We start from the raw sequence: 72,089 nt of genomic DNA, 5'->3' as shown, positions 1-72,089 counted from the left end.
AAACAAACGATTGCCTACAGATTGGGAAAGAATCTTCACCAACCCTTTATCTGATAAAGGACTCATATCCACTATATATAAAGAACTAAAGAAGCTGAAAAGCAACAAACCAAGTAATCCAATTAAAAAATGGGGAACAGAGCTAAACAGAGAATTCTCGACAGAGGAATATCGAATGGCAGAGAAACACTTAAAGAAATGCTCGATCAGACCTGTCCGATACCTTTTTCTCTGATGCTCTTTGGGTGGATGACACCTAAATGAACATCGGTACAAAGTCCCAATTTATTTCTAATATCAGAGATCAGACCTCTACTCTTGCCTGATGCATCTAAAACAAAAAGGGGGAACTGTAGAGAGCTGCGGAATGCTATGCCTTAAAGATGGAGCTGGTTTCCGCCTTCCACCTTCCCGATGGTGAGTGCTCTCTGTCACGAACAATTCCACATTTGGCTAAGGCTGAGGATCTGGCTTGCTTCCATGTATGTGGACCTATCTGCATTGCCCACGCGGCACACCTGGGTTGGCTACCCAGAGGCTATTTAAGCTGTGGGCTGGCTTTCCCCAGAGTCCGAGGATTGTTCAAGGTTCCTGAATAAACTGCTTTAAAAAAAAAAGAAAGAAAGAAAGAAAGAAATGCTCGATGTCATTAGCCATTAGGAAAATGCAAATCAAAACAACCCTGAGATTTCACCTTACACCCATCAGAATGGCCAAGATGAAAAACTCAAGTGACAACACATGCTGGACAGGTTGTGGAGAAAGGGGAACCTTCCTCCACTGCTGGTGGGAATGTAAACTGGTACAACCACTTTGGAAGTCAATCTGGCACTTACTCAGACAATTAGGAATAGTGCTTCCTCAAGACTCAGCTATACCACTGCTGGGTATATACCCAAAATTTGCTCAAGTACACAACAAGGACATTTGCTCAACTATGTTTGCAGCAGCTTTATTTGTAATAGCCAGAACCTGGAAACAACCCAGATGTCCATCAATGGAGGAATGGGTACAGAAATTGTGGTATTTTTACACAATGGAATACTACTCAGCAATCAAAAAGGAGGAAATCATGAAATTTGCAGGCAAATGGTGGGATCTAGAAAAGATCATTCTGAGTGAAGTATCCCAGAAGGAGAAAGACACACATGGTATATACTCGCTTATATAGACCTACAAGATATGATAAATATAATGAAGTCTATACAAGTAAAGAAGATAAACAAGAAAGCAGGCACAGGTTAGGATAATCAATCCTCACTTAGAAAGACAAATGATGTGCATTGGATGTATGACAGGAGTCCACCGCAGAAGGCAGCTGAAAGACTCTACCAAACAGCGTTTCAAAACAAATACTAAGACTCATAACCAAACCTTCAGCAGAAGGAGAGTTAGTATGATGTGGAAAGGATAGGAGCTCCACAAGAACCAAATATATCTGGACACAGGGTTGTTTTTTTTTTTTTTTTTTTTTTTTTTTCTGAAACTGTTTCTCCAACCAAGAACCATGTATGGATATAACCTAGAACTTCTGCTCAGACGAAGCTCGTGGTAGCTCAATAACCAATTGGTTTCCCATAGTAAGGGGAACAGGGACTATCTCTGACAGGAACTCAATGGCTGGCTCTTTGACCTCCCCACCCCCCAAGGGAGGAGCAGCCCTGCTAGGCCACAGAGGAGGACTTTGCAGCCAGTCCTGAAGATACCTGATAAAACAGGGCCAGACAAAAGGGGAGGAGGTACTCCTCAATTTGTGAACTTGGAAAGGGGCAGGGTGAAGCTGAGGGAGGGAGGGAGGGAGGGTGGGATTGGGAGGGAATAAGGGAGCGGGATACAGCTGGGATACAGAGTTAATAAAATGTAACTGATAATAATAAACAATAATTAAAAAAAAGAAAATGTGTCCAAATTTTGCGTCATAACTGTGAAACCCTGGGAGAATACTAGTCTCCAAATTCCCTTAAGAAAGATCAATTGCGTTCAATGCACATCCCTTCTGTCTTTCTAAACGAGGATTGATCATCTTACCCCATGTCCGCTCAATTGATTATCTTTTTTAGGTGTATAGATTTCATTATGTTTATCATATCTTATAGGTCTATATAAGTGAGTATATCCCATGTTTGTCTTTCTCCTTCTGGGATATTTCACTCAGAATGATCTTTTCTAGATCCCACCATTTGCCTGCAAATTTCATGATTTCCTCCTTTTTGATTGCTGAGTAGTATTCCATTGTATAAAAATACCACAGTTTCTGTACCCATTCCTCCATTGATGGACATCTGGGTTGTTTCCAGGTTCTGGCTATTAAAAATAGAGCTGCTATAAACATGGTTGAGCAAGTGTCCTTTTTGTGTACTTGAACAAATTTTGGGTATATACCTAGCAGGAGTCTACTGAGCGCATCTGAAAGACTCTAACTAGCAGTGTTTTCAAAGCAAAGACTCATGACCAAACCTTTGGCAGAGTACAGGGAATCATAAGAAAGAAGGGGAGTTAGTCTGATGGGGAAAGGATAGGAGCTCCACAAGGACCAAATATATCTGGGCACAGGGTCCTTTCTGAGACTGACATTCAACCAAGGACCATGTATGGATATAACCTAGAACCTCCACTCAGATGTAGCCTGTGGTAGCTCAGTAACCAATTGGTTTCCCAAAGTGAGGGGAACAAGAACTATTTCTAACAGGAACTCAATGACTGGCTCTTTGGTCTCCCCACCCCCGAAGGGAGGAGCAGTCCTGTTAGGCCACAGAGGAGGGCTTTGCAGCCAGTCCTGAAGATACCTGATAAAACAGGGTCAGATGAATGGGGAGGAGGTCCCCCCTATCAGTGGACTTGGAAAGGGGCACGGTGGAGATGAGGGAGGGAGGGAGGGACTGGGAGGGAATGAGGGATCGGGACACGGCTGGGATACAGAGTTAATAAAATATAACTGATAAAAAAAATAAAATAAAATAAAATAAAGAAAGATCAATTGCCTCAGTTCTCATTGTACCCACATCAGAAATACACTGATGTGAGCTGCATTCATGACAAAATCATTGCACACATTGATTTATGGCTTCACATGTTTTAGTAATTATCAGAACATTTGAGATATTTTCCATGAAAAACTTTTGTAGAATAAGGAGTTTGAGACAAAAATTAAAATATTGGCTTCCTGGACTTGCAGTTTGAGACAGTTTGAGCTAAATTGCTGAAGTTTTAAGCATGGTTAGAAAAAGATATTTAAAGGTAAGTTAATAGATAGATTAAATATGTATGGTATTGCCATTAAAATGTTGCTTGGCTTTATTTGAGGAAGATACTTTTAAATACAAAAGAAAAGATAAATGTTGAGTCTTTTTTTCAGCCTCCATTTAAAATCTGGCTCTTATTACTAGCCATGAAGTTGCTCTGTGCCACTTGTGTAATAAGAATAATGGTGTTTTCCATATTGATGAGTCTAGAGATTAAAACAAATTAATTTTATGTATTCTTTTGGATAATGCCATGCATATAAAAATCACTAAACAATGTTAATTGCTCCCTTTCTTTCTCCTTTGCCGTGGTAAGCATGACAAATCAGTTTTATGCTTAGCTAACTCAGTCACTGAGTTAACATTTGGCTTTTGTATTATCCTTCCTTTATATTAGTAATACTGGTTTTGATTTTATTTGTCAGGGGATTTAGAAGACTACTCAACAGTATCAAACTCAACATAGATTTTAGTAGCCTCTAATGCTCAGACTAACTTGAATGTATTTTATTTGTTTGTTTGTTAATTGAGTCAGGGCCTCACTGTGTAGTCCTGGCTGGCCTAGAACCCACTATCTAGAGTAGGGTGACATCAAATTCAGAAATATCTGTCTCTGTCTCAAAGTGCTAGGATTGTAGGTACACAGCACAACATATAACTTTTTAAAAAAACTAATTGCATTTACAAATTTATTTATTACAATTTATTAATTTTGTTTCCTGCTTTAGCCCCTTCCCTTCTCTCCTCCCAGTCCCACCCACCTTCCCTCTTCTCCCCCTGTGCCCTTTCCCTATTCCCCTGATAGGGGTGGGCCTACTCCCCTTCTATCTGATCCTAGCTTATCAGGTATCATCAAGGCTGGCTTCATCATCTTCCTCTATGCCTGCCAAAGCTGCACTCCTCAGGGAGAGGTGATCAAAGAGCCAGCCACTGAGTTCATGTCAGAGACAGCCTCTGTACCCCTTACTAGAGAACCCACTTGGAAACTGAGCAGCCATGGGCTTCCTATGAACAGGGAGTCTAGGTCCTCTCCATGATGGTTCTTGGTTGGAGTATCAGTCTCTGCAGGCTCCTATGGGCTCAGGTATTCTGGCTCTGTTTGTCTCCTTGTGGAGCTCCTGTCCCTCCCAGGTCTTTCTATCTCCCTCTTCTTCCATAAGGATTTCAGCACTCTACCAAAAGTTTGGCTATGAGTCTCTACATTTAATTTTGAATTCATTTTCAACTGTGACTCTGAATGAATGTGGATGATGCTAGGGCCCTTCTCATACCACTGTTTAAGATGATAAATGCAGTGAAAACATTGCCATTAAAAAATACTGTTTTTGACCTGCGCTTGGTGGCCTACACCTGTAATCCCAGCATTCTGGGAGGCAGAGACAAGCAGATCTCAGTGAGCTCAAGGCCAGCCTGGCCTACAAAGCAAATCCAGAACAGCCAAGGCTACACAGAGAAACAGTGTCTCAAAAATACTGTTATTTTGATGCACACATAAAATGGAGAGGCCTATAGGTTAGGAAATTTTAATGTGCCACTGTTATCATCTTTATAAATATACATACTTGCACACAGGTCTTTAAATTTCTGTAGGCTCATAGATAAATACTAGGATATGAACTTATCACAAGTGCTTATTTATTGTTTATATTCTTGTCTTTCTGTTCTGTGATCATTGGACGATAATAGGACTTCATTGTAGCTAAAAGGTCAATTTCCACTTTCATTTCTGTTCACACAACATACCAGATCCTCTTTTAAGGTTATATATAATAACAGAGTGTGGAATAGGTAGCATAAACAGAACAGCACATTTCCCATATTTAATAATTTTACCATTCATTCTTTCATTCACAAATGCATTTGCGAGGGCACGCACATCTGCACACACACACACACAAAGCGCACATTCCTATCTCTCACACATACACTAAGAGGTTCATGCCTCTCAAATTATTACTTGAAACTGAAGCAAACAGCCACCTGGCAGATTAAAAAGGTGTTAGGTTGAGCTATGCCTACAAAACTACACAATACATGACAGTTGAGAATTCATTTTGATAATGTAGGAGCCATATTTTTCATAAAAATATTAAAAGTATAGATTTTGACCAGAAAGAGAAAACTGTGCTATTAAGGAGTATGAAAATGTGTATTTGAGACCCTGTCCTCTCCAGCTCTTACTATTTCCCAGTTCTTACCTAAAATTCCATTCACTCTGCCCAACAGTTGCCCATCAGGCTCAGCATCTGCTTTGATAGTCTGAAGGGCAGAGGCTTTCAGAGGCCCTCTGTGGTAGGTTCCTAGATTGTTTCCTGTTTTCTTCTTCTTCTGATGTCCATCCTCTTTGCCTTTCCGGATGGGGATTGGACATTTGAGTTAGGGTCCTCTCTCTTGCTTAGTTTCTTTAGATGCACAGGTTTTAGTGGGTTTGTCCTATGTTGTATGTCTATATGAGTGAGTATATACCATGTGTGTCTTTTTGCTTCTGGGACAACTCACTCAGGATGATCCTTTCCAGATCCCACCATTTACCTGCGAATTTCATGATTTCCTTATTTTTCATTGCTGAGTAATATTCCATTGTGTAGATGTACCACAATTTCTGCATCCATTCTTCAGTTGAGGGGCATCTGGGTTGTTTCCAGCTTCTGGCTATTACAAATAAAGCTGCTACAAACATGGTTGAGCAAATGTCCTTTTTGTGTACTTGAGCCTCTTTTGGATATATGCCCAGTAGTGGTATGGCTGGATCTTGAGGAAGCGCTATTCCTAGTTGTCTGAGAAAGCACCAGATTGATTTCCAGAGTGGTTGTACAAGTTTACATTCCCACCAGCAGTGGAGAAGGGTTCCCCTTTCTCCACAACCTCTCCAGCATGTGTTGTCACTTGAGTTTTAGAACACTCATATACATAATAAATAAATAAACAAATAAATAAGTAATAAATCTTAAAAAGGAAAATTCTAATATGTTTTCATTGTTTGAAGAACCATTTGTGGAACTATACCATAGCCCTTAAGCCAAGGTAGAAGACAGATGATAATTTTTGCCACATCCCTTGTCATTGAGTAAAGTCCTGTGACTCAGGATATACAACTAAGATATAAACACAGGAGGGGTTTTGATGAGAAAGGATAGGGTAAAACAGATGGGTCATGGAGGGCATAGAATTTCAGGCGTGGGGTTGGAGGCACTGTTGTCTGGGGCTGGAATGGTGACGAAGCTTTTGTGTTTGTGACTGTGAGCAGTAGGACCTCCACTGGGGTACTTGTGAAGTACAATGTAGAGTCATTCTTTGGTACCTAGTCTTTCCGCCACACTGGAGACACCAAGGTGACCCAAATCCTTTGCTATGTTTGTTTCAGAATAAAATAATCAATTCAATATAGTTAGGTTGGTTCATTTCCTGGATATTGGGAATTGAGATTCAGAGAATATGGACGTGCAAATGTTTTTGAAGTAGGATGTAAAGGCCTTTGTGTATATGCTTAGGAGGGATACATGACTGGATTATCTGGTAGTTCTATTCCTGTCAGGCTTGGTAGCAAGCACCACCCCTTGTCTATGTAGCTGCCCATATGAAACTTTTCCGGATGTGAGAAATCCCTAGGTCAATTTCCATGGTGACTGTGCTACATTACATCCCATCAACAGTGGATTAAAAATCCTCCCCTTCCAGCACATCCCCACCAGCATTGGTCATCACTGGCTATTCTGACTAGGGTGGAGTATAATCTGTATAGTTTTACACTGCATTTCCTTATCAGCTAAAAATATTAAACAAGTAAATAAGTGTGAAAAAAAAGAAAATGTGTATTTGAGAAATAATAGAATGTACCAGAAATGGCTTAGGTCCTTGTCACTCAGCATAAATCACTGGTAAAATCTTCACACAGCTTTAAAACTTACAAGCTACTGTCTTCAATTTTCATGTATAAATGTGCTTTAAAAATCACTTTTGTTAAGATGATACAGTTTTCCAAACTTAACTCTTCATACATATTCATATATATCATTGGACATATGTAAATTCTAAGACTATTTAACAAGTCATTGTGTTGGGTGCTGGGTATTGTGGCTGAAGAAATGGGCTTAGAATTGAATAAAAAGCATTTGAAGGATTGTCTGGATAATCATTATAATATAAATTAGGCATATTATGTTCTGAATTTTAATAAGAAGTCAGGCCAAAAGTGAAAAATACATATTGATGCAATTCATGTAGAAGTTAAGATTAATGAAATCACCAGAGGGTGCTGAAACAGGGGCTGGGAATAGAACTGGGGTATTAAATTTGCTTTTGTTTTAAGAGGAGCTAAATCATGATCCCCTTTGCCCTGTTTACTCCATTGACTCAGCCTTGGCCTACCAGCCAGTGTCCCCTTACCTTCAGCTAGTAGGTACAGTAACAGCTATTGCATGCACCCTATAGGTGTGCAAACACACATGCGCACATTTGTATGTAAAAAAGTTTTCTCTTAGTGGACAGCTCTTAAATTTGGAAGTACAAGTTACAGCCTGAACCATAAAACCAGGGTGTTGTCGTTGGCTAAAGGCAATGAAAACTTCAAAAGCAGAAAGGGAACAACAACATCAGAAGCTATAGAGAGGAAGATGGCAATGTAAGATGTGATTGGCTGGGATAATGTGTTCTTGAAGCAACTATTTAAAAATATACAACAGAGTGGGGAGCAGCCTTACTAAGCCACAGAAGAAGACAGTGCAGCCATTCCTGATGAGACCAGATAGACTAGGATCAGAGAGAAGGGAAGGAGGACCTCCCTTATCAGTGGACTGGCAGAGGGACATGGATATGGGTGGGGAAGAAGGAGAGTAGGGTTGGGAGGGGAGGATGGAGGTACGGGGTGATACAAAGTGAATAAAGTGTAATTAATGAAAATAAAAATAATTAAAGAAAAAAGAAAAAATATACAAGAGTGTAAAGTGGAGGCTATTTTCTTTTTTAATTTTTTTACAATTTATTTATTGTATTCCCCAATTGTTGCCCCTCCCTCATCTTCTCCAGATCTCACCTCCCCCCCCCATCCTCTTCCCCTAGTCCACTGAAAACTAAAAGCGGGAGTCCTCTTCCTCTGCCATCTGACCCTAGCTTATCAAGTCTCATCAGGACTCTCTGAATCCTCTTTCTCTGGAACCTGGCAAGGCTATTTTCAAAGTAAAGTGAGCTGGAGAGCAGAGGCAGTTACAAAGCAAAGTCTTTGAGCCCAGCCCATTATATTCAGAAGGTTTCCACTAACGGGAAGAGATGACATGGAAGCTTGATACAAAGGCAGGATCAAAGGAAGGCTTTGTTTTAGGATAGGGAATATATAAACTTGTTTGTAATCCAAAGGGAAGACACAGAGAAGAGTGATGGATTGTGGATGAAGGGGAAAACATGATTGATGCGGCAGTTCCAGAGGAAGAGGATATAAGGATAAAGGCATCGAGATAACAAGTAAAAATTATTTCACTTAAAGAAAAGTAATTATTCCTCTGAGACAGGAGTAACAGAGGGGTGTGTGGGTTATGATTCAGTGAAAATATGAGGTGAAGAAGAGAATAATTGAAGTGGCTGGCTTAAAGACTCAAAGCAATGCACTGTGGGAGTGTGATGCTTGGGCATCAGCTGAAACACAAGAAGATATTGGCCAGAGACTCAGGGAGGTGTGGATTTAGTGTAAATTGTACCTGAGCCATGTCAGCCCAGAGCTACCTTACTGTTTTTTTCTCAGTGAGATCTAATGACCAACTTCAACATCTAGGGCATGTAACATGGCTAGGTCAGCACAAAGGCCATATTCCATTTGCTGTCCCTGCATGGCAGGGCTCAGCCTTTCTGCACTCATGGTTGCTCTCACTGACTTTGTGAAGCACCTCTGACCAAACTTTTCTGAGTAATGGCTGTTCTTAAAAAAGGCAACAGTCTTTGGAACACTTGTTAAAGGTTGTCTGAATAAGTGTGCATACAGCCTGACATGCTTTGCAGACCAGGGTGTGCAAAACAATATCAAAGCACAATTCTAACATGCTACACTTGAAACTGACTTCTATTTTAAGGATGAAATTAAAGAAATCAAGGGTGCTATGTTCTATTTGGAGCACACAGGATAAATTTGAATAAGTTGGCCGTGTGCATTTACATCAAAGCCTAGAAAAGTCTAGTCAAATTTGAAGACACTTGTGCTAATATATCAATTAATATTTAAATTTACTTCATCTTTGTTTATTCAGAACATCATTCTTTTGTCTAAATTTTGTCCTTCTGTTTACTCAAGCCCTTAGGAATTACTTTTGCTGAGTTTTTCTTTGGTATTTTGAATGGAGATAAAATAGAATGCTCCACAAAAATGCCCTTGTACTACTTGCAGAAATATTGCTAGTAGTACTTCAGTATTTCTTACTATAGCAAGAAGTGTCTCTTTTGTGTGAGCCTATGGGGGAAAATTTTCTTTGGCCTCAAGACTAAAATTAAATTTTGTCAAAGCAATGGAAACATCTTGTTTCTAAGGCATTGGGAATAGCCTTTGATTTCTTTGTGGCTTTGGCTATGTATCAACTGAGAATATTTTTGGCCATGATTACTTATAATAAATTCACACAAAGTGGATTTTTCATTTGATATAGCAATATGTATAAAGGTGAACAACTACCAAAATCATCTCTAAACCTTATTTTGTCTGAGTGTATGAAGACACAGGATGACTAAAATCATAGATCTCAAGCTTTGGGGTGTACCCAATTACATGCAGATCTGGGAGAATAGAGGGGCCCATGCTTATTGGTGAAAAGTGACTTGGCCTCTATGTCTTCACCATGCTCCTATTCTACAATGGACCATGCATGAGTGAAGCTCTGCATCCGATGCTCTCATGCCTACCATGAGGAAAAATGGTAGCAGACTCACATTCAGCCAACTTTCATTAATTTGTGTTTTAAGAAAGACTATTGGAGGAAGTAACTGTTCAGAACACTGCCAGCATTTGATATAAACAAAGAAGGAGAGGAATGAGCACTAGATGGGTGATAATCAGTGGTTTGGGGTCAAAAATCATTCCAAGTTTTCTATGGAAACTTATTTTATGTATTTTTTCTATAGTAATACACTCCTGAATTATTTTTGGTTTTCTAGAATCCTCTGTGTGTTGTTGTTGTTGTTTTTAAGGAAAGATGAAGTAATTTAGTCTCAGGTGTTCACAGAACACATGAGTATAAGGTACCTGTGATGGAATCCCTGTATTCTGTTTCAGGATGCCCACCTGCCTCGTTAACAAAAGTCATCTAGTGTAGAAAGCCCAAGCTGCTTAAGGGTCCCAATGAGAAAGGTGCACTTGTGTTATTTCCACTTCTTCATGTCCTATGTCTCAGCCTGACTGAGAGATTCACAGAATCCCAATAAAAGTTAATCTTAATTAGACAAAACTTAGAATTTGCTTCTGTTCACAGTTCTTTTGTAGCCTAAATAAGAATCTGGTTATTGGGAGAATCCAAAATGGTGGCTACCAGCGCGCACCATATTTGAAGGAAGGGAAGAGCTGAAACTCCGAATTGGTGAGTGGAGGGGCAGTGGAACCCAAAACAATGGCACCACGATGTTTGGGGAGAAGGGGGACAAAACCTGAGCTGAGTTCAATAAGGCACAGGTCAACCGCGGACATCTCCGTGAACTTCTCCTGGACAGAGGAGGCGGCCTGCAGTGCATACAGCAACTTGCAAAGAGCACAGTGCTGCCTGCTCCAAGCACAGATCTCCCTTCTTGAGATTTGAGACTGAGAACAATAACATCCCCGGCATTTCCCCCAAGAATTCCGAACTCTAGCCTTGCCTGAGGGGGAAGCGCCTGAGGGGGAGGCAGCAGAGGAAGCACATAGCAATTTCCAACTCAGAGCAGAGCCCAGCCTGCTGTGCTCACAGCTTCTATCACAGAGCACAGAGCCAGGCACACAGAGCCCATATCAGTGTATGTGTTCCACCCGCAGCATCAGCCACAGACCTGAGAGTCCAGCCTCCAGAGCCCGCAACAGACTATAGACCCCTGGATATTCAGGAAACGTGTGCATTCACATCCCCTCCTGCGCTCGTTCCCAACCTCCGTATCCCAAGCACATATACTCTCTAGCACTGTCTCCTTCAAGACACACACACACACACACACAGACAGAGAAAGAGAGAGAGAGAGAGAGAGAGAGAGAGAGAGAGAGAGAGAGAGAGAGAGAGAGAGATACTTCCCCAAAATAAAGATTCTGCTCCAGCTGCTATTCCTCTCACAGGTACAGTGAAGCAACAACTCACACTCTCAAACCACTGGACTTCTCTCATCTTCTTGAGGAATACTGCAGACACCAGAGAAAGACAGTGCCAGTCTGAAGTTCAGACTCCAGGAACAAACAGTGAAGGTTATATATAAACAAATGGCCAGAGGTCTGCATAAGAACTCACCCAACAAAAATCAGAACATCATGGCCCCACCAGCAACCACAAAAAGCAATGGATATTTTAATTCAGAGGGAAGACTTTGAAGCTATGCTTATGCAGTTATTAAAGGAACAAAAAACCAAATGAACAGAGTTCTCAAAGAAATACAGAAAACTATAATGGCCCAGGTAGAGGAACAATTAGTGGCATATATAGAGGAAACAAACACAAAATAGGAGCCATTATAGAAAGATAAGAATCCACGTTTTTAAACAGATGAAGGAAATGGTGCAAAGTATGAAAACAGAATTAGAATCTATAAAGAAAACAAACAGAGAAAACCCTGGAACTGGAGAACTTAGAGAAAAGATCAGGTACCACAAAGGTAAGCATCACCAATAGAATATAAGAGATGGAAGAAAAAAATCTCAGGTGCTGAAGATACACTTGCTGAAACTGATACTTCCCTCAAAGAAAAAGTAAAATCAGAAAAGTCCCAATCACAAAACATCCAAAAAACCAAGGACTCCCTGAAAAGACAAAACATAAGAATAATAGGAATAGATGAAAAAGAAGATTCCAGGCTCCAAGGACTGGAAAATATTTTTAAGAAAATCATAGAAGAAAATTGTCACAACTTGAAGAAAGAGATGTCCATAAACATACAAGAGGCCTACAGGACACCAAATAGACTAGACCAGAAAAGAAATTCCTCACATCGTATCATGGCCAAAACACTAAACCTACAAAACAAATAAAAAATATTAAAGGCAGCAAGGGAAATGGTCAAACAACATATGAAGGTAGACCAATCAAAATCACACAAGACTTCTCATCAGAAACTATAAAAGCCAGAAGGGCCTGGGCAGATGTCATGCAGTCTTTAAAGGAACACAGATGCCAACCCAGACTACTGTACCCAGCAAAGCTTTCAATCAACACAGATGGAGAAAACAAAATATTACATGACAAAATTAATTTAAGCAATATTTACACAGCAACCCAGCACTACAGAAGATACTAGAAGGAAAACTCCCAATCCAACAAAAACACAAAAGAAAATATAGGATACAGATAATTTCCCAAAAAAATTTAAAAGAAAACAAACAATGAATCACAGTAAGACCACTAACTCCACAATAAAAGGAACTAACAGTCATTGGTCACTATTATCTATCAACATCAATGGAGTAAACTCTCCAAAAAAAAAAAAAAAGACACAGAATAACAAAATGGCTGTGGAAACAGGATCCAGCATTCTGCTTCATCTAAGAAACACATCTATGCAAAAAAGATAAATACTACCTCAGAGTAAAGGGCTGGAAAAATGTTTTTCAAGCAAATGGACCCAGAAAACAAGCTAGGATGGTTATACTAATATCTAATAAAATAGATTTTCAACCAAAATTAATAAAAAAAGATGAGAAGGGGCACTTTCTTCTCATCAAAGGAAAATTCCAACAGGAGGACATCACAATTCTGAACATCTATGCCCCAAATACAAGACCACCTACATTTGTAAATGAAACATTATTAAAGCTGAAATCGCACAATCATCCCAACATCTTAATAGTGGGAGACTTCAACACACCACTCTCATCACTCTCACCAAGGGACAAACAATCCAGTCAGAAGCAAAATAAGGAAATAAGGGCACTTACAGAGCCCCTAAATCAAATAGGCCTAAAAGATGTCTACAGAACTGTTCACCCCAAATCAAAAGGGTATACATTGTTTTCAGCACCTCATGGAACCTTCTCCAAAATAGACCATATAGTCTATAGACCAAAGCAAGCCTCAGCATATACAACAAGACTGAAATAATCCCTTGTATCCTATCTGACCATCATGGTCTAAAGCTGGACCTCAACAACAACAGAAACAGCAAAAAGCCTGTAACATACAAAGAAACTGAACAACTTGCTACTCAGTGACAGCTTGGTTAGGGAAGAAATAAAGAAAGAAATTAAAGACTTCCAAGAATTCAATGAAAATGAAGGCACAACGTACATAAACTTATGGGACACAATGAAGGCAGTGCAAAGAGGAAAGCTCATAGGACTAACTGCCTTCAGGAAGAAATTTGAAACATCTCATACAAGCAATTTAGTGGCCCAAATGAAAGCCCTAGGAAAAAAAAGAAGAAGTAGATACACCCAAGAGGAGCAGAAGGCTGGAAATAATCAAACTCAGGGCTGAAAGAAATAAATTCCAATCAAATAAAACTATTCAAACAATCAATGAAACCAAGAGCTAGTTCTTTGAGAAAATCAACAAGATAAACCCTTTGCCAACGTAACTAAAAGGCATAGAGAAACTATCCAAATCAGCAAAATCATAAATGAAAATGGGGATATAACTACAGACACTGAGGAAATCCAAACAATTATTAGGTCTTACTACAAAAACCTATATGCCACAAAATTTGAAAATCTAAAGGAAATGGACAATTTTCTTGATAGATTCCATCTACCTAAATTAAGTCAAGATCAGGTAAAAAGACTGAATATTCCCCTAATCCCCAAGGAAATAGAAGTAGTCATCAACAGTCTCCTTTCCAAAAAGAGCCCAGAGCCAGATGGTTTCAGCACAGAATTATACCAGACCTTCAGAGAAGAGCTAACTCCAATTCTCTTCAAACTATTCCACAAAACAGAAATGGAAGGAGCATTACCAAAGTTATTCTATGAAGCCACAGTCACCTTGATACCTAAACCACACAAAGATCCAACAAAAAAAGAAAACTTCAGACCTATCACTCTTAGGAACATTAATGCAAAAATACTCAATAAAATACTTGCAAACCAAATCCAAAAATACATAAAAAAGTATCATCCACCATGACCAAGTAGGCTTCATCCCAGGCATTCAAGGGTAATTCAAAATACAGAAATCCATCAATGTAATCCACCATATAAACAAACTGAAGGAGAAAAACCACATGATCATCTCTTTAGATGCAGAAAAAGCATTTGATAAAATCTAACACCCATTCATGTTTAAAGTCTTGGAGAGATCAGGGATACAAGGCACAAACCTTAACATAGTAAAGGCAATATACAGCAAACCTATAGCCAACATCAAACTCAATGGAGAGAAACTTAAATCAATCCCACTGAAATCAGGGACAAGGCAAGCCTGTCTACTGTCTCCATATCTCTTCAAAACAGTACTTGAAGTCCTAGCTAGAGCAGTAAGACAAATAAAGTAGATCAAGGAGATACAAATAGGAAAGGAAGAGGTCAAAATTTCACTATTTGGAGATGATATGATACTATACATGAACAACCCCAAAAATTCAACCAAAAATACTCCTTCCGCTGATAAATACCTTCAGCAAAGTGGCTGGATACAAAATTAACTCAAAAAAAAATCAGTAGCCCTCCTATATATGAAGACAAAAAAGGCCGAGAAAGAAATTAGGGAAACAACATCCTTCACAATACCCACTAATATCATAAAGTACCTTGATGTGACTCTAACCAAGCAAGTGAAACACCTGCAAGTCTCTGAAGAAAGAAATAGAAGATATCAGAAGATGGAAAGACCTCCCATGCTTGTGGATTGGTAGGATTATCAGAGTGAAAATTGCCATCCTGCCAAAAGCAATCTACAGAGTCAATGCAACTCCCATCAAATTACCAACACAATTCTTCACAGACCTTGAAAGAAAAATTCTCAACTTCATATGGAGAAACAAAAAAACCCAGAATTTTCAAAACAATCCTGTACGACAACAAATCTTCTAAAGGTATCTCCATCCCTGATCTCAAGTTTTATGACAGAGCAATAGCAATAAAAACTGCATGTTATTGGCATAGAAACAGAATAGTGGATCTATGGAACTGAATAGAAAACCCAGAAATAAACCATACACCTATGGATACTTGATTTTTTATAACGAAGCCAAAACCATACAATGGAAAAAAGAGCATCTTCAACAAAAGTGTTGGTCCAATTGGATGTCTACATTCAGAAAAATAAAAATAAATCCATATTTATCACCCTGCACAAAACTAAAGTTAAAGTGGATCAAAGACTTCAACATAGAACCAGACACATTAAATTGGTTAGAAAAATTAAGTGTGGAAGAGCCTAGAACTCATTGGCACAGGACACTACTTCCTGAGCAGAACACCAACAGCACAAGCTTTAAGATCAACGATCAATAAATGAAACCTCGTGAAACTGAAAAGCTTCTGTAATGCAAAAAACACTGTTGTCAAAACAAAATGACAGCCTACAAACTGGGAAAGGATATTCACCAAACCTATATCTGACAGAGGGCTAATATCTAGTATATACAAACACCTCAAGAAGTTAAAAAGCAACTAATCAAAGAATACAATTAAAAAATGGGGTACACAGCTGAACAGAGGACTCTCTGTAGAGCATTGTAGAATGGTAGAAAAACACTTAAAGAAATGCTCAAAGTCCTTAGCCATCAGGGAAATGCAAATCAAAACGACCCTGAGATTTTACCTGACACATATCAGAATGGCTAAGATCAAAAACTCAAGTGACATCACATGCTGGAGAGGTTGTGGAGAAAGGGGAACCCTCATGGTGGGAATGTAAACTTGTACAACCACTTTGGAAATCAATCTGACGCTATCTCAGACAATTAGGAATAGTGCTTCCTCAAGATTCAGCTATACCACTCCTAGGCATATATCCAAAACGTGCTCAAGTACACAACAAGGACATTTGTTCAACCATGTTTGTAGCAGCTTTATTCGTAATAGCCAGAACCTGGATACAACCCAGATGTCCATCAAAGGAGAAATGGATACAGAAATTGTGGTACATTTTCTACAGTGGAATATTACTGAGCAATTAAAAACAAGGAAATAATGAAATTTGCAGGCAAATTGTCGGACCTAGAAAAGATCATCCTGAGTGCGGTATCCCAGAAGCAGAAAGACACACATCGTATCACTTATAAGTGGAAACTTGACCTATAAGATAAGATAGCACAAACAGACTAAAATCTGTATACCTAAAGAAGCTAAACAAGAAGAAGGACCCAAGGTAAGAAGATCAATCCTTACTTAGAAAGACAAATAGGATGGACATTGGAAGTAGGAGAAAACGAGAAACAGGACATGAGCCTACCTTAGAGGGCATCTGAAAGACTCTACATAGCAGTGTATCAAAGCAGATGCTGAGACTCATAACCAAACTTTGGGCAGAGTGTAGAGAATCATATGAAAGACAAGAGAGTTAGTAAGACCTGGAGAGAACAGGATCTCCGCAAGGACCAAATATATCTGGGCACAGGGTCTTGTCTGAGACTGATTCTCCAACCACGGACCATGCAAGTATATAACCTAGAACCTCTGTTCAGATGTAGCCCATAGCAGCTCAGTATCTGAGGGGGTTCCCTAGTAAGGGGAACAGGGACTGTCTCTGGCATGAACTCTTTGGCTAGCTCTTTGACCTCCACAGCCCCCTTTGGGAGGAGCAGCCTTGCTAGGCCACAGAGGAGGACATTGCAGCCAGCCCTGGTGATAACCTAGGGTCAGATGGAAGGGGAGGAGGACCTCCCCTATAAGACTTAGAGAGGGGCAAGGAGGAGATGAGGGAGGGAGAGTGGGATTGGGAGGGACTAAGGGAGGGGGCTACAGCTGGGACACAAATTAAATAAACTGTAATTAATATAAAAAATTAGAAAAATTATATCAAAAAAGAATCTGGTTATTTTTATTCTTTTTATTTTTAAAATTTATTTATTTATTGACTTTACATCCTTATCACAGCCTCTCCCTCATCTCCTCCCAGTCCCACCCTCCCACCCTCTCATCCTCTTTCCTCTTCCCTATGTCCCTTCTCCTCAGAAAAGAGGAGCCCTTGCCCCTACAAGCCTGCCCCAGCATATCAAGTCGCATCATATATAAATGCATCTCTTCCGCTAAGGCAAGACAAGGCTGCCCAGCTAGGGGAAAGTGATCAAAAAGCAAGTAACAAGGTCCATTTTAGAGACAATCCCTGCTCTAATTGCTAAGGTACCCTCATGAAGATTGAACTGCCCATCAGCTACATATGTATTGGGGACCTAGGTCCAGTCCATGCATGCTGTTTGGTTCAGTCTCTGAGCCCCCATGGTCCTATGTTAGTTGACCTCTGTTGGTCTTCTTATGGAGTTCTTGTCCTCTCAGGGTCCCTCTGTCCTTCCCAAAACTCTTCCACATGACTCTCTGGGCTCTGCCTAATGTTTGGCTGTGGGACCTTGCATCTGTTTCACTCTGCTGTTGGGAGAAGCCTCTCAGAAGACAGTTAAGCTAGGCTCCTCTCTGCAAGCAAAGCAGAGAATCATTAATAGTATCAGGGGTTGGCTTTCTCCTTGGGGAGGGTCTCAAATTGGGCCAGTCATTGTTTGGACCTTCCCTTAATCTCCACTCCATCTTTACATTGTTGACAGGGTAAATTTCAGGTCAAAGGTTGTGTGGGAGAATTGGTGTCCCCCTCCTTCCACTGGAAGTCCTGACTCGCTATAGAAGGTGGCCACTTCAGGAGCCATATTCCCCACTCTTTTTAGTCTCAGCTATCATCACCTCCATATCCTCCCAGGAGCCTAACCCATCTTAGGTCTTCAGCTTGTCCCAGAGATGCTCCCCCCATTGGTTTCCCTTCTCTGTCCCAGTCTGCTCACTTCCCAATCCCACTCTTCTCCCACCTGATTGCCACCCTCATTCCCCTTCCCACTTGCTTTCCCAACTGGTTCTGTCTCCATCCACTTCAGATGTCTACTTTATTTTCACTTCTAAAGGAGATTCAAGCAGCTTCCCTTGGGGCCTGAGTGTTACTTAGCTTCTTTGGGCCTGTGGATTGTAGAATGCTTATCCTGTAGTGTATGACTAATATCCACTTGTAAATGAGTACATACTTTGTGTGTCTTTCTGGGTCTGGGTAATCTCATTCAGTATAATATTTTCTAGTTCCATCCATTTGCCTGAAAATTACATGATATCCTTATTTTTAAGAGCTGCATAGTCTTGTGTAAATGTACCACATTTTCTTTATCCATTCTTTGGTTGAGTGGCATCCAGATTGTTTCCAGTTTTTGGCTATTATGAATAAAACTGCTATGAACATAGTTGAGCAAGTATCTTTGTGGTATGTCTTTGGGTGTATGCCCAGGAATGGTATAGTTCAGTCTTGAGGTAAAACTATTCCCAATTTTCTGAAAAAGCGTCAGCTTGATTTCCAAAGTTGTTACACAAGTTTGAATTTAGTTACTTTTCAATGATTCATGGTTGCCACTCATTATATCACAATCTTTATGGCAAACATTTACTTTAGAATGCCACCATTAGAGAGTGGTCCTATGTATCACATTTTGATTTGAAGGATCTCCAGGTAACTCCTATAAGTAGTCATATTGAAAAACTTTTGCCCTGGCTTATTTCATTGTATGTGGATCAGTCTGGATTCAGTTCTTCTGATTTCATCCCTACAACCCCCTTTTTACTCAGTCTCAGCAGATGTCACATTCTATATATCCTTCCTCCTTTTCTTAGATATTGGAGATCACAGCCTGAGCAAAGTAATTGGGTTGAACTTGAAAGACCATTTGTCCAAGGAAGTTAAATAATGCAAAGAAATTTACACACACTAACTGCCCACCATCCTGACAGATGTGTATTGTAAATATTCAGATGGGATTTGGATCAAATGTGTGTATTCGGGATTATTTCTTGTGAAAGGCTATAGGAAGTAGATGAGGTCCGGAGTTCATTTGTATTGTTGACACGAGCATTGTTGTGTCAAGGACTGCAGTGTTTCAGATCAACACCAGGACCTTTCCTGGGCCAAGCTTAGGAGAAAGATATGGCCTTCCCCTGGTCCTCATAGATATGGCATCAATGTGTGCAAACAGCACCAATCACAGATTGCTCCTTCTGGATGACTGCAGCATCACATGTCCCCCTACAGAAACCCTCTGTGGACATTAGCTAACCTGCCTTCTTGTTCAGCTATATATAATAAACTTCATGAATTTCTTGGTTGCTACATCTCTGTGTGAGCCAACCAGCCACATGTGTCCCTGTATTTCTGTATGAGTCTTATTTCTTCATTCAAGTTATCTTAGCCAGGTCAAGCCCAAAGCTGTGCAGATCACGGAAAAAGACTGTAGGAATGAAACTCAGCAGAGATGTTACCCATGATGCGCGTTTGAGTGAATATTTTCTGTTAGGGTCATGTTGTGTGGAGTGGAAATAGCTGGACATTTAGACCCTCACCTTGTCAAACCCAAGTGTGGGTAATTTTAGAGAATCTCAAAGTCTTACGTAAAGAAGCGCTACAGAGCAACCTGAAAATGCTAAGCACTGGAGCCTGTTTGCTGACAAATCTATGTGCTCTGCAGCAAAGTCTTCTGAGCAGGAGTTGGCACCTTTCCACAGCTACCACAGGGTTCACATACATTCTCATGGTAGGTAAAATGTGCATATGTGTGTCATACACTGAGCCAGGTAAGCTTGCTGTTGCTTGTATTGCTCACCTTTAGATATAATACGGTCTCTAAGGTCTCTAAGGTTGCCTAAGTCCATTCAGAATGCTGTGTGTGGTAGAGCTTGCCATCTACAGACATTTATCACAGTTCTGGAGCTGTAAGCTCAGGCTGAAGATCCTGGCAGATTTTAGGTACAGCTTTCTGATTCACAGATGGTACCAACATATACAGTTCAAAGACCAAGGCAGATTTCTGAGGCCTCTTTGATAAGGATGCTAATCTCACTCATGTGTGCTTTACCCTCATGGCTTAAACATCTAGTAACTAATATTCTCACTTTACAGGTTAGTATCTCAAGATATGAACTGGGGCAAGGGTCACAGTAAGACCGTATTACTTACATCAAACCTTTGGATAAGCAAGCCATTCTGGAAGCTTGCCATGAATAATGTCAGGTTAGTAGATTAAAAAAACTACAAGCTGTGGTTTGTTAATCACAAATAAATAGAGAGAGATAAAATGAGTTTTAAGATGGGGAGGAGATAATTTGGCAAGTGTATCTGTCTTCAAGTGTTTTCTTTAGGTTTCCAAAGGTTTTGCTGATATAGCCCAGGAGCAAACAGCATTTTTATACAGAGCTCCAAGACGACATTTTCTAAACTCACTCATTAAATGTGTAATAAATAAACCATCAGCATAATACTTATCAGCATCTTTCTTTTCATTCACACTGGCTGTGTTGAAAAGAAGTATCTATTTTATCCTTAAGGAGTTTCATGGTTTGGTCCTTAGAGAGTTTAATTATGGTCCCTGTTGTCTTCTCTGTTGTGCAAATGACATCATCGCCATTCCTAGATTCTAGTTTTCTAGTCTTCCACTTATGGGTATACTGTGGTGTGCAATAGATCATGGAGTAAGAATGAGGATCATTGTCTCTTCTGGTCCTCCAGGACATTTCTTCAAATTCTTTATCCACAGCTCTTGCTCAGTCTTTCTGTTTTCTGTTTAGAGTGAAGTAGACTAGATGTATGAATGGCTGTGAGTAACTGTGTGATACTTGGACCTCAACATGGGTCAGACTAGCAAATCAGCTATGTGCAATGCTCTCAGGATTCTTTTGATGCTCCTAACACTTCAATTATTACATGCTTACTCTACTGAATGAAATTATACTTTTATGTTCATAGCCTTGTCCTCTTTGTTTCTCTGTTATTGCTGTCCAGTTCAAGCCAGCCTTCAGAAAGATGTACTTGTACAGGATAAATGTTCACTGCTTAAGCATGGGGACTTGTTGTATGTGGCTATTAATATTTACTATTGATATATCTTTTACTAAAGCTGTGGTTAAACCTGAACAGCTGTATACCCAAATCACCACACAGAGACTGGGATTTATTTAATTAACTTAGATCACAATGCTGGGCAATAGTTGTTCCATCCTAAACCTCCAAGCCAACGTAGTTTCTACCATTCAGATTTCCCACATTACACTTGCTTTTAGTGATATATTAGGTCCAGTTCATCTCTCCACATTCTTCCAAGACCTCTGCTCCTGCCTCTCTTCTCCTCTCTCTCCTCCTCTGCCTCCTACTCCTTCCTGTCCTCTGGCTCCTCCCATCTCTCATCTACTCCTCCCTCTCCATTGCCCAACATTATGGTTTGTTTTCTTTTGGCATGTTTACACAAAGTTGAGACAGGTGATGCTTAGAATAAGTATCAATGCAATGTCTGGATTGAAACCAGAGAGTGAGGGAGAGAAATCAGCATTTGAATGAATAGGGGTAAGGTGTACACAAAACAACATTATACCAACAGGGACTTGAGTTTGGATTCAAAGCATTCATATAAGAAACTGGTATATTATTACACACCCATAATTCCAGTGCTAGGAGAGCAGGAAAGGGAAGAGAGACAGGAGAACACTTGAGGGCTCAGCGTTGAGTCCAGGGTTGGTAAAGCTCATGATTCACAATATAAGATACAGAGATATAGGTAAAGACAGCTGATCAACCTCTGGCCTTCATATGTACAGGCAACTTTACCTACATAAAGAGGTTTACACACACACACACACACACACACACACACACACACACATACAAATAGTAAAAGAAGACCTACTTTAAAACCAGACTACTTTGATTTAAATCCCCTTGTTATTTAATCTCTAAAAGTGTGGCCATTATACTTATTCCAGAAAATCACTGCAATAATGCCTGTAATATTCTTAGGATATTGCCTGGAACAATCAACACTGTCTGTTGGTACCTTATAATATATCTACATTCAACAATTTCCTAAGCTCAAAATGCATAGTATAATTGGGATATGTTATCTGTTTAGTCACCAATTGATTGATGAACAATCATTTAATAATGCAGGCAAGGAGAGATTTTACCACAATAAAAAGATGACAAAGCTCAAGGTCACCCACAGTGCTATGAAATATGTACAGATAAATTCACTTCCAGATGTAGAATCCCCACTAACTCTCCTGACCACCATTAATGGATCTTAATGCAAGAATAATTCAGAGCATCCAGACTTTACTGGAAAACAGGAGAGTATGATATAGAAAACAATAGAGCAAAATGGTTGCTCTTTAGTAAGTCTGTGTGAAGAATCAGTGAGGTCACTATTAACTTTTATTCTGCTAAATGAACAACAGAGGTGTCCTAGAGGTCACCTGTCATCTAAGGTGATCTCATTTGCTCTAAAAATGTCTATCACCTAAAGAGATTTGGAGAGAATAAATACATAACTGCAATGTAACAGAAAAAAATCCTTTACTAATAATACTGATGTATTCTCTATCATTTTGACTAATTAGCTGAATTGCATAATCAAGCTGTATTAAAACAGAAGGAATAAAATGATCCCGAGTGTCTCTGAATGTAAAATATGCGTTTTACCTCCATGACCAAGTTATTTATGAGTAAAGGAGTTGTGCTGGGAATGGTGTACAATGCCTGCCGTTTGATGACACAGAAAGACCAGTGGCTGTGGCTGTGTATGGGCATTCATTCCCTTGAACATACCATTTCTTTTTCTGTCCTAACAGTATCTGAAACTACATCATCATTTATATCATTGGTGAATTTCCCTAAATCTGCTTCTTTCACACCCACAACTAATTAAAACAAACTCCTAGGATGTATAGGAATGTACCTGAAGTATCTTAATGGAATAAAGTTGAAGAACAAAGTATGAAACACTGCACTCCTTAATTCAGGATTTTGACTCCATTCAATATTTGTATAAAGACACATAAAAATATAAACTACATTATAATTCCTCACAGAAGATGGATTGATCACTACTATTGAAAGTGTGCAGTTAACACATAGACAGTACTTACTGGCATTAAGGAATTTTTTTTCCCAAAAGAGTGTGTATAACTTTCAGAAAAAGGAAAGAGAAGTCCATTTTTAATTAAATTTTTATTTTTTACATTAATTACATTTTATTTGCTTTGCATCCCAGCTGTAGCCCCCTCCCACATTTCCTCCCAATCCCACCCTCCCTACCTCATCTCCTCCCATGCCCTTCTCTAAGTTCACTGATAGGGGAGGTCCTCCTCCCCTTCCATCTGACCCTAGCTTATCAGGTCTCATCAGGACTGGCTGCAATTCCATTTTAATGAGGTCTATCTACAAACACTACAGAGTATTACTAACACTCCATAGACACTGAAGTAATAACTGACTTCCCCCAATAAAATAGTTAGATCTACAAAAATCTCACAGTACTGTATGCTACTTAGTGAATAAACTAATGGCCTTGAGGCACGTTAGTCTATGAATTACAGGAATATGCCCCAAGGCATCTTAATGAGATAAGCTTGAACAATAAAGTGCAGAATACTCTATAAACATAACCTTGTCACTAGAAGGCAGGAATATTTTTCCCTCATTTGTTTTTGATTTTCAATACAATTCATCTCTGATTTTATATCATATCATATCATACTGTATATTCTACTCTAGCTAATAATTAACTTATTTGGGGTAATTCAGCCCATAAAGTAAAGGCATGGAGCTGTTAATGATACCACAAAGAGACATTGCAATGATTTCTTTCAGGTGTTTGTCAGAAGAAAAAAAAAAGACAAAGAGAATCTGATAAGCAGAGAACAGCAGTGTTGTTTTTCAGAAGGAAACAATATAAATAATTTACCAGAAGCATAGCAGAATGAATCTAGCTGTGAAGAGGAGTGCCTGGGCCTCCCGATCCACATGTGTTACTGGAGCTCATAGCCACCAGCATTTGATCACAGTCCTTTCTAAGAGATATTTTCAAAGAAGTCTGGCAATGCTTTTTTTATAGTACAATAACCAAAAAATTATGGAAATTCTTTATTAACTGAATTTACAGAGGCTTTATTCAGGAGGGACAGATTATTCCATAAAAATATAGTCCATGAAAAAGGTATGTTGTATTCCTAAAGATTCTTTCCTCCATGATGGGTTTGAACATTGTTGGAACTACCTATGTGCTCTTTGGGTCTTCACTGTCCTTTCAGAAACCTCTTGCTGGTCCCTCTAGTGGCTTGTTTATTCAGGAAGTGACCATAATTCCAAGAACTGAAACATACATGTCATTGGGCTACATTTTGCACCTTCAAATGATATGTAGAAGTTTTAGTCCCAACTATCCAAGAATGTGAAATTGTCTTAGCTGTTATATTTATGCTAATAAGAGACTGGGTGCTAATCCAATATGGCAAGGTCCTTTATAAGGAGAGAAGAGACACACTACAAGGAGATGGTCATGTGAGAATTAAGTTGGCTTAGTGTGAAGTTTTACAATGCAAGGGATACCAAGGATTGCTAGCAATCCAGAGGCTAAGAGAAATTCATGGAGCATTCTCCCTCATATCTTTCAGACAAAATGCCCTGACTTTATGTCTTCAAATCATGCCTCCAGCCTCCAGAACTATACAAGCATGACATTTTATGGGTTAAAGCTACTTGATTTGTGTTATTTTCTTATAGTAACCTCAAAAACTTATTTATAATTTAACTCAAAATTTTCAGGGTGGAGGACAATGGGTTAGTGAATATACAGTGAAAAGCTGCTAAAGAGTGATGCAGATTATTTTGACCCAAGTGTAGGTGTTTCAACGCTCATATTAGCTAGAGGGTTTACTGTAGTAATTATCGCACATACAGAGGTACAAATTTGTCCAAACTGTGAGGAAGGACTGGTCTATACTTTGGAAGCATAAAACCTAAAAAGCCTAAAAAGCCTATTCTGCTTTCAAAATACCCAGTCAAGTTTCACTTCTGTTGCTGTGATAAGATATCCTGATTAAAAGCAACTTAAGGAAGAAACTTAGGTCTACTTGCCATACAATATTCCAGATTATAGTCCATTCCAGCAGGGATATCACAGAGGCAGAGACTTGAATCAGCCAGTCCCATCCATCAACAACAGAGCAGATTATTCATTCTTATTTGGTTGCTTCATCTAGATTGCTCCTGTATTTCATAGTTCAGGGTTCCCTATCTATGGAATGGTGCAATTCACAATAGGCTGGATATTATATCAATTAGTACCCTAGACAATCCCTCATAGACATGACCACCAGACCAACCTGATTTTGACAATTACTCAATTAAATTTCTCTTCTTATGTGATTTTAGGTAGTGTCAAGTTGACATTGAAACTAACCACCAAAAATATCCCAATTTGGACAATATAGAATGATAATCATATGTATTCTGTGTGTGTGTGTGTGTGTGTGTGTGTGTGTGTGTGTGTGTGTGTAATAAGTACATAAGAAAATGAGGAATTTTCATTCTAGTGCTTAGAAGTTTGGAATAAAATATTTAATAAAAATAAAAAATAAATTTAAAAAACCTATAGCATTACACTCAAAAACCCTCAAAGACAGCAGTAAATTGGAGCTGTGAGATTACAAGGGACTTGGTTAGCTTTATGCTGAGTTAAATTCAGTACCACACATCTGCACCTCTTTTGTCAGTATACTCAGAAAATGTAATTGATATCAATACAACCATTGCTACATGGAGTAGGGGAAAGGTGAAGGGAATAAGACTGAGTTCAATAGGACAAGAGTACTCAGACTCAGAATGCAGGGAATCATATGAAAGAAGGGGGAGTTAGTATGACCTGGAGAGGACAGAAGCTCCACAAGGACCAAATGTATATGGGCACAGGGGTCTTTTCTGAGACTGTTTCTCCAACCAAGGACCATGCATGGATATAACCTAGAACCCCTGCTCAGATGTAGCCCATGGCAGCTCATATCTGAGTGGGCCTCTTAGTAAGGGGAACAAGGACTCTTTCTGACATGAACTCAATGGCTCTTTGACCTCCCTCCCCCATCCCCCAGGGGAGGATCAGCCTTGCTAGGCCACAGAGGAGGACATTGCAGCCAGTCCTGAAAAGACCTGATAGACTAGGATCAGATGGAAAGGAAGGAAGACCTCCCTTAACAGTGGATTTAGAGAGGGGCAGGGAGGAGATGATGGATGGAGGGTGGGATTGGGAGGGAATGAGAAAGGGAACTACAGCTGAGATACAAAGTAAATAAACTGTAACTAATATAAAAATAAAATTTTAATTAAAAACATACAAGTAAAATTATGAAAAAAATAGAGTGCTCAGACACTTGGGTTCTTCACCACAGAAACTTGCTTGAGACTGTCTGTATGGAGTCTGAAAAAGAAAAGAAGAATCAGAAATAAAAGGAGTCAGAGTTGTTGACATAGTCCTTTCCATATCAATCCTTCCCAGATTTTGAGTCAAGATTTGTCTGCCTTCAGTTTTCCCCATTTAAAAATGAGGGCTAATAATTGGCCTTGTTTTCTAGATTTGTATTGACAGAGGAGTGCTGCTGAAATGCCTTAGGCAGCCTAGAAACCTATGGCCCATGCTCCTATTCAGAACTATACCAGTCATTGTCAAGATACCCAGGTCTTGTCAGCTGCATCCTTGTTATATTGCCATGTCATCCTCCTACTGACGTGAAGAATACAGGAACAGCAGCTTTTCCCAGTGTCTATGAATTTTCTCTCTCCATAGGCTTTGTCTCTAAACCATGCTGAACTAGAAATAAAACAGAGTTGCCACAGTCTTCCGGAGAGTGTTACTACAGCTTTAGCTTCTGAAGATGAACCTCTGCTTCTTTCTACAGTTATAACCTCTCGTCTAATAGTTTATACAACAGAAAGGCTGTTGCTGTCAGCTAGAAAGAGATTAGAAGTTGCTGGTATTTGGGAGATGTAGTGCGTCCTAGGATATCTGTAGGCAAGCTGGTCTGCTGCAGCTGCTGATTCTGGTCCTCCTCACCCTTACCCCTCCGTGTTTCTGTGACCTCCCATAAATAGTAATGCTATTGCAATGCCATTGCAGTTTTATCTTAGTAGCATTGTAGAAAATAAAAGGCTGTTAATGTTTATTATTAAAAACCTATAATTATTATGGTGGTTATTATTAACTTGCTATTGCATCAATAAAAGACACAGACACCTGGTAGAATTTTAAATGTGTCTTACTTCACCTGGGGCTGGGCACATAGAAACCCCCAAGCCACCTTCTACCTCCCAGCCCCCACATCTCATGCCATTTGCTTTAATTATTCTTATCTGGGCTACTTCACACCCATAATTCCATAAACATGGGTGGCTTCTCTCCAACACTGCCTCAGAGTAAATTCCTCCAGGCCACATGGTTCTCTCCGCAGTAACCCATGGCGGTCCTGCTTCCTACTTCTCCTCTCTTACCTGTCTCTTCCCTTCCCGTGATTCTGATGCCTTCCCAGCCCATGAACCTTAGCCCCACCTCTGACTTTTGCCCTGCCCAGGTTTTATTTCGCCAATCAGGGACAATTTTGGAGCCAAGGTTACTTGGCGTTACTTGGGGTATGTGAGTCTGCTCCTAAAGGACAGCAAGCAGACCTCAGGGAGCAAAATAATTAACCATTAACACAAAGCACCAGACCATGCGGCAACACAGTAGAGTTTTTCCTCCCACTAGATAGTGTACTTGATATTTAAGATTGTACTTGTCCATTTTATGTTGAGTACATTCCCAAGTATTGAACAGTACGTGACACTAAACTCACATTTGTTGAATAAAAATAATTTTTTTTCTGTGTGTGGTGCATGAACATGAGTGTGTGGGTATGCACAGCAAAGAATGGGTGTTGCACAAGCCAGAGCAGGATATTGGTGTTGTCCTCCATTCTTCTCTGCCAGATTGCCTTTAGTCAGAGCCTCTCACTTTCCTAGAGGCTCATCTTTTTTTTTTTAATAAGCTGGCTGTTCGCTGAGCTCTCAGCAGCCGGCCTAACTCTCCTAATGTTGTGGTTACAAGTAGCACAGTCATTCCCATTTTATGTCAGTGTGTAAGTGTAGTCACAAATGTGTGAGTGTGAGTTTGCGTGTATAACTCACAGACTGATACTATGTAAATATACAAGTGTGCATGTTAGCGTATGTATTTAATAGTGTGAATACAAATTTGCATGTCATTATAATAGTGAGAGTATTTGAGTTGGTGATTGTGGGGGGTGTTTGTGTGTGAGATAATGAGTAAGTGAGTTTGTGAATGTGTCTGTGTGAATATATGCATGCAAAATTGAATGAATGTGTGAGTGTTAGAGTGTGTACACATTGGACTGTGAGTGTTTAAGTGCAAATCTGTGAGTGTGAATATGGGAGTGTTGTGTGAATGTATGTGATTATGCAAGTGTGGGTGTGAATGTGAGGTGTGTAAGGGTCTATTCTTCACCATTTTCAGTATGAGGATGTGAAAGTTAATGAACATGTGAGAGTATGTTTATTTGTACATGTGTCAGTATTTGCATATATAAAAGTGTGTATAAATGTGTGGTGTGACAGTATCTGAGAATATTGTCAATGTGTATAAATGTGAGTGTGTGAGAATATTGTCAATGTGTATAAATGCATGAGCATGTGACATTGTGTGAGAATATCAGAGTGTGTATGAATATGTGAGTGTGTAAATATGACTGTGTGGCAATATGTGAGCATGTTGTCAGTGGGTGTGGTGGGAGTGTATTTGGACTTCTTATTTAGGACCCCAGAATGAGGACACTGCCATCATACAGAATTGGCCTCTGAGGTCTTCCTGAGCCAGCAGAGACACAATAGAGAGGCCAGAATATGCCTACCCACTTCAGCAGCTCTTCAAGTTAGAGCTGACTATAGTGTGTTCCCTGAGTCCACTGATGGGAATGGAATCACTACAGCCCATAGAAAACTGGTACTGCTGGATAATGGGAGCATGGAATCATTCTATTAACTACAGCTACAATGTGGAAGAGGGGTGTAGATCTGGGGGAATCTGCTGGCTACCATTTCCCTGTGGAATTATATTTTAAAGACATAACTCAGAGAGAGTCTTTGATTTTGTTGTTGAATATCTCCATGTTTCCCAGCTTGCTTGGGCATTGGTTGGACCCTGGGGTGGTGGCAATGGTGTTAAGTTACAGCAGAGAAATGGAAGGCAACAAAGCTTGCACCCACCTGGGAAGATCTGGCCCCTGGAGCTCCAACTAAATTTGAAATAATCACTTGGAAATTCAACAGTAACTGCCATCATCTAACACTCAAGTTCCATCTGATTAGGTCTTGACCCCAGCTGCTGAATACAACAGCCTCACTCAAGCTCCCCTTGTCTGGAGCTGAGGGAGTATGTATCACTGGCCTGGAATGATCAGTTCTGTTCCACATTTGGGTATGCATTTTGGTATAAGTTGGTTGGTTGATTTTATGAGTCTCTTTTGTCTCTTTAGATTTGGCAGAATCTGTGTGGAAGGTGAAAACAACTTCAAAACCTTATTTTGTGTTCATTAAAAATGTCTGATATTAACTATTTCGGATTCCTGCACAAAAAGTAAACATAGATTTGCAATATGGAAAGAAAACATCTAATTAGAACTCACATATGTTTATTTTTTTCTTCACATAACCATTTGTGTATAAAATTGGTTTTTCTTTCATTTGCTTCTAATTTGATTTTCAATTTTGGCATTTTCTCCATATGTCCATTAGTTATTTCATTATCTAAAAGTTTGTGATCTACTATAACTCAAAAAAGTGTCAGAAAGGACTGATTAATGGAGGGCTATGAGGAATTCAACACATTATATATTAGCTGAAGATCTCTTCTAAGGAAAGACTGATTTAAATTATTAACAAGATACAAGTTTAATATAAAATTTCTCATTTAAATTAAATCCACTAAACTATAAATGTACTATTTAACAGATGTTTGTATGGAAAATATATTAAGATTATTGTTATTATTCAATATACGAAGGGAGAGAACATTTTCAAAATAGCTAATATTAATTTAGATTTTACCAATTAAGTAGAGGATTTTGATCACTGGAAATAAATTCATATTGTAATTTGAACTGATGAGATTTAAATTCTCAGATGCAAAAGCTAAATATTGAGTTGCCCATTTTATGTAATGTAGTTTGTTGAAGATTAACCCTTCCAAAGATACCCACTAAGGAACAGACAGCTAATAAAGACAACAAACACAGATGTGCCTGTCTGAACACAGCAGCATACTCTTTAGGCAGCGGAGACTTCAGGTACCACAACTCCAAATTACCGGAGATAGGCTTGAAGTTTTATGAAATTCCCTTAAGGCCATATCATTGAATTTCCAATATACTGAGAATCCATGAAAAAAACAGTGGTCACCTTGAGATAAACTCACCAGCTATATTCACTCATGTCCTGATCTAATGCAAAATGGTGCAGAACAGCCAGTAAAGAAAAGGCCTCAGAGGGAAAAATCAAGGGTTTAGGTAAGGAAGCTAGGTTATAGAATAAGAAATCAAGAGATTTAGAGAGAGGGGAAGGGGAAGATCTTAGAAAAGGTTTACATGATTACACAGGCAACAGTATTCTGTCAGCAAGTTGAAGAAGAGGGCAGAAAGCCTTCATTTCTCAGAACCAGTGAGCCTTGCTTCAGTGCAAAGAGGTGTCAAGTGAAGTGTACCAGCCTGCAAACCTGAGACTCAGAGCTCTATCTCCCGAGGACAGGGTCTGCCCTCACATCACTGTATTGCTCCATTTGATCTCTCCATGAATGTCAGTCAGGGTTCTCTAGAGGAACAGAGGTTACAGAAATTTAAATTTAAAATAATAATTTTGAAATGTATGCAAAAGAGAAAAATCAAAGGAACCAAGTGAAAAGTTTAATATAAATGAGGAAAAAACAGAAATTGAGCAAGAAAAGAAAGAAATGAAAACTTATAAACACAGCGAAAACAGAAATATAGATAATTTATATACTAAAGTAATAAAGTACATTATAACCAATATTATAACAACAAATTTGAAATTTTAAGTAAAAGTGAACATTTCTTTAACACAGCATATCATAAAATATCAACAGATTTGTTTAACAAAATAAAGGTGTGATTTAAAACAATACAACAAAGAATTCTTAGGTGGCCTTTGTCATGAATTTATCAAATATTTCAGTAAGAATAAACATCCTACACATGGGGGGGCCAAGATGGCAGCGAATGGAGAACACTGTGACTGAGAAGCATCACATTCCTTACTTAGGCAAAACTGAAACCACAGTGCACACTCCCAAACCAGTGAACCTCTCTCATCTTCCTGAAAAAACAGTCCAGAAAACAGAAAGAGACTATCATAGCCTGAACTACAAACTCGAGGAACAAACAGTGAGGGTTATAAATAACCAGATGGCTAGAGGCAGACGAAACAACATTCCCTACAAAAATCAGGACATAATGACCTCATCAGCAATCCCACAAAACAATGGACACTTCAATTCACTAGATATACAAGAAAATGACCTCAAAACTATGTTTCTCCAGCGATTAGAGGCCCATAAAGATGAAATGAACAAAGCCCTCAGAGAAATAGACAAAGAAATCGAGACGAATCAAGAGGAAACAAATAGAGGTCTCAGAGAAATGATCATGAAAATTGAGGCAAACAAAAAAGAAATGCACAAAGCTCTCAAGAAATGTCCACACAAATGAAAGCAAATAAAGAAGTAAACAATGCTCTCTTAGAAATACAGACAATTATAGCCAAAGAAGTAGAGGCACAATTAATGATACATAGAAAGGAAACGGTAAAAAAAATAGAAGCTGTCATTGAAAAGCAGGTATCCACATTCAAACAGATGAAAGAAATGGTGCAAGACATGAAAACAGAATTAGAATCAATAAAGAAAACACAAATAGAGAAAAACCAGGAGCTGAAGAACATAGAGAAAAGATCAGGAACTACAAAGGTAAGCATCACCAACAGAATACAAGAGATGGAAGAAAGAATCTCAGGAGCCTTACACCCATCAGAATGGTCAAGATGAAAAACTCAAGTGACAACACATGCTGGAGAGATTGTGGAGAAAGGGGAACCCTCCTCCACTGCTGGTGGGAATGTAAACTGGTACATCCACTCTGGTAATCTATCTGGCCCTTTCTAAGACAATTAGGAATAGTGCTTCATCAAGACCCAGCTATACCACTGCTAGGTATATACCCAAAGTTTGCTCAAGTACACAAAAGGGATACTTGCTCAACCATGTTTATAGCAGCTTTATTTGTAATAGCCAGAACGTGGAAACAACCCAGATGTCCATCAATGGAGGAATGGGTCCAGAAATTGTGGTATTTTTACACAATGGAATACTACTCAGCAATCAAAAAGGAGGAAATCATGAAATTTGCAGGCAAATAGTGGGATCTAGAAAAGATCATTCGGAGTGAAATATCCCAGAAGGAGAAAGAGGAACACGGTATATACTCACTTATATAGACCTATAACATATGATAAACATAATGAAATCTATACACCTAAAAAAGATAATCAAGAAAGTGGACATGGGGTAAGATGATCAATCCTTGTTTAGAAAGACAGGTGTGATGTGCATTGAACTTATGACAGGAGTCTACTGAGCTCATCTGAAAGACTCTAACTAGCAGTATTTTCAAAACAGATACAAAGATTCATAACCAAACCTTTGGCAGAGTACAGGGAATCATATGAAAGAAGGGGAGTTAATATGATAGGGAAAGGATAGGAGCTCCAAAGGACCAAATATATCTGGGCACAGGGTCTTTTCTGAGACTGATACAACCAAGGTCCATGTATGGATATAACCTAGAACCTCTGCTCAGATGTAGCCCATGGTAGCTCAGTAACCAATTGTTTTCCCATAGTGAGGGGAACAAGGACTATTTCTAATAGGAACTAAATGGCTGGCTCTTTGACCTCCCCACCCCCAAGGGAGGAACAGTCCTGTTAGGCCACAGAGGAGGACTTTGCAACCAGTCCTGAAGATACCTGATAAAACAGGATCAGATGAACAGGGAGGAGGCCCCTCCCCCATCAGCGGACTTGGAAAGGGGCAGGGTGGAGATGAGGGAGGGAGGGTGGAGTTGGGAGGGAATGAGGGAGCAGGATACAGCTGGGATACAGAGTTAATAAAATGTAACTGATAAGAAAAAAATAAAATTAAAAAAAACAATAATAATAAAAACATAGTTACATAACAAGAAAAATAAGGCTGCTAAAAACATGGTTGAGCAAATATCCTTATTGTGTACTTAAGACTCTTTTGGGTATATGCCTAGGAGTAGTATAGCTGGATCGTGAGGAAGCACTATCATACTTGTTTGAGAAAGCGCCATATTGCTTTCCAGTGTGGTTATACAAGTTTACATTCCCACCAGCAGTGGAGGAGGGATCCCCTTTCTCCACAACCTCTCCAGCATGTGTTGTCACTTGAGTTTTTGATCTTGGCCATTCTGATAGGTGTAAGGTGAAATCTCAGGGTTGTTTTGATTTGCATTTCCCTGATGGCTAATGAGGTTGAGAATTTCTTTAAGTGTTTCTCTGCCATTCGATATTCCTCTGTCGAGAATTCTCTGTTTAGCTCTGTTCCCCATTTTTTAATTGGATTACTTGGTTTGCTGCTTTTTAGCTTCTTTAGTTCTTTGTATATACTGCATATTAGTCCTCTGTCAGATAAAGGGTTAGTGAAGATTCTTTCCCAATCTGTAGGCAGTCGTTTCGTTTTGATGACGGTGTCCTTTGCTTTACAGAAGCTTTTCAGTTTCATGAGGTCCCATTTATTGATTGTTGCTCTTAGAGCCTGTGCTGTTGGTGTTCTGTTCAGGAAGTTGTCTCCTGCGCCAATGAGTTCTAGGCTGTTCCCCACTTTTTCTTCTAACAGATTTAGAGTATCTGGTTTTATGCTGAAGTCTTTGATCCACATGGACTTTAGTTTTGTGCAGGGTAATAAATATAAATCTATTTTCATTTTTCTGCATGTGGACATCCAGTTGGTCCAGCACCATTTGTTGAAGATGCTGTCTTTTTTCCATTGAATGGTTTTGGCTTCTTTGTCAAAAATCGAGTATTCATAGGTGTGTGGGTTTATTTCTGGGTCTTCTATTCAGTTCCATTGATCCTCCTTTCTGTTTTTATGCCAATACCATACAGTTTTTATTACTGTTGCTCTGTAGTACAACTTGAGATCGGGGATGGAGATACCTCCAGATGATCTGTTGTTGTACAGGATTGTTTTGGGGATTCTGGGTTTTTTGTTTCTCCATATGAAGCTGAGAATCTTTTTTTCAATGTCTGTAAAGAATTGAGTTGGTATTTTGATGGGAATTGCATTGAATCTGTAGATTGCTTTTGGCAGGATGGCCATTTTCACAATGTTAATCCTACCAATCCATGAGCACGGGAGATCTTTCCATCTTCTGATATCTTCTTCAATTTCTTTATTCAGAGACTTGAAGTTTTTTTCAAACAGGTCTTTCACTTGCTTGGTTAGTGTCACCCCAAGGTACTTTATGTTATTAGTGGCTATTGTGAAGGGTGTTGTTTCCCTAATTTCTTTCTGGCCCTTTTGTCTTTGGTATACAGGAGGGCTTCTGATTTTTTTTTTAGTTGATTTTGTATCCTGCCACTTTGCTGAAGGTGTTTATCAGCTGGAGGAGTTCTCTGGTTGAACTTTTGGGGTCACTCAGGTATACTATCATATCATCTGCAAATAGTGACACTTTGAACTCTTCCTTTCTGATTTGTATCCCCTTGATCTCCTTTAGTTGTCTTATTGCTCTGGCTAGGACTTCAAGTACTATGTTGAAGAGGTATGGAGAGAGTGGGCAGCCTTGTCTTGTCCCTGATTTCAGTGGGATTGATTTAAGTTTCTCTCCACTGAGCTTGATGTTGGCTATAGGTTTGCTGTATATTGCCTTTACTATGTTTAGATATGTGCCTTGTATCCCTGATCTCTCCAAGACTTTAAACGTGAATGGGTGTTGGACTTTGTCAAATGCTTTTTCTGCATCTAAGGAGATGATCATGTGGTTTTTCTCCTTCAGTTTGTTTATGTGGTGGATTACATTGATGGATTTCTGTATGTTGAACCACCCTTGCATGCCTGGGATGAAGCCTACTTGGTCGTAGTGGATGATATCTTTGATGTGTTCTTGGATTTGGTTTGCAAGTATTTTATTGAGTATTTTTGCGTCAATGTTCATAAGAGAGATAGGTCTGAAGTTCTCTTTTTTGTTTGGTCTTTGTGTGGTTTAGGTATCAAGGTGACTGTCACTTCATAGAATGAGTTTGGTAAGGAACCTTCTGTTTCTATTTTGTGGAATAGTTTGAGGAGAATTGGTGTTAGCACTTCTTTGAAGGTCTGGTAGAATTCTGCACTGAAACCATCTGGCCCAGGGCTTTTTTTGGAGGGGAGACTGTGAATTACTGCTTCAATTTCCTTGGGGGATATAGGGCTATTCAGTCTTTCTACCTGATCTTGACTTAATGTTGGAAGATGGAATATATCAAGAAAATTGTCCATTTCATTTAGGTTTTCAAATTTTGTGGCATATAGGCTTTTGTAGTATGACCTAATGTCTGTTTGAATTTCCTCAGTGTCTGTAGTTATGTCACCCTTTTCATCTCTGATTTTGTTGATTTGGATAGATTCTCTCTGCTTTTTAGTTTGTTTGGCTAAGGGTTTGTCTATCTTGTTGATTTTCTCAAAGAACCAGCTTTTTGTTTCATTGATTCTTTGAATAGTTTTATTTGTTTCTAATTGATTGATTTCAGCCCTGAGTTTGATTATTTCCAGCTGTCTGCTCCTCTTGGATGTGTCTGCTTCTTTTTTTCTAGGGTTTTCAGTTGGGCCATTAAGTTGTTTGTATGTGATGTTACGAATTTCTTCTTGCAGGCACTTAGTTCTATGAATTTTCCTCTGAGCACTGCTTTCAATGTGTCCCATAAATTTGGTTATGTTGTGCCTTCATTTTCATTGAATTCTAGGAAGTCTTTAATTTCTTTCTTTATTTCTTCCTTAACCCAGCTTTCATTGAGTAACAAGTTGTTCAGTTTCCATGTGTGTGTCGGCTTTTTGTTATTTCTATTGTTGAGGTCCAGCTTTAGTCCATGGTGGTCAGATAGAATACAAGGGATTATTTCAATTTTTTTGTATCTGTTGAGGCTTGCTTTATGACCAACTACATGGTCTATTTTGGAGAAGGTTCCATGCAGTACTGAAAAGAAGGTATACTTTTTTGAGTTTGGATGAAAAGATCTGTAGACATCTATTAGGTCCATTTGATTTAGGGCCTCTGTAAGTGTTTTTATTTCCCAATTTGTTTTCTGTCTAGTTGATCTGTCCCTTGGTGAGAGTGGAGTGTTGAAGTCTCCCACTATTAAGGTATTAGATCAATGTGTGATTTAAACTTTAATATTGTTTCATTTATGAATGTAGGTGCTCTTGTATTTGGGGCATAGATATTCAAAATTGTGATGTCCTCTTGGTGGATTTTTTCTTTGATGAGAATATAGTGGCCCTCCTTATCTTTTTTGATTAACTTGGGTTGAAAGTTTATTTTATTAGATATTAGGATGGCTACTCCAGCTTGTTTTCTGAAACCATTTGCCTGACAAACATTTTTCAAGCCCTTTACTCTGAGGTAGTGTTTATCTTTGTTGCATAGGTGTGTTTCTTGGATGCAACAGAATGTTGGATCCTGTTTCCGCAACCATTCTGTTATTCTGTGTCTTTTTATTGGGGAGTTGAGTCGTTGATGTTGATAGATACTAGTGACCAATAATTGTTACTTACTTTTGATGTGGATTTGGTGGTGTCACTGAGTTTCATTGCTTGTATTCTTTTGATTTTTTTGTTGTTGTTGTTGTTGTGTAGTTATCTATTTCCTCTGTTTCCTTAGATGTAGTTGTTTTCTTTGGTTTGGAGTTTCCCTTCTAGCAACTTCTGTAGAGCTGGGTTACTATGTAGATATTGTTTTAATTTGGTTTTGTCATGGAATATTTTGAATTCTCCGTCTATGTTGATTGAAAGTTTTGCTGGGTATAGTAGTCTGGGTTGGAATCTGTGGTCCCTTAAGGACTGTATGATTTCTGTCCAGGTCCTTCTGGTTTTCATAGTTTCTGTTGAGAAGTCTGGTGTGATTCTGATAGGTCTACCTTCATATGTTACTTGGCCTTTTTCCCTTGCTGCTTTTATAATATTTTCTTTGTTCTGTAGGTTCAGTGTTTTGACTATGATGTGATGTGAAGAATTTCTTTTCTGGTCTAGTCTACTTGGTGTTCTGTAGGCCTCTTGTATGTTTATGGCCATCCCCTTCTTTAAGTTGGGAAAGTTTTCTTCTATAATTTTCTTGAAAATATTTTCCGGACCTTTGAGCCTGATGTCTTCTTTTTCTTCTACTCCTATTATTCTTAGGTTTTGTCTTTTCATGGTGTCCTTGATTTCTTGGATGTTTTGTGTTTGGAACTTTTCTGATTTTATTTTTTCTTTGAGAGACGTGTCAATTTCCACAAGTGTATCTTCGGCTCCTGAGATTCTTTCTTCCATCTCTTGTATTCTGTTGGTGATGCTTACCTTTGTAATTCCTGATCTTTTCTCTATGTTCTTCAGCTCCTGGTTTTTCTCTATTTGTGATTTCTTTATTGATACTAATTCTGTTTTCATGTCTTGCACCATTTCCTTCATCTGTTTGAATGTGGAGTCCTGCTTTTCAATGACAGCTTCTATTTTTTTGTCTGTTTCCTCTCTATGTATCACTAACTGTGCCTCTACTTCTTTGGGTATAATTGCCTGTATTTCTATGAGAGCTTTGTTTATTTCTTCTTTATTTGCCTTGATTTGTGTGGACATTTCTTTGAGAGCTTTGTGCATTCCTTCTTTGTTTGCTTCAATTTTCATGGTCATTTCTCTGAGAGCATGATTTGTTTTCTCTTGGTTCGTCTTGATTTCTTTGTCTATTTCTCTGAGGGCTTTGTTCATTTCATTTTTATGGGCCTCTAATAGCTGGAGAAACAGTTTTGAGGTCGTGTTCTTTTATATCTAGTGAATTGAAGTGTCCATTGTTTTGTGGGGTTGATGGTGAGGTCATTATGTCCTGATTTTTGTTGGGAGTGTTCTTAAGTCTAGCCATCTGGTTATTTATAACCCTCGCTGTTTGTTCCTCAAGATTGTAGTTCAGGCTATGATCATCTCTTTCTGTTTTCTGGACTGTTTTTTCAGGAAGATGAGAGAGGTTCACTGGTTTGGGAGTGTGCACTGTGGTTTCAGTTTTGCCTAAGTAAGGAATGTGATGCTGGCACTATTCGCATGCACTTTTAGTGGGTGCAGTGTGCATGTGCGGATTCTTTGACTATTGCTGTGGCCTGCAGGCCATTATTACGCAGTTCTGTCTAAGATCCAGGGATTGTTTGCCTCGATTACACTAGTGGACCCGCAAGGCAGAGGCTTCAATGTTGGGGTCGCTATCCCAAGAATTCCTATGATGCCCACACTAGGGGTGTGGGTGGCAGGGATCTCGTCTGGTTGCTTCTGTGGAGAGGCCCTGGGTCTGGGGTAAACTCTCCCTAGAAGGCTCACTCACTCTCTTGCAGGAATTCCTGTTGGAATGCACAGGGGTTCCCCTTGCTCTCAACTCGCTGATTTGGTCCTGCTGTGGAAAATGCGCTGGTAGGCTAACAGTCAGCTCTGTGACACTGTGGCCACAGGACTCGGTGTCCACCTTTCCTGTGTGCTGCCTCTCTGTCCTTTCCCTCTGCCAGGAGGGGTGATGTTGACTGGTCCCAGGGTGGCACGGGAAAGAGTTAGGTTGAGTGTTCTCAATCCCAGATCCCGGGCCCAGATCTCTCTGCCAGAAGCAGCCTGGCAGTAGAACCTATGTTTGCTGATCCCGAGAGAGTACCGGGTAGGGTTGAGTGTCCTCAGATCCAGAGCTTGGGTTTCTCTGCTAGGGGCTGCTGGGTGAGCTAGAGAGAGGGTGCTATGTCCTTGGCAGGCTTTCTCTCTGTCCTTCCCCTCTGACCTTCCCCTCTGCAAGGGCAAGCTTATGGAGATGCTCTCAGGGGAGTGCCAGAAGGTGTTGGGGCTTCTCAGTCTGATCCTGAGCCGGGGTTTCTCTGCCAGGGGTCGGGAGGGGGGCGCAGGTGATAGAACTTGCTGCTAGACCTTATTGCACTGGACCCAGAAGAATCTCAGGACGTGTAGAATGTCCACAGTCCCAGATCCCGAGCTGAAGTTTGTTTGCTAGTAGCAGCGGCAGGACTGGAGTTCTGGCACTGTGAAGCTGCTGTGTGCCTCTTTATCCTTCCGCTTTGCCGCGGCAGGGTTATGGCGGCATTTGGGGGAGTGCCCGAAAGGATTGGGTTTTCTCAGCCCAGATCTTGGGTTGGGGTACAGACAATGTGGTCTGTGGCAGATTCTGCTGGATGCCTCCTGCCTCCTCCCAAGAGGGAGTAGGGATTTTGAGCTGGACACAGCTGCTCTCTGTAGGCGGCAGGAGCTCAGTTGTGATGGCGGTGGGTACCCGTGTCAGCGAGACCTTCCAGGGAAATACTGGGTGACCTGTAATTTGTCTTGCAACTTTCCTTCCCCGTGGGTTTTTTTTGTTGTTGTTGTTGTTTTTTGGTTTTTTTTTGTTTTTTTTTTTTTTTTTTGCGACTGGGACTCCCTGTCTCTGGCACCCTTGTGCCCACCAATCAGCCTGGGAAAGTGATTGGGACACGCAGGCTTGTAGCACCAGCCTGGAGACCCAAAGCCCGCGTTACCTGGGATTTCTTCCGGATTCTAGCTGGGTAGCTGAGAGTGGACCCAACTGATTCCCACACCGTGGGAGCCTCCCCTCACCTGGAAATCACAATAGCTGTTGTTTTAAGGCCCAGAGTTCAGTCTCCTGGTCGCTGCACAGAATGTGTTGTCCCGCTTCTCAGACACAGTGTTCTCCCGGCGCCGCCATCTTGGCCCCCACTGTGGCTTAAGTTTTATTAAAGTTTCTTTTACGAATGTGGGTGCCCTTGAATTTGGGGCATAGATCTTCAGGTTTGTGATATCTTCCTGATGGATTTTCCCTTGATGAATATGAAGTGTCCTTCTCTATCTCTTTTGATTAATTTTGATGGAAAATCTATTTTATTAGATATTAGAATGGCTACTCCTGCTTGCTTCTTGGGTCCATTTGCTTGGAAAACTGTCTCCCAGCCCTTTACTCTCAGGTAATGTCTATCTTTTTGATTTAGGTGTGTTTCTTTTATGCAACAGATTGTTGGGTCTTGTTTATGCATCCATTCTGTTAATCTCTGTCTTTTTATTGGAGAATTGATTCCATTGATGCTGAGAGAGATTAATGACCAGTAGCTGTTAGATCCTTTGATATTGGTGTTGGCTATGGTAGTGTGTTTGTGTGTTTGGCTACTTTTTGTTTTTCTATAGAGAGGTTATTTATTTCCTGTGTTTTCTTGAGAGTAGTTAGTTTTCTTGGGTTGTATTTTTCCTTCTAGAATCTTCTGAAACGCTGGATTTGTGTGTAGGTATTGTTGAAATTTGTTTTTGTCGTTGAATATCTTTTCTCCTTCGATGAGGGCTGAGAGCTTTTCTGGGTACAGTAGCCTAGGCTGACATCCGTGTTCTCTTAGGGTCTGCATGATATCTGTTCAGGCTCTTCTGGCTTTCATAGATTCTGTTGAGAAGTCAGGTGTGATTCTGTTGGGTTTGCCATTATATGTTACTTGTCCTTTTTCCCTTGCTGCTTTTAGTATTTTTTTCTTTGTTCTGTATACTTACTGTTTTGATTATGTGATGGGAGGATTTTCTTTTCTGGTCTAATTTGTTAGGTGTTCTGTAGGCCTTTTGTATTCTTATAGGCCTCCCCTTTACGTTGGGGAAATTTTCTTCAATGATTTTGTTGAAAATATTTTCTGGACCTTGGAGGAGGGAATCTTCTTTTTCCTCTATTTCTATTATTATTAGGTTTTTCTTTCTATGTTGTCTTGGATTTCTTTGATGGTTTGTGTCAGGAATTTTTTAGATTTATTTTTATTATTTTCTTTGATGGATACATTGATTTCTGCCATTGTATCTTCCACACCTGACATTCTTTCTTCCATCTCTTGTAGTCTGTTGGTTACGCTTACCTCTGTAGTTCCTATTTTCTTTCCTAGGTACTCCCTCACCATGATTTCCTCCATTTGTGTTTTCTTTAATTTTTCCAATTCTATCTTCAGATCTTGAACCATTTTGTTGATTTCCTTCACCTGTCTGATTGTATTTTCCTGTTTTTTCTTCAATTCCGTCAGCTGTTTGTTTGAACATTCCTTTGTTTCTTTTATTTCTTTCAGTGATTTAATCATTTCCTCTCTGAAAGCCACAAACTGTTTGGCTGCATCTTCCTGTATTTCTTTACGGATGACTATAATCTGTTTTATTATATCTTCCCCTAATTCTTTATGCATTTTATTTGCTTCCTCTATTAACCTCTTTATAAGCATAGATGTAAGGTCATCTTCTTGAATTTCACTTATGTTAGGGTGTCCAGGGCTACTTGCCCTTTGATAACTGGGTTCTGGAGATGCCATATTGCTTTGCCTTTTATTGGTTGTGCTTTTCAGCTGGCCTCTACCCATCTCTCTGTCTCAGGTGTTGTCTGTTAATTTCTGGTGCGTGCTTGGTCCTGGGATGGGAAGAATCCACTTGGTGGGGTTCTGAAGTTCTCCTCTGCTTTTTGGGTATGGTCAACTGAATGGTGGTGCTTGTCAGGAATTGTCAAAGTTCACTTCAGGTCTATGGACCTATGTGGTAACTGTGGTGTTCAGGAAGGCTCTCCTCTCATCAGGAGAGGTCCTGGTGATGGCTCCCTTACTGCTGGGTTTCTTGCTTTGAATTTAGTGAGCAGCAGCTGTTGCTCTGAAGGTGTAATTGTTGGGTGCAACCCTCTTGAAGAACCAGGGATTCACACAGTTTTGTCAGTTTAGCTAAGGATAACTGGTTGATCCTTGGAACAGTATCTGAGGGCTGCTGTAATGGCTCTCTGGCTTTTGTAGGTCTGAGGATGCAGCTGTGTGCCCCAGTGCCCTAGCGGTACTCAATAATGGTGGTGAGCACAGTACTAATGCCTGCATTAGAAGGCTAGAGCCTAGAAACTGCGAGAATCCAGAAAGTCTTTTGGAGCTGGGTGTCCTGAACGTTGGACCTGATGATCCCCCTGCTGTGGGGTTTTCTCCTGACACATAAAAGATATCATCCACCATGACAAAGTAGGCTTCATTCCAGGCATGCAAGGGTGGTACAACATATGGAAATTCATCAACATAATCCATCATATAAACAAATAAAAGGAGAAAAACCACATGATTATCTCCTTAGATGCCAAAAAAGCATTTGTACTAAATCTATTCATGTTTACAGTCCTGGAGAGATCAGAAATACAAGGCACATAACTAAACATAGTAAAGACAACATGTAGCAAGCCTATAGCCAAGATCAAAGTAATTGGAGAGAAACTTAAATCAATCCCACTGAAGTCAGGGACAAAGCAGTGCTGCCCACTCTCTCTGTATCTCTTCAACATAGTAGTTGAAGTCTTAGATAGAACAATAAGACAACTAAAGGAGATCAAGGGGTTAAAATTGGAAAGGAAGAAGTCAAAGTATCACTATTCACAGATGATACGATACTATCCATGAGCAACCCCCAATATTCAACCAGAGAACACCTTCAGCTGATAAACACCTTCAGCAAAGTGGCTGGATACAAAATTAACTCAAAAAAATCTGAAGCCCTCCTCTATACCAAAGACAAAAGGGCCAAGAAAGAAATTAGGGAAACAACACCCTTCACTCTTCCCATCAAAATACCAACGTAATTCTTTATAGAACTTGAATGAGTAATTCCCAACTTCATATAGAAAAACAAAAAACCCAAAATTGTCAAAATGATCCTGTAGAACAACAGATCTTATGGAGCTATCTCCATTCCTGATCTCAACCTGTACCATAGAACAATAGTAATAAAAACTGCCTGGTACTGGAATAGAAACAGAATAGTGAATCAATGGAATCAAATTGAAGACCCAGAAATAAACCCACACACCTATGGATAATTGATTTTTGACAAAGAAGCCAAAACCATACAATGGAGAAAAGACAGCATCTTCAACCAATGGTGCTGGTCTAACTGGATGTCTACAAGTAGAAAAATGCAAATAGATTCACACATATCACCCTGCACAAAACCAAAATCCAAATGGATCAAAGACACACTAAATTGGTTAGAAGAAAAAGTGGGGAAGAGCCTAGAACGCATTACCACAGTAGACAACTTCCTGAACAGAATACAACAGCACAGGCTCTAAGATCAACAATCAATAAATGAAACCTAATGAAACTGAAAAGCTTCTGTAAAGCAAAGATACTGTTGTGAAAAGAAAAAGACTGGGACAAGATCTTCAACAACCCTATAATTTGAGGGTTAATATCCAGAATATATAAAGAACTAAAGAAGTTAAAAAGCAGCAAATCAAGTAATCCATTCTTTTAAAAAAAAAGGGGGGGGGTACAGAACTAAACAGAGAATTCTCTGTAGAGAAATATAGAATGGCAAAGAAACACTTAAAGAAAAGGTCAAAGTCCTTAGTGATCAGGAAAATGCAAATCAAAATGACTCTGAGATTTTACTTGACACCCATCAGAACGGCTAAAATAAAAAACTTATGTAACAATACATACTGGAGAGGATGTGGAGAAAGGGGAGCCCTCCTAATTTGCTGGTGGGAACATAAACTTTTACAACCACTTTGGAAATGAATTTGGTGCTTTCTCAGACAATTAGGAATAGTGCTTCAATAAGGAAATTTATTCAACCATGTTCCTAGCAGCTTTATTTATAATAGCTAGAACCTATAAACAATGCAGATGTCCCTCAATGAAGGAATAGATACAGAAATTGTGGTGCATTTACACACTGGAATACTACTTAGCAATTAAAAACAAGGAAATCATGAAATTTGCAAGCAAATGGTGGGATCTAGAAACGATCATCCTGAGTGAGGTATCCCAGAAGCACAAAGAGACACACAGTCTATACTCACTTATAAGTGGAAACTAGACATATAATATGGGATAAAGCTTCAAAAATTTGTACACCTAAAGAAACCAAGCAAGAAGGAGGACCCTGGTAAGATGATAAATCCTCATTCAGAAAGACAAGTTGGATGGACATTGTAAAAAAGGAGAAAACAGGAAACAGGACAGGAGCCTACGACAGACCATCTCTGAAAGACAACCCAGCAGTGTATCAAAGCAGATGCTGGGACTCATAACCAAACTTTGGGTAGAGTGCAGGGAATCTTATGAAAGAAGGCAGATCTTTATGAACTTTATGAACTCTTAGAGCAACATTTTATCTTTTCAAAGGCCATGAAAGCAGACATACACCTATGAGAAAAAGGTAAAGCATGAAGAGAAATAAAAAGTTAGCAAGCACAGAACCAAAACTGCATTGAAATGGTTTATAAAAGATCAGCTGGCAGAAAAGTAAGGACAGAGAGAAAGTAGGGAGCTTATGGGTATGTGTATATATGTTTAGATGTCTACACATGTGTTTATGGATAATGCCATCTTCACTAATGCACGAACAAGTTATAAATGCATCTAAGAATAAGACTCCATTTGCCCTTGAAATCCGTGTTGTGCATGTACACTTGTGCGTTCGTATGCATGTGTGCATGCAAGTGTGCAAGTGAGAGCCTCTGTGCAGTTGTGTGTGGATACCAGAGGTGACATTGTGATGTTTTCCTCAATTGCATTTTTATCTTAATTTTTGAAGCAGTGTTAGACTCAACTAGCTTGCCAAAGAATACATGGGATCTGGCTGACGCCATCCAACATGCATTACAAAAAAGTACTTCTAGATCTGCCATTTTTCATGGAGAGGGGACTTGGGATTTGAACTCAGTTCCTCATGCTTTCACAGTACTTATCTTACCCACTGATCAAATCCCAGACCCCCCCAGAATTGAAATCCTAAAAAAGGTACTCCTCGGGCAAGATCTTGAACACTTCTCACCCATCTTAGATGAGTTTTTTTGGGGCGGTAAATAAGTTGGTTTTCTTTATTACTTTTTTCTTTGGTGAACCTTCAGGAGAAATAATGCTATATGAAAATTTGGTTTAAAATTGGCTCATCCATTTCTATTTTATTGCTTTTCCTTGAAAATGAAAATGGAATCTCTCTTGCTCTGGCTCCAGTATCACTGTTTATTTCCCATTCAGACCTGCCTGTGTTCTGATCTTCCTTTGATTTTAGTTCTAATAAGCTTGTATGTGTTTTTGTTGTTGTTGTTTTCTTTTGTTTTGGTTTTTGTTTGTTTGTTTGTTTGTTTGCACTCATGGCCAGTCTTAAAACCATTCTGGAGCATTCCACAACTTTCTATGGTGTCATCTCATGAAAATTTACCATTTTAATTACCTTTTCATACTCAGAATCTAAAGATTACGAAAAGCTCAGGTCTCACAGATCTCAGGTGTTTCATTAGGAAAATTTTTGCATATGACCATTAATGGTCAAGAAATATAAATTGATGAGGGACTGTTTAGTGTTTTGTGTTTCTCTTTGCTTTGCTGCTCTCTAGACTCTATCCTCAGTATTTGCCAAGAGAGCAAACCCTAAATGTCTTTGCAGCAATCACTGGCTGTGGAAGGGGCTCCCTGCAGTGTAGAGGAATAGATTCAGATAGAGCCTCAGAGCACAACATTCCACGGCACCCCTCCCAGGGTCTTACAGCATGAACACAAGAGAGGGGGTTGATATGACTCTTGTCCTTGTATTCGTTTCCTTTTCCTGTTAACCCTAGGTCTAAAAGCTAGCAGGAAGATTGGAACCTGATTATCTTCAAAGTTGCCAGAACTGTTAAAAAACAATGTCTCACTCCTTCCTCTTTCATCTTTGTGCCTGAGAACACTGATTACTTACACCTGTTTTAAGACCATACACTCTATAATAGATCTGCATAATAGCATTTTTAAGTGTAAGACCTTCCTCACAGATCACACAAACAATCTTATTCCTAATAGGAGTCTTCCTCAAGAATGACTGTTCTCTTTGACTTTTCATCTCTCCACTTTTCCTATAACTTTGTGCTGAATCCAATTCTAAAAGAAACACATTTTTCTATAAAAGTGATTGAAATAAAGAACCATGTCGCTTGCTTGCCCCATAAAAAGTAAATTTAAAACAATATTTGTGCAGCAGAGCAGAATTCTCTCCTACTCATATTGACTCTCCCAGGCACCCAGCATTATTGCAGCCTTGTGCACCAGCTTTGGGAACAGAGCAAACCAAGCATGTCTTTTCAAAGCTTAATTGCAGTCAAGACAATTCTCTCTAACATCTTTCCTTGGCTTAGAAAGTCTCCAGCCCTCCCTCATCTTTCTCTCTTTTAACAATGATTTCCTCATGCTTTAGTATTTCTACTCCCCTCCCCCAGTTACCATATGATATAGTGAGATCTAAAGTTTCCTCAATAATAAAACCTTTAGGCTAAGATCAGATAGAAGGGGAGGAGGTATTCCCCTATCAGTAGGCTAGGGAAGGGACATGGGGGACAAGAGGGAGGAGTTACAGCTAGGATACAAATTGAATAAATTGTAATAAATAAATAAATTTTTAAATAAAAAAATAAAACCTTTCCTGGTCCTTCTGGTCCTTATTGCTGGCTTGGCATTATCCTGAGCTGTTCTTTGATGATGTACTCCTGACAAGGGGACTTCCAGGAGTCTGACATTGCAGCTTTATAACAGAGGCTGCTTTAAAAATACATAAATAGAATGGTTTAATACCCTCTAATTCTTCACCACCAAAATGCTCATTTTAGTCGTTCAACAAACACATCAAGGAAGCTAGATCATTGCTAGCCACCAGGAAATAAAGAGTGCTCACATGCAGCCCCTGCCTTTTTGGCTTACAATCTGCCAGAGATGAAACAGGCGGTTTTGATTTGTTGTTACACATAACTGTTTCCTAACAGTCTAACTCTAACATGTTAAACCATTAGTCTGTTTGAAACTCTTCTTGCTTATTCATGTTCTATTTTTCAATGGACCTTTTATCTAGGAAAAATAAACTTTTCAAGGCTAGAACTTTTTCATAAAGCTTTTGTAAGTGATATCAGTGCCTTTTTATATGGATTTTAATGCTATAAGCTGTTTAAGAGTCATGCCAAAGTGAAAATGAAAGAGCACAGATTCATCATTGTGAATTTCTAGGCTTTGTCACAAAAAGGGTGGAGAAACCTCCTGGTTTTGAAAAAGTAACGTAAACTTTTGAATTCCATTGCTATTGTCTGTTTTTTTTTAATTTTATTTTTTCTTATCAGTTACATTTTATTAACTCTGTATCCCAGCCGTGTCCCGATCCCTCATTCCCTCCCAGTCCCTCCCTCCCTCCCTCATCTCCACCGTGCCCCTTTCCAAGTCCACTGATAGGGGGGACCTCCTCCCCATTCATCTGATCCTGTTTTATCAGGTATCTTCAGGACTGGCTGCAAAGCCCTCCTCTGTGGCCTAACAGGACTGCTTCTCCCTTGGGGGTGGGGAGGCCAAAGAGCCAGTCATTGAGTTCCTGTCAGAAATAGTCCTTGTTCCCCTCACTCTGGGAAACCAATTGGTTACTGAGCTACCACAGGTTACATCTGAGCAGAGGTTCTAGGTTATATCCATACATGGTCCTTGGTTGAATGTTAGTCTAAGAAAAGACCCTGTGCCCAGATACTTGTGGTCCTTGTGGAGCTCCTATCCTTTCTGTATCAGACTAACTCCCAATCTTTCTTATGATTTCCTGTACTCTGCCAAAGGTTTGGTCTTGAGTCTTTGCTTTGAAAACACTGCTAGTTAGAGTCTTTCAGATGTGCTCAGTAGACTCCTGTCATACGTTCAATGCACATCCCATCTGTCTTTCTAAACGAGGATTGATCATCTTACCCCATGTCTGCTCTCTTGATTATCTTTTTTAGGTGTATAGATTTCATTATGTTTATCATATCTTATAGGTCTATATAAGTGAGTATATACCGTGTTTGTCTTTCTCCTTCTGAGATATTTCACTCTGAATGATCTTTTCTACATCCCACCATTTGCCTGCAAATTTCATGATTATCTCCTTTTTGATTGCTGAGTAATATTCCATTGTGTAGAAATACCACAATTTCTGTACCCATCCTTCCGTTGATGGACATCTGGGTTGTTTCCAGGTTCTGGCTATTACAAATAAAGCTGCTATAAACATGGTTGAGCAAGTATCCCTTTTGTATACTTGAGCAAACTTTGGGTATATACCTAGCAGTGGTATAGCTGGGTCTTGATGAAGCACTATTCCTAATTGTCTTAGAAAGCGCCAGATAGCTTTCCAGAGTGGTTGTACCAGTTTACATTCCCACCAACAGTGGAAAAGGGTTCCCCTTTCTCCACAACCTCTCCAGCATGTGTTGTCACTTGAGTTTTTGATCTTGGCCATTCTGATGGGTGTAAGGTGATATCTCAGGGTTGTTTTGATTTGCATTTCCCTGATGGCTAATGAGGATGAGCATTTCTTTAAGTGTTTCTCTGCCATTCGATATTCCTCTGTCGAGAATTCTCTGTTTAGCTCTGTTCCCCATTTTTTAACTGGATTACTTGGTTTGCTGCTTTTCAGCTTCTTTAGTTCTTTGTATATACTGGATATTAGTCCTCTGTCAGATAAAGGGTTAGTGAAGATTCTTTCCCAATCTGTAGGCAGTTGTTTTGTTTTGATGATGGTGTCCTTTGCTTTACAGAAGCTTTGCAGTTTCATGAGGTCCCATTTATTGATTGTTGCTCTTAGAGCCTGTGCTGTTGGTGTTCTGTTCTCCTGTGCCAATGAGTTCTAGGCTGTTCCCCACTTTACAGACCTTGGAAAAAAGATTCTCAGCTTCACATGGAGAAACAAAAAACCCAGAGTCTCCAAAATGATCCTGTACAACAACAGATCATCTGGAGGTATCTCCATCCCTGATCGCAAGCTGTATTACAGGTCAACAGTAATAAAAACTGCATGGTATTGGCATAGAAACAGAAAGGAGCATCAATGGAACTGCATAGAAGACCCAGAAATAAACCCATACACCTATGAATACTCGATATTTGACGAAGAAGCCAAATCCATTCAATGGAAAAAAGACAGCATCTTCAACAAATGGTGCTGGACCAACTGGATGTCTACATGCAGAAAAATGAAAATAGATCCATATTTATCACCCTGCACAAAACTAAAGTCAAAGTGGATCAAGGACCTCAACATAAAACCAGATACTCTAAATCAATTGGAAAAAAAAGTGGGGAACTGCTTTTGTCTGTTAAATGATGTGGTAGAGTACAGTGAATGTCCTCTTAGTCTTTCCATCCAAAATGCAACGATTCTAAATCTGAAAGCAGTTCAGGTATGAAATGCTGCTCTGAACACATTTCTCATGGCTACTCTGTAAAGGGGAAATGTTCAGCCAGCAGATGTGGGAGGTTTCCAAGTTGGAAAAGTAAGAAATTGTCATAAGACTCCTGACCATGGGCAACCTAGGAGATGGTCAGAGCTCTCCTCGGGTATGGAACTACTCTCACTCCTTCCTGCAGCTCCTCTTTCCACAAAATTGAGCTTAGTTTCAGTAGAAGACCAGGGGTAGGCTATGGGTACTCTATCTGAGGCTATAGATCCCAGTTTACTAGTAAAATTAGGCCCAAGATTATTCGATGACATGGGCATTTCAGCTATATTTGTTACTCAAATATAGGGTGGAGGGGAATCTATGAACTAACACACATGATTGAAATGGATCTTCTCAGTAGCTGTGGGAAGTTGCCACTGCTGATGTGGCAATCAACAGAGATCCAGAAACGTAACCCTGGATTAAAAAGTGTGATAACTGTTAGATTTGGGGTTTTTTAATACCATTAAAACTCTGTCTCTCTCTGTCACTGTCTGTGTGTGTCTGTCTGTATGCATGTGTGAGAGAAAGATATATATATATATATGTAAGTATATATATATACACACACACATATACATACATGCAGAGAGAGAGAGAGAGAGTATGTGATTGTGAGTGTGTGTGTGTGTGTGTGTGTGTGTGCAGATGTGAGTGCAATGTGTGTTCAAGCCAGAGGCAATGGAAGCTGATGTGGGTCCTGGGAACTGAATTGGGCATCTCTGGAACAGTATTTACACTTAAATGTTTCCAAAGATTCACATTCCCTTGCCTGTATTGCCTAATGTTTGCCGACTATAGCATTAGTTTTCCCATGAAAAACAAAATAGGGTGGGGCCAGGCATCTTCTTCATGCAATTTTAAATACACGTTGCTTTAGAGAACAGTGTTGCCCTATACATTATATTTCCTTGCACAATGAATGTCCTTGAATATTAATCCTCACTACTCATTTAATGATTCATTGGAACACCCATTAGATAGGAGTTCTGAGGAAAAATTATAATTTCTCCTTTTATACATCATTTACATTGTGGTGTTTGCTAGATAGCACAGATTTCAAACAAAGTGTCTTGGTTTTCTGTATTGTGTTTGTGTACCACCGAGCTTCTTTGACTTGTTCCTTGCTCTGTAATAGGTAATGCTGTGACTCAAAGTCCTTACAAAGAACTACACCTTCCACTGAACTTCCAGTGATTGTGGAGAGGTTGAAACGCTACAGATCCAAAGCTTGGTTACAATTTATCTTGGGCAGTCTTTAGTCCCTTATTCTTATCCAGGACCTTTATGTTTGACCTCATATGCTTGTGACAAACACATAAAACCTTTCCAAGTGTATTAACTTAACAAAACACTGTTTCCACTAAACAAAGTTCTAATAATACTATCAGATAATCTTTGAATGGCTGTAATTTCCCCACCCTGCTGTAACTCATCTACTGATGTCTTTAAAATTTACTTAAAAAGCGCTTTACTATACAACTGTATTTGTATGGTTATTACAAAAGTTTCCTCAAACTGTTATGACTCTGAAACATAAAATTTGGAGCAAACTGAATCTGTCTTTGGGAGTCATGGTCATTAATATTTGGATTTCTAATACTATCTTTATCCCTTTTGTGGTTTTGTGTTAACAATGACATCATCTTATGTCAAACCTTAGTCTCTTCACTTAAAAGACAGACACTCAATGGCACACTTCCATTCTTCTACTCTCATTGACAAGACAAGGGCTTATTATATTTATTTATTTGTACATCTTTATGGTATGCATTACAGTAATTCAATACATGTGTATAATGTATACTAATCAAATTAGGATAGTCAATTCTTGCATAAAATGTATTCTAATCAAGTTAGTATACTAAGCATTTCTATCTATTTAACCATTCATCTTTTTTATGGAACACAAGATTTTCCAAATCAGCAAGCCCACCTTTATTTAAACTTTGACTAAATGGGAAATTACTCAGCAAGTTATCCACAGTCTTATAAATGCTCCTATAAAATAATGCCTCAGAACAGAAATCATGTGACTTAACTGATGGCACCCCAAATCTAAAAGATTTATTATAAATTTGTGTGTGTGTGTGGTGTAAAACTTGTGTTAAATATATTATTATCCCATACCTATAATTTTCAGCTTCTGAAGACATGCTAAAATAGTGCAATAACTAGAAATGTTTATATTTTATTCATGGAACAATAGCAGTTTTTTGATGCTATGCAAACCAAGTTAAAGATCATATTGGACAAAAATAAAGTAGATTTCTTTTTGATGTCATAATTTTAAAATACTATCAAGTGGTTATTAGGTGCCTATAAATTTAGTGTGTCATAGTAAAATGATTTAGGAAGGTGATAAATACTTACGAGTATCTGAGTTAAATAAATGTGCTTGAGTGTTTCCAAATTTTGCGATCCAAAAAAACCCCACCATATTACTTTAGTGTCAGAGTTATTTTAGCATTATCTGTAATTTCTATTTTTATGCAAAGCCTTCCTCAAAGCCCCACCCTCTTATTACTATTCTAAGAAAATTTTGGGGTGCGCATATAACTCATCTTATAGATTAAGGCCTTACATATTAATAAATTAGTTGTAGTATAATTTGGCACTTAAAATTATAACTTTTCAAAAAGATATAATATAAAAGAAGTAAGCTTCTTTTCATGGAAGCTTACTGAGTCACAGTTTTTGGGTGGAAAAAGCCAGTAAAGTCATATGAATTGCATTGTAAGAGGTTGGTTAAGGGAGAATCGTTTACAAATGTTTAATATCTACTTGAGGAATACTTTTTTCCTCATTCCCACCCATCTCATCTTTCAAAATCAGGGAACAAATAGCCATCATATGTCTTCTTTAATGAATTAACAAAGTTGGAAGACATCAGGAATTCTCAATCTATTTGGTGATTATGATGATAGGGTATCAAGCATAGGGCATGCTGATGAATTTCCCTAGAGAACAGGGAATCTAACAGAGCAATAGTCACCTTTGCATATCAGAAAGGCCACGATCTTGATGAAGAGGCTTGGCTTCTGAAGAAATTGTTTAGGTGGCCCTATTTGAAGACATTCTTGTACTGACTGTTATCTTCCTAAGACCTTAAAAATGTGTCCTACTTCCAAGCCAACTTACTTACAACAAGTTTAGTGAAAACCATATTTGTTTTTATTAGTCAAGTTCTCTAGAGAGAGATTAGATATATGAAAGAATTTGTTCCTGAATTTATGGAGAATGGGAAATTCCATGAGAAGCTGTCTGCACAGTAGAGACCCTGGGGTGGTCACAGTGCGATGATTTCAACTTCAAAGCCCTAGAGAGGAGAGTGCAAAAGTGTAGCCACCAGTCTAAAGCAGAAACACAAGAACCTCCGGAGATGCTAGCCTGGATCCTGAAGCTCAGTGGAGATACCTAAATTCCCATGGCCTGCAGCAGAATAAAATTGCATTCTAGCTCCTGGACAGACAAATCTTCTGAAAAATTCAAAGAAAGTGTTATTTAAATGTAGGCTTTGCAGATAAGCTAGGGTCAGATGGAAGGGGAGGAGGACCTCCCCTAGCAGTAGACTTGGAAAGGGACAGGGAGGAGATGAGGGAGGGAGGGTAGGATTGGGAGGGAATGAGGGAAGGGGGCTGCAGCTGGGATACAAAGTAAATAACCTGTGATTAATATTAAAAAAATAAAAATTATAAAAAAATAAAGGTAAAAAATAAATGGAGGCTTTGAAAGCATTGGACTGGGGTTTAGTTGGGTATGAATTGCTGCCTCTAAGTTGAAAATTAAACAAATAACAGGAATATTATTATTAAAGTTTTTAAAATTAAAATGATATGTGAAGTATTACATGACTAATAATGATAAATGCAATTTACAGATATCAAGTAAAAGCAGATATATAAAATTTATGGCAATTTATTGTCATTTGTAGTTTTGACCATGGATCTATAAATGATCATATAGATGTTCATTGTTAAAAAAACTGTAATGACATCACACAAGCTACTCTTACCATTTTTATATCTCTGATCCATAATAGTTTAGTAATATTTAGTGAGTATCCACAACAAATAATTTGACTTATATCAGTAATGCATCACAGACCAAGCTTTCCACTGAAAGTAATTATAACAACACAAGTCACCTAGAGATTTCTGTATCCAGAACTATGAACAATACAATCTGATCACAATGCCAAGATATTATTTTAAATAACTTAAATCAGTTGTACCCATTTTCTCTGTGCTTAAAATGTGGACTTTCATGGTCATTGCATTTATTTTTTTACTGGTTGTAATCTATGCATGAAGGGTATATTTGTCAATAGTGAGTGCTACATAAATATGCTGCATCTAAGTTACTCTCCATTTGAAATAATGCAAAAGGCACATTTTGAGAACACACATCTACACTCCAGGGAGATGCCAGCATAGATACAATATACAGTTTTGTCTTCTTGAGGTAAAGCATGATTTAGTCTCATCTGGGGAATTTATTCTCTCAGAATATGAGTGATAAGTCTTAAAGAAATTGGTTATTTATCTTTATCTTTAAATGAGGCTTAGATTTTTTGTTATAGCATTTGCAGAATGCCATTCAAAATAAGTGAAAGACTATAAATGACATTCAGTTTGGGCAAGTTGAATTGAAAATGTAGAATTATACAATAGATAAAGCAGAACTCAGAAGATATACACTTTAGAGATTTTGTTTTCAATCCAATTGTAAATTCATACCTACGGATATGTCTTTTATACTCTTTTTCAAGCTATAAGTACAAAGTTATAAAAGACAAATTAATGGGTTCCTAGGCAAGAAAGAAACTTTCCTGACTTAAATTCTGAGGTGTTCAGACCAAGAGAAAAAGTTGAAAATTGCAACAAAAAGGCTTCCTTGGGCTTCTGCTCAAGCAACTGACAAATCTGATCTATTGAATGTGAAGAGCAGCTATTCTTAAGACTGGCATCTTAGGTCCTTCGTGGGTAAAGCTTTCACTTTAATGACTGGTTTCCTCTATAATCTCTTCCAGTGTGATAATGAAAGACATTGAAATTTTTTTCAAGTACTCTCTGTATATTTTGCAATTTAAATGACATGGAAATTAAGACCCATGTCAAGGTTTTCATCAGTATTATGCTGACACAGAATACAGTCTGTCTTCTCCCCATACCACTTCCTTGGAAACTGCAGTATTAAGATAAATTTGGAGTGTTGTATCTGCTCTGTTGTATTTCTGCAGAATCTGTAAAACTACATTTAAGCTGTGGGAACTGAAGGCTGGAAGGCCTTGGACTTACTTGATGAAATGAAGAAAACTTGGCTCCTGTCTGCAGGAGCTCCTTATGCCCTCAGTGGGAGAGAAAACAAGAGTTGCATATTAAGTCCTTGCTGGCACCTTGTAGGATGAAGCTGACCTGTGGGATTCTGTACTATTATAAAGACAATAAGAAGTAGCATGCTTATTTGTACATTGAGATTCTCAGCGCCAATGCAGACCTGTAATTATGACTACCAGTGCCAAGAATCACATGGGACACTTCCATCTACATCACTTCCACTCTGTTTGTCAAACTGTGCAATGGCTGGGTTACCAGAAGACAGCCCAAAATAGAGCACAATTCACTGACTATTTATTGAATACCTGATATTTTGGAGAAGCAATGTGCTTCTCAGAAAAAAAAATCACTGGAGGAAGCTACTTTTTTCCATAAAATTAATGTATACACAACCGCATCTCACAGACAAATGTGCAACCTGCATGTCCTCTCTTCCCACTCAGCCATAGTAGCATATGGGAGAAAGAGTCATTTATTACGACAGACTGTGACAATCATTAGAAAAATTTACTGCAGAAAATTAACCAACAGATTTCAGCGGGAGGTCCAGAAATTATCTATCAAAGATTCAGAGACCTAAGGCAACATTTCACCTCACTTATTCAAATGCTGAGGACAAAATTATGATGAAGTTTGTAGTAACCTTTGTCACCTGAGTGTTGACAGGCCAATTGCTAACTGATTGTTTGGGTTCAGCTCACACTCCAAGAGAAATCCCAATGATAACTCTGATGAAACCCATATCATTTAATTCTATTTATTTTTCACAAATCTTATATCAGGTTCTATCAATATCTAAGGAAGAAATAAGGTGTCAGGATTTGGCTCCATCCTGTGGCCTTTAAACACAAGAAACGAAATAGCCATCCAATTAACCACACAATAAAGAACTAACTACACGTATGATATGGAAAACAAGGACAGTGATGCTCTCCCACCCAGGCAAGGCAATCCAATTTGGCACCAGGAAGAAGCTATAAAAATAAAAACAAAAGCAATTCCTTAAATCAGGTTGTTCAGGCATAGCCATTCTCCACTACCCTCTCTCAGTGCTTCTGGAACTGACATCATGTTAGGTGTGACAGTAACATCAGTGAGGGGCTTGTGTTACCTTCTTACATGAGATTGCTTTTAGTGCATGGCCAAACTGCGTTCTCAACAATATAACAAGACTGCATAAATTTCTCAACAATATAACAAGACTGCATAAATTTAATTTGGCAACTGTGGTGTTCAGTAAATATTTATTGAAGGTTTATTGTTATTTCCTACACTAGACTATATGCAAACAACTCTAAGAAATCATTTCATCCTCATGGAGTTCAAGTTCATCAGGTCAGGGTAGATGACTAGAGACAGGATTAATATCAATAAAATGTGGTGAGAGCAATGACATAGTATGAACAGGTTACTTAAGAGTTCTGTGATAGGGCGATCAGGAAGCCAGTTCTTGCGATAGAACAATGAGACACTGTGGGCGCTTGGGAAGTTTTCAAAGCTCCATGACTGGCTTTTCGAGTGATTCAAACAGCAGAGGCCATTTTTCCCGAGACCTTTTTGGGGTGGTGGTATCGGCTGAGTGCTCTGAGATCAGACCAGCCCAGGGAATCTTATGAAAGAAATGGCAAACAGTAAGATCTGGAGAGGACAGGAATTCCACAAGGAGAGCAACAGAACCAAAAAGAATCTGAGCACAGGGGTCTTCCTGAGACTGATACTCCAACCAAGGACTATGCATGGAGATAACCTAAGACCCCTGCACAGATGTAGCCCATGGCAGTTCAGTATTCAAGTGGGTTCCATTGTAATAGGAACAGGGACTGTCTCTGACATGAACTGATTGGCCTGCTCTTTAATTACCTCCCCCTGAAGGGGAAGCAGCATTACCAGGCCACAGAAGAAGACAATGCAGCCACTCCTGATGAGACCTGATTGACTAGGATCAGAAGGAAGGAAAAGAAGACCTCCCCTAGCAGTGGACTTGGGAAGGGGCATGCATGCAGAGGGTGGAGGAAGGGAGGGATTGGGACAGGAGGAGGGAGAGAACCACAGGAGGGATACAAAGTGAATAAAGTGTAATTAATAAAGAATAAAAAAAAAGCAGAGGCCCTGAGAACCATTTCTCAGCCGCATCACTCTGATCTGTTCAGTTAGCATTTGGCACACAGTGGGCACTAAATAAACATTTTAGTAAAAGAAAAAAAATCTGCAATATCCTTGTTAGAGCAGATATTATGGCTTGAGTATGAAGCCTTCTTCAAAAGGCTTATGTTTTAAAGACTTGGTCATCAGCTGGTTGTGCTTCTGAGAAGTGACAAATCATGAAGGTACTTCTTGTCAATGAATTAATCCACTGATTAGTACATACTGAAAGGGCTCATGGAGCAAAGCCCTGGTTAGAAGAACTAGATCCTGGGGTGGAGGCAAGGAAGGCTACTTTGAAAAGCGTGTATTACTCCTTGTCTCTTTTCCTTTCTCTCTCTGTTCCCTGGTCATTATGAAGGTGAATCGAGCAGTTTTTTTCCAACCTACCTTTATTATTATTATTATTATTATTATTATTATTATTATTATTATTATATGTTTCAGCCTTTCTATGGACCTAAAAACAATGTTGTCAACCAGCTTGAAGACTCTGAAAATGTGAGTCCCAAGCAAATCTTTCCTCCTTTGAGGCACTCTCCAATTTATCTCCTATAGCACTGACACTCAAACTAAGAGATAGTATTTTCTTAACAACTAAGAGGTAAATTATTGTCCCTAAATAAAGGAAGATCAGGTAAGAGAGTGAAACTGGAGACCCTCGAGTTCTGATACTGAAGTCTTACTATCAAAGTGGCACTATGGTTTGGATCTTAAGTTTTCCCAAATGCCCATGGGAAAGAAAAACAGTCTTATTCTCTGGCTCACAATGCTTTTGGAAAGTGTGGAATCATTAAAATTTAAAGGCTAATAAAAGAAAGTTGAGTTTTTCAAGTATGGCCTTATTGTGGTCATTGGGATTATGGTTCATCTTGTCACTTTTGCCAAGCTGCCATGAGGTAAGTATGTTAGTTTCACTATGATGATCTGCCTCACAACATGTCTACAGAGGTGGGTTCAAACAACCATGTACTAGAAACTCACAAATATGAATCTTTCCTCCTTTTTTGTTATTTCAGTCATGGATTTTGTCATAAAAGTGGAAAGTTGAGAATCTCACCAAGTATGAGTGAAAACTGAATGGGAAAAAATGTATGGTTTTAGACAGTAAATAATAAACTTTCACAAAACTGAAAATCAGGATAGAATTGTCTTAAAATTAGAAAACAAAATCCCTTTAAAGCAAAAGACATGCTGTGGAGGAAGTCTCTTGCAAACAGAAGACAAAAAGGTAAAAAATATAAATCTAGACTCTTCTTAAGAATAAAATGAATACAGAACCAGAGGAGAAGGGGTATTCTATCAGAAAGCACTTTTAGCAATAAGTATTACATGTGAGGCAGTGCTTTATAGACTATAATGGAAATGCATTGGGAAATTTATTCTGTGCTAGGAAAGTAAGAAGAATAGCATATTTTTCCTTCTGTAATGGAGTTAATATAGTGAGTTTGCCCAAAAGAAAGGAAGTTATGCAGAAAAAGATTATTAGATCATTTTATCAAAAAGGAGGGAATAAACAGTGATGGCCAGACTGTAAGACAGCATGGGCCTTACCAATCTGTCAATGTGCAAAGAAAGATAAATGATATCGGTATACAATTGTGCAGTCACAGATACCCAAGACTATAATTCTTTACTAAAGCATTCTCTCCCAGGTGAATGCCTGTGCTCTATGGCCTGTGACATCTGGGTACTTAGCATTCAGGTTTTATTGAATTCTTTCCATCCATTTAATATTCATTCTAATAAGAACACTTTACTTAACTTCTTGGAAAGTGGCAACCACTATAACATCATGAAATATATCATCTTTCCCTATAAATGTTTTGTAATAAATTAAAACCTCTAAAGCAGTTAGCTCAGTATTACCCATTCAGGCTGAATACTCTGAGCAATTACCATGTTTCCATGACAACAGAATATCTGCTCGTCCATTCCTATGATACTGGAAAGCCACAAAATTGGTTCTTCTCAGTAAAGCTGAGGACAACTTAGTGAATGGGGAAAAGGAGGTGTGCATGTGGGAATCTAAATTAAACCTGAGTTAACCAACAAACAAAATACCGATTATAGTATTTATTAATTGATTTATTAAAGAAATAACAAGTCAAATGGCAAGAAATGCAATATCAGAAATTAGAAATGAGAAGCAAAACTGTAGGGAATAGTGTGTAAAAATTCTCTAGTGCCATTGTTTCTTCATGACCTCTTAGGAGGAGGCCTTGAAGAAATTCAGGACCTGGAGTGTATGATGGAAGGAACCTCCAGGACACCTCCCACACTGTACATCTACTTAAACCTCAGACTCTTCCCACTGTCTAGAAGCTTCAAGTCTTATTTTAACTTAATTCTAAAGAAAATAAAAGGGAAGTCAGCAAATATACCTATGACATCTAAAAGATCTATAAGAAACTATTTTTGTTATTCTGATTGGCAGGACAGTCTCCCCAAGCATGGTTGGCTACCATAAAAAGCTAAAATGTTACCCTCAGGATGCGAGGCTAAGCACTGCACTCAGGGTCAGCCGCTTTCGACCCAGAGAAGAGCATGTCTTATTGCATGCAGGTTGATGCCCCAGGTCCCGCCTCTGAGAAAAAGGTATCAGACGGGTCTGATGCTCTTTGGGTGGATGACACCTAAATGAACATCAGTACAAAGTCCCAATTTATTTCTAATATCAGAGATCAGACCTCTACTCTTGCCTGATGCGTCTAAAACAAAAAGGGGGAACTGTAGAGAGCTGCAGAATGCTGCACCTTAAAGATGGAGCTGGTTTCTGCCTTCCACCTTCCCGATGGTGAGTGCTCTCTGTCATGAACAATTCCACATTTGGCTAAGGCTTGCTTCCATGTATGTGGACCTATCTGCATTGCCCACTTGGCACGCTGGGGTTGGCTACCCAGAGGCTATTTAAGCTGTGGGCTGGCTTTCCCCAGGGTCAGATGATTGTTCAAGGTTCCTGAATAAACTGCATTGAAAAAAAAAAAACTGCAAAGAAAAAAAAAAGAATCAGGTACTCCAAGACCCACAGCAAAAGTTCCCATCCATTGAGTATATATCACATGTGTCTTTATGCTTCTGGGTCATCTCACTCAGGATGATCTTTTCTAATTCCCACCATTTGCCTGCAAATTTCATGATTTCCTTGTTTTTAATTGCTGAGTAGTATTCCATTGTGTACCACAATTTCTGTATCCATTTCTCCACTGAGGGACATCTAAGTTGTTTCCAGATTCTGGCTATTAAGAATAGAGCTGCTATGAACATAGTTGAGCCAATGTCCTTGTTGTATACTTGCACATATTTTGTATATATGCCTAGGACTGGTATAACTGGATCTTGAGGTAGCACTGTTCCTAATTTTCTAAGAAAGTGCCAGATTTATTTCAGTTCTAATGAGACCTGATAGGTTAGAGTTAGATAGAAGGGAAGGAGTACCTCCCCTATCAGTGGACTGAGGTAAGGACATGGAAGAAGAAGGAGGTACAATGGGATTGGGAGGGGATGAGGGAAGAGGCTACAGCTAGGATACAAAGAAAATAAATTATAATAAATCGAAAAAGAAATTTTAAAAAATAAATTAAAAAAAATTCCAATCAAAATACCAACACAACTTTTTACAAACTTTGAAAAAAGAATTCTCAGTTTCATGTGGAAAAACAAAAACCCAGAATAATTAAAACAATCCTGTATAATAAAAGATCTTCTGGATGTATCTCCATCCCTGATCTCAAGCTGTACTATAAAGCAAGAGCAATAAACACAGCATGGTAATTGCATAGAAACAGACTGGTGGATCAACGGAATTTAATAGAAGACCCAGAAATAAACCCACACACCTACGGAAACTTAATTTTGACAAAGAAACCAAAACCATACAATGGAAAAAAGATAGCATCTTCAACAAATGGTGCTGGTCTAACTGGATGTCTACATGTAGAAAATGCAAATAGATCCATATTTATCACCCTGCACAAAACTAAAGTCCAAGTGGATCAAAGACCTCAAAATAAAACCATAAAATCTGTTAAAAGAAAAGTTGGGACAGAGTGTAGACCTCATTGGCACAGGAAACAACTTCCTGTACAGAACACCTACAGCACAGGCTCTCAGATCAACAATCAATAAATGGAACCTCATGAAACTGAAATGTTTCTGTAAAGTAAAGGACACTGTCATCAGAAAAAAAAACAGCCTACAGACTGGAAAAGGATCTTCACCAACCCTACATCTGACAGAGAGCTAATATTGAGAATACAGTAAGAACTCAAAAAGTTAAACACCAACAAAGCAGTAATACAATTAAAAAATGGGGTATAGAGCTGAACTGAGAATTCTCAACATAGGAATATCAAATGACAGAGAAACACTTAAAGAAATGCTCAATATTCTTAGTCATCCAAGAAATGCAAATCAAAAAGACTAAGATTCCACTTCATATGCATCAGAATGGCTAAGATCAAAAACTCAAAGGATGTAGAGAAAAGGAAAATTTCCTCCATTGCTGGTGGGAATATGAACTTGTATATCCACTTTGGAAATCGATCTGGTGCTTTCTCAGAAAATTAGGAATAGTGCTACCTGAAGATCCTGCTATCCACTCTTGGGCATATATCATAAAGATGCTCAATCATACAAGGACATTTGCTCAGCTATGTTCATAGCAGCATTATTCATAATAACCAGAAACTGGAAACAACCCAGATCTCCCTCAACTGAAGAATGGATGCAGAAATTGTAGTACATTTACACATTGGAATACTACTCAGCAATTAAAAACAAGAAAATTATGAAATTTGCAGGCAAATGGTGGGAACTAGAAAATATCATTCTTAGTGAGGTAACCAGAAGCAGAAAGACACACATGCTATATACTCACTTACAAGTGGATATTAGACATTTAATATAGGATAAACATACTAAAATCTATAGTCCTAAATAAGCTAAGCAACAAAGAGGACCCTAGAGAAGAGGCTGAAACCTCATTCAGAAGAGCAAACAGGATAGATATCGGAAGTAGGAGACGACATGGAACAGGACAGGAGCCTTCCACAGGGGGCTTCTAAAAGACTCTACCCATCAGAGTGTCGAAGGAGATACTGCGACTCATAGTCAAATTTTGGGCAGAATTCTGGAATCCCTATGGAAGAAGGGAGAGATAGAAAGACCTGGAAGGGACACAAACTCCACAGGGAGATCAACAGAGGCAAGAAATAACCTGGGCCCAATGGGTCCTACAGAGACCGATAGTCAACCAAGAACCATGCATGGAAGGGACCTACACCTCTCTGCTCAGGTTCCAAGTGGGTTTCCTAGTAAGGGGAGCAGGGGTTGTCTCTGACATGAACTCAGTGGATGGCTCTCTGATCACCTCCCCCTCAGGGGTACAGCCTTATGAGGCCACAGAACAAGACAATGCAGCCAGCCCTGATGAGACCTGATAGGCTAGGGTCAGAAGGAAGAGGAGGAGGACCTCCCTTACCAGTGTACTAGGGGAGGAGCATGAGGAAAAATGGAGGGTGGGTGGGACTGGGAGGAGTTGGAGAAGTCTACAGCTGCTGTACAAACTGAATAAATTGTAATAAAGAAATAAATTAATGAATGAAAAAAATAAAAAGAACCACAGCAAATAGAGAAGTCTGGAAGGGCTTAAGATTGGAGCACTCAGGCCAGCTGCATATACCTGTTAAGCTGAGCTTTGACAGTGAAAGTTAAAAGATTTGTTCCTCCAGTAAAGTGAACACTTTAATAGCATTGTGCTTCCTGTTAGCACAGTTGATTACAGGTTCTCATGGGAGCTGGTCTGCAGACAATTTGAAAATAGAATGTAATTTAGAGACATTTTCTTGGTAAGAATCATGAGAGGGTCTAAAAAGATAAGTGGAAAAGAATGTATAAAAGTATGAGGGAGGAAAAGAGGAGTAGAATTCTCACCCCAAATACCACATTTTGATTGGTATGTCATGTAATTATGTCTAATTGCAGGCAATGTTTTGAAACTTGGACCACAGGCTTGAAGATAATTTGTTACACAGGAGATACGCCATGATGTATACTGAAGGTCTTTAGTCTGTCCCTCTCTGTAATAGCATTATCATTGAAGCCCTAAATCAAATGACTATACATATAAGAATGCTTCTTATTGTAAAGTGAAGTGATCATAGGAGAGAGTAAAGTGATAGTCCTCTAAAACAGGCAATTATTGTAAGGAATTATTACATTGTATAAATTAATCTGCTATTTAAGTATTTGCACTGAACAATCATTGAGTTAAGTATTAAACACAAAGAGGAAACTTTCTATGTAAAGTTAAAAGGCAGACATACCTGAAGCATGATCTTCTAAGTACAAGTACATGAAGATACATATAAAATGTTTTTACTGAAATTGTAAAAACCAATGTTAAGTTCCACAGCTATTCTAACAGCATTTTAACTTGAGGATAAGTACTTGGATTTCCTAAATTATGTTTATATAGTTTATTAAAATATATCAACACTTTCAGAACTGTACCTACAACAGTAATATTAAAGGAAAGTTTTTCAAGTACTATTTATTTTAGTTATAAAATCTCAAACCTCACCGTATTTGCCAGTTGAAATTCTATTGCTTTATTTAGTAACAAACCAATGTATTTGATAATGCAATAATTTAAATCTAATAAAACTTAATGTAGAATAACATAAGAACTCTGTACCTAAGCTTACTAATTTAAAATCACACACAAATATAGCCATATACACTAATATAATAATATTTATCTGTGAAAATTCATTCATTCATTTAAAATTACTACTTTCTAGCTTAAAGCATAACATCATAAAAAGAAAATACCAAATAGATATTGATTTAGTTAGTTATCAAGGAATCTAAATAACTGGTTAACCTATCTTTAAGACTGCGACACAATTCAATGTTTTAGGTAAAAAATATGTGTATATTTGTATCTCTGTAATGGTATTCACTGTATCCTAGACTCTGTAAGCAGGTTTTTCTTAATTTCCCTGCAATCATGGGATTCATTCTTGTTTTCCATTTTCTCACTTGCCAACATTTCATGGGTTTGCCAGTCAAAATTTCCCCTGCTTTTAAATTGTAGTGGAGAAAACACTACACTGTTAATTATTTTATCTCTGTGCTCTACCTTACCCATTTACTAGAAAGCTTGTGGTAGTCTTTTCCTGAATCTAATGGTTAAGATGATAGGCAGAGATATTCAGCACTATGCTGAGGACAAGGATGGCTAATGGTTGAAATAAGAAATAAGATGCAGACTATAGAAACACAAATAATGAGTTTCTTAGGGTGTCTATTGCTGTGAAGAGACACAATAATCATGGCAACCCTTAAAAAGGAAATTTGGGACTGGCTTATGGTTTCAGAGGTTTAGTCCATTTATCATCATGGCAAGAAGCATGGCGGCATGCAGGCAAACATGGTGCTGGAGAAGGATCTGAGAGTTCTTCATCTTGATCCACAGGCAGCAGAAAGAGACTGCCATTCTAGGCTTTGTTTGAGCATAGGAAACCTGAAAGCCTGCGTTCATGGTGATGTACTTCCTCCAACAAAGCCATACCATGGGCCAAGAATTCACATACATGAGTCTTTGGGGCCATTCCTATTCAAACCATTACGATGATTTTATGGAGTATTATTAAATACAGTCATAGGAGTGGTACAAAACAAAACCAAAAAAAATTTCTTTATGTAAAAAACATCAGTAAAAGGCTAGAAACATAGCTCAGTGGTAGACTTGCCTAGCATGTACAAGACCTAGAATTTGAGCTTCAGTGCTTAAAAAAGACAAACAGTATTGGAAAGGGAGGAGTAAAATCCCTGTACCTGGGAAAACAAAGGAAGCAAACATTCACTGAGCAGCTGCCTTTGATCAGGCTTGATGTTAGTGGATTTCATACATAATATTTCATTTATTTCTTACATCAAAAACTTTTCATAATTTTACAGAGTATGAGGCCCAGCAGTGTTTCTGAATAGCACAGGATTGTATTGTTTGAAGGTCTCTGAGCAGGCATTCTAATTCGAGTTGATACTATTTCCATACCAGGCAAAAGAAATAGAGTTCACACAAAGGATCCAGAGTAACATTATGCACAGGTGTGCTTGGCAGATATTGACTGTAGCAATAATCTAGAACAGGCTATCTAAGGAAGAAGTAGGCACTTGCACACAGTCATTCTGGTGACATCGAAACCCTGTATCATGGCTGACATGGCCTTATGAAATCAGGCTTAGCTTGGCCAAACTTACTCAGGTCTACAATTTTTGTGCTTACTTCCATACATCTGCACACTTGTCACATTTTACCCACTCCCAGAATGCTTGCTTTCTGTAGTCATCAATTGAAGACCCTCTCTGATTACTTTAGTGCATGCCTGCTCCTTACTTTCCATTAGTTCCCAGATGAACTATCGCCTATTTAAAGATCACTCCTTTAATTACAAAACTGGAGCTTTCTCAGTTCCTTCCCTCAAAACTAAGCATACATTAGTGATATATGTTATTCTTTCCAATTGCTTATCACAATCCTACAATATCATCATTTGGTGACATTCCTCTTTTTTAAATTTTTTCAGATTTATTTTATTTTATTTTTTAATATTAGTTACAGTTTATTAACTCTATATCCCAGTTTTAACCCCCCTCTCTCATTCCCTTTCAATCCCACCCTCCCTCCCTCATCTCTTCCTTGTCCCTTTCCAAGTCCACTGATAGGGGAGGACCTCCTCCCCTTTCATCTGATCCTGGTTTATCAGGTATCTTCATGACTGGCTGCAAAGTCCTCCTCAGTGGCCTAGCAGGCCTGTTCCTCCCTCAGGGGTGGGAGGGAGTTAAAGAGCCAGCCATTGAGTTCATGTCACTAATAGTTCCTGTTCCCCTTACTAGGGTACCCACTTGGATAATGAGCTAACATGGGCTACATCAGAGCAGAGGTTTTAGGTTATATCTATACATGGTCCTTGGTTGAAGAAACAGTCTCATAGAAGACTGTAGCCAAATATATTTTGCCTTGTGGAGATCCTGTCCTCTCCAGATCATACTAACCCCCTTCTTTCATCTGATTTACTGCACCCTGGTGAAGGTTTAGTTATGAGTCTTAGTATCTGCTTTGGTACACTGCTAGGTAGAGTCTTTCAGAAGTTCTCTGTGGTAGGTTCCTGTTCTGTTACTTGTTTTCTCCTACATCCAATGTCCAGCCCATTTGTCTTTCTAAATGAGGATTGATCATCTTACCTCAGGTCCTCTTTCTTGTTTGTCTTCTTTAAGTGTATAGATTTCAATATGTTTATCATACTTTATAGCTCTATATAAGTTAGTATATACCATGTGTGTCTTTCTCCTTTTGGGATACCTCACTCAAAATGGTCTTTTCTAGGTCCCACCATTTGCCTGCAAATTTTATGATTTCCTCATTTTTAATTGCTGATTAGTATTCCATTGTGTAAAAGTACCATAATTTCTGTATCCATTCCCGTTGATGGACATCTGGGTTGTTTCCAGGTTCTGGCTATTACAAATAAAGCTTCTACAAACATGGTTGTGCAAATGTCCTTGTTGTATACTTGAGTCTCTTTTGGATATATGCTTAGAGGTGGTATGGCTGGATCTTGAGGAAGCACTATTCCTAGTTGTTTGAGAAAGCAACAGATTGATTTCCAGAGTAGTTGTACAAGTTTACATTCCCACCAGCAGTGCAGGAGGGTTCCCTTTCTCCACAACCTCTCCAACATGTGTTGTCACTTGAGTTTTTGATCTTAGCCATTCTGATGGGTGTCAGGTAAAGTCACAGGGTCGTTTTGATTTGCATTTCCCTGATGGCTAAGGACCTTGAACATATCTTGAACATTTCTTGAAGTGTTTCACTGCCTCTACAGAGAATTCTCTGTTTAGTTCCTTACCCATTTTTTAATTGGATTGTTTGATTTGTTGCTTTTTAACTTCTTTAGTTTTTATATATTCTGGATTTTAGCTCTCTGTCAGATATAGGGTTGGTGAAGATTCTTTCCCAGTCTGTAGGCTGCTGTTTTGTTTTGACAACTGTCCTTTGCTTTAAAGAAGCTTTTTAGTTTCATGAGGTACCATTTATTTATAGTTGATCTTAGAGCCTGTGCTGTTGGTGTTCTGTTCAGGAAGTTTTCTCCTGTACCAATGAGTTCAAGGGTATTTCCCACTTTTTCTTCTAATCAGTTTAGTGTGTCTGGTTTTATGTTGAGGTCTTGGATCCACTTGGACTTTAGTTTTGTGCAGGGTGATAAGTAGGATCTTACTTTTCTTCAACAAATGGTGCTGGTCCAACTGGATGTCTATATGTAGAAAAATGCAGTCTTCTATCCATTGTATGGTTTTGGCTTCTTTGTCAAAAATCAAGTATTCTTAGGTGTGTGGGTTTCTTTCTTTCTGGGTCTTCTGTTCAGTTCCATTGATCCACCATTCTGTTTCTAGGTCAGTACCATGCAGTTTTTTTTTTTGTTTGTTTGTTTGTTTTGTTTTTTTTTTTTTTTTACTGTTGCTCTGTAGTACAGCTTGAGATCTGGGATGAAGATACCTCCAGATGATCTGTTGCTGTACAGGATCATTTTGGAAATTCTGGGGTTTTTTTTGTTTTGTTTTGTTTTTCCATATGAAGTTGAGAATATTTTTTCAAGGCCTATAAAGAATTGTGTTGGTATTTTGATGGGAATTACATTGAATCTGTAGATTGCTTTTGGCAGAATGGTCATTTTCACTATGTTAATCCATGAGCATGGGAGATCTTTCCAACTTCTGATATCTTCTTCAAATACTTTTTTAAGAGACTTGAAATTTTTTTCAAACAGGTCTTTCTCTTGCTTGGCTAGAATCACACCAACTTTATGTTATTAGTGGTATCATTGAAGGTGTTGTTTCCCTAATTTCGTTCTGGGCCCTTTTGTCTTTGGTATATAGAACAGCTTCGGAATTTTTTTTGAGTTAATTTTGTATCCATCCACTTTGCTGAAGGTGTTTATCAGCTGAAGGAGTTCTTTGGTTGAATTTTTGGTGTCACTCATGTATACTATTATATCATCTACAAATAGTGATACTTTGACTTCTTCCTTTCCAATTTTAACCCTTTGATCTCCTTTACTTTTTTTATTGCTCTAGCTAGGACTTCAAGTACAATGTTGAAGAGATATGGAGAAATTGGGCAGCCTTGCCTTGTCCCTGATTTCAATGGGACTGATTTAAGATTCTCTCCATTGAGTTTGATGTTGGCTGCAGGTTTGCTATATATTGCCTTTACTATGTTTAAGTATGTGCCTTGTATTCCTGACCTCTCCAAGACTTTAAATATGAATGGGTGTTGGATTTTTTCAAAATGTTTTTCAGCATCTAAGAGATGATCATGTGGTTTGTCTCCTTCAGTTTGTTTATATGGTGGATTACATTGATGGATTTCTGAATACCGAACCACCTTGCATGCCTGGAATGAAGCCTACTTGGTCATGGTAGATGATATCTTTTATGTGTTCTTGGATTTGGTTTGCAAGTATTTTATTATCAATGTTCATAAGAGAGATAGGTCTGAAGCTTTCTCTCTTTTTTGTTGGATCTTTGTGTGGTTTACGCATCAAGGTGACTGTGGCTTCATAGAATCAGTTTGGTAATGTTCTTTCTCTTTCTATTCTGTGGAAGAGTTTGAAGAGAATTGGAATAACTCTTCTCTGAAGGTCTGGCAGAATTCTGTGCTGAAACTATCTGGCCCTGGGCTTTTTTTGGAAGGGAGACTTTTAATGATTGCTTCTATTTCCTTAGGGCATATAGGACTATTCAATCTTTCTATATGATCTTGATTTAATTTTGGTATATGAAATCTATCAAGAAAAATTGTCCATTTCCTTTAGATTTTCAAATTTTGTGGCATATAGACTTTTGTAGTAAGACCTAATGATTGTTTTGGATTTCCCCAGTGTCTCTTGTTATGTTTCCCATTTCATTTTTTATTTTGCTGATTTGGATAGTTTCTCTTTGCTTTTTAGTTAGTTTGGCTAAGGGTTTGTATATCTTGTTGATTTTCTCAAAGAACCAGCTCTTGGTTTTATTGATTCTTTAAATTGTTTCATTTGTTTTTTATTTATTGATTTCTTCCTGAGCATGAATATTTACAGCTTTCTACTCCTCTTGGGTGTGTCTGCTTCTTTTTTTTTTTTCAAGGGCTTTCCTTTGGGCCACTAAGTTGCTTGTATGAGATGTTTCAAATTTCTTCTTGAAGGCTATGAACTTTCCTCTTAGCACTCCTTTTATTGTGTCCCATAAGTTTGGGTATGTTGTGCCTTCGTTTTCATTGAAATCTAGGAAGTCTTTAATTTCTTTCTTTATTTCTTCCCTAATCCAGTTGTCACTGAATAGCGAGTTGTTTAGTTTCCATGTGTGTGTAGGCTTTTTGCTATTTCTGTTGTTGTTGATGTCTAACTTTAGACCATGCTGGTCAGGATATAAGGGATTATTTCAATCTTCTTGTATCTGCTGAGGCTTGCTTTCTGATCAATTATATGTTCTATTTTGGAGAAGGTTCCATGAGATGCTGAAAAGAAGGTATTCTCTTTTAAATTTGGGTGAAAAGTTCTGTAGACATCTATTAGGTCCATTTGATTTAGGGCCTCTGTAAGTGCCCTTATTTCCCTTTGTAGCTTCTATCTGCATGATCTGTCTATTGGTAAGAGTGGAGTGTTGAAATCTCCCACTACCAAGGTTTTGGGATCTATGTGTGATTTCAGTTTTAATAATTTTTCATTTACAAATGTAGGTGTTCTTGTATTTGGGGCATAGATGTTCAGAACTGTGATGTCCTCATGGTGGAATTTTCCTTTGATGAGAAGGAAGTGCCCCTCTTCATCTTTTTTCATTAATTTTCATTGAAAATCTATTTTATTAGATATTAGGATAGCCACCAAAGCTTGTTTTCTGGGTCCATTTGCTTGAAAAACATTTTTCCAGCCATTTACTCTGAGGTAGTATTTATCTTTGTTGCAAAGATGTGTTTCTTGGAACCAGCAGAATGTTGGATCCTGTTTCTGCAACCATTCTGTTAGTCTTTGTCTTTTTATTGGAGAGTTTAGTCCATTAATGTTGATAGATAACAGTGACCAATGACTGTTAGTTCCTTTTATTGTGGAGTTGGTGGTCTTACTGTGATTCAGTGCTTGTTTTCTTTAATTTTTGTTGGGAAATTATCTGTATCTTATGTTTTCTTTGGGTGTAGTTGTGTTTGTTGGATTGGAGTTTTCCTTCTAGTAACTTCTGTAGGGCTGAGTTGCTGTGTAGATATTGCTTAAATTAATTTTGTCATGGAAAATTTTGTTTTCTCCATCTACGTTGATTGAAAGCTTTGCTGGGTATCAAGTCTGGGTTGGCATCTGTAGTCCCTTAAAGTCTGCATGACACCTGCCCATGCCCTTCTGGCTTTTATAGTTTCTGATGAGAAGTCTGGTGTGATTCTGATTGGTCTACCTTTATATGTTACTTGGCCTTTTTTTCTTGATGCTTTTAATATCTTGTCTTTGTTCTGTAGATTTAGTGTTTTGACTATGATGTGACGTAAGGAGTTTCTTTTCTGTTTTAGTCTATTTGGTGTTCTGTTTGCTTCTTGTAGGTTTATGGACATCTCTTTAAGTTGGGAAATTTTTCTTCTATGATTTTCTTAAAGGTATTTTCTGGACCTTGGAGCCTGGGATCTTCTTTTTCATCAATTCCTATTATTCTTAGATTTTTGTCTTTTCATGGCATCTTTGATTTCTTAGATATTTTGTGTTTCGGACTTTTCCAATTTTACTTTTTCTTTGAGGGAGGTATCAATTTCAGCAAATGTATCTTCAGCACCAGAGATTCTCTCTTCCATCTCTTGTATTCTGTTGGCAATGCTTACCTTTGTGGTTCCTGATCTTTCCTCTAAGTTCTCCAGCTCCAGGATTTTCTCTGTTTTTGTTTCCTTAATTGATTCTAATTCTGTTTTCACGCTTTGCACCATTTCCTTCATCTGTTTGAATGTGGATTTCTGTCTCTCTATGATGGTCTCTATTTTTTTGTTTGTTTCCTCTCTATATGCCACTAATTGTAACTCTACTTGTGCCTCTGTTTGTTTGGCTATATTTGCCAGTGTTTCTTTGAGAGCTTTGTTCATTTGCTCTTTATTTGCTTCCATCTGTGTGGCAATTTCTTTGAGAGATATGTTTGTTTCCTCTTTATGTGCCTGTAATAACTGGATAAGTATATCTTTAAAGTCATTTTTCTGTGTTTCTTATGAATTAGAGTATTCATTGATTTGGGGGGTTGCTGGTGAAGCCATGATTTCCTGATTTTTCTTGGATGTTTTCTTTTGCTGACCTCTGCAATTTGCTTATCTGTAACCTTAACTCTTTGTTCCTGGATTCTGCAGTTCAGACTGGAACCATCTTTCTCTGGTGTTTGGAGAATTCTTCAGGAAGATGAGAGAGGTCCAGTGGTTTCAGTGTGTTTGTTGGTATTTCAACTGTGGGAGGAAAGTCTGTGGGCACAGAAGGACAAATGCAGACAAGCGTGTGTGTGTGTGTGTGTGTGTGTGTGTGTGTGTGTGTAAGTGTGCCTTGAGGGACAGGGTGCTAGAGAATGTAGAGGCCTTCGGTGTGAGGGAGGGGCACCTTGCAGGCAATGAAG

The sequence above is a fragment of the Meriones unguiculatus genome, chromosome 3 (genome assembly GCF_030254825.1).
Source record: "Meriones unguiculatus strain TT.TT164.6M chromosome 3, Bangor_MerUng_6.1, whole genome shotgun sequence".
In the NCBI taxonomy this organism is placed as follows: Eukaryota; Metazoa; Chordata; class Mammalia; order Rodentia; family Muridae; genus Meriones; species Meriones unguiculatus.
This window is presented reverse-complemented; position numbering follows the sequence as displayed.